The sequence below is a fragment of the Solanum dulcamara genome, chromosome 1 (assembly GCF_947179165.1).
Source record: "Solanum dulcamara chromosome 1, daSolDulc1.2, whole genome shotgun sequence".
Classification (NCBI taxonomy): Eukaryota; Viridiplantae; Streptophyta; class Magnoliopsida; order Solanales; family Solanaceae; genus Solanum; species Solanum dulcamara.
This window is the reverse complement of record NC_077237.1, coordinates 82,668,990-82,739,363: the sequence shown is the minus strand read 5'-3', so window position 1 is coordinate 82,739,363 and position 70,374 is coordinate 82,668,990. Positions and strand designations below refer to the sequence as shown.

Below are 70,374 nucleotides of genomic sequence, written 5' to 3'. Positions count from 1 at the left end.
CCTGGAAGTAAAATGACAGATTCCTCCTTAGCAAGCTTAAAACAGAAGTCAATATCATCACTTACATCTTTGAGAAGGGCTGAATTGAGCTTCACCTTTATATAGAAAAAATTAAAAAATTAAAACGTAGAAGGACCAAAAAGAAGGAAAAAACAAAAAAGAAGGGACAAAAGTGTATGAAATTAGAAGTTTTGGGGAAGTTAGAGAGTTTACCATAACAACCATTGAGCCTTGAGATTTATAAGGACAATTGATACATGGAATATCGGATATCCTGTATTTTTTCATAACATATATCTGATAACGTAGACAACCTTAATTCTTTGCCCTCGCTTAGAATCTCCGCCGCCGTCATCTCTAAATATACAACGCGTGCATCATTTTCCATTGAATCAACAAGTGATACAAGTAAGATTTTCCGAAGAATTATGTCCTCGATCTCCGCCGGAGTCCTCTGTTGAGGAACAAGATAACTAAAATGTGAAGAGGAAGTATATATTTTTCACTTTCAAGTTTTAACAATCTTGTTTAATTTTGGGTTTCGTCAATACTTTTTCACACTGCTTCGTCTGGCAAAACATCCAACGAGTCAAAGGTAAGTTTTTCTCTTTTCGAATTCGATCGGAATTATCATATTTATCAAAAATGGGCTAACAATCTTCTAAATTCTTTTGTGCTAAAAATCATTGAAAACTATCCAAAAAATTCAATGTTTTTTTGTTTTTTTTTCCTTTTTTGGCCCAATATTATATATCGCAATGTTTGGATTTTTATTTTTTGAGTGCTGGTAAATTTCTAAGCTAAGATGGTTATTTGGGGATTTTGCAGAGATGGGTTCTTTTGAAGGTTTAAGAATGGTGTATAGAAATCTACTAAAAGCAGTGGAAAAGCATATAGGGAAGGAAGAACACAAGGTTCATTTCACTGACTTTATAAGGGAAGAATTCAGGAAGAACAGAAATCTTGAATACCCAAAAGACTCTTCTTTTGTCCAGCAACGAATTAAGCTTGCTCAAAATTATACTTACCTTCTCAGCAGTGTCCACCATCATAAGGTTAGCTTCACCTCTCTAGATATTTACAATTTTCATTGCTTTGTGTTTTTTGCTTTGTACTAGCCACTTTTTGTTATGTCAGATTAAAGTCATCCTAAGCTGTGTGAAGCAAGGGTGTAGGATTAAATTGTTTACATGTCCATGCTTTATATGGGTAAAGAATGTATCAAAAAAGTTCAGACATAACAGCACACAAGGGTGTGGCCTAGAGCTCAATGAAGTGGTTGAAAGCCGTGAGGTTGAGACAAAAAATACTAGGTGATTTTTTCTATCTGTCCTAGCCTTCTTGGTGGATACAATTACCTGATACTACCCGTTGCTGGTGGGAGGTGGCAAGTATCTCGTGGAATTAGTCGAGGTGCGCGAAAGTTGGCTCGGACACCACGGTCATCATAAAAAAAAGTTCGGACATAGCATCGTCCATTTCATTGCTAACTATGTTATTCCACAACAATCAAAAGCTTCTTATATGAAGGTGATGTAATATGAACTCTTCATCAATGTAAGTGTTGCTAAGGAGGTGCTCATGAGTTTTATATTGTGGCATGGTATTGATACCATCAGAAAAGCATTAATAGGGTCAACTCTGTCAATATATCAGCAGAGTATAAAATATTTTTTTGTTTACCGTAAAAGAGATCAACTGAAAAGTAATGATATTACTATTTGTGAAACTTCTTATAATATAGGGGATTACATGATAAGCTCTGTTGGGGGTAAACAAAAATCCTTAATTGGATCAAAATGTAGATGTGTTTACTGTTTTAAGTGATAAAAAATAGAAGGGACAAGAAAAAGATTTTATTATGTTTTTCTTCCTCCCCCCCCCCAAAATAAAAATAAAAATAGGCCTTTCTTGCTTAAGCTTGATTTTAAGACATAGCAATCCAGCTGGGTCATTTTGTCAGACAACCATCTTACAAAGTCAATACCTTATCAACACGGATAGAGTTTTCTATGCATCAGAAATACAAATCTTTTTTTTCTCATCTTCCTTTTCTAGATTCTCCAATTCTGAATGACACTCCTATGGTATTCATATTCCACTCATGGGCATAATCCTAATGCTTATCACTTACCAAATGTTTTGGCTTTGAATTTGAAATGTATTGTATTTTCTGATTAATGCTGCATATTCATATCACTGAAGTTTTGTTTTTCTAATAGATCCTATGTATATCATGTGGTTTTATTCTTTATTAAATATTAGTTGACCATAAAGTTGAAACGAAATAAAGGGAGTCATAGGGATATTGAGTGGCGGATCCAGAATTTCACTAAGGGGGTTCGAAAAATAAAAATGTAGTGCTTGGAATTTGAATTTGGAACCTCAAAGTAAATTTTAAACCCCCAAAACCACTGACTCAACCTATAGTCTTGTGTTCAGAGGATTCAAAATCTGTATATACACACTAAAAATAAAAGAAACACCTTGAATATACGGTGTAATTTTTTGCCGACGGAGTTCGGGTGAACGCCCTCGCCCCTGGGGATATTACTATTGCAGTTTACGAATCACGTGTCTTTCTTTGTTTCGACAGGACCTATTATTTTCTTACAACATTGCAGTGGATAGATCCAATGAGATGACGAAAGTGCTGGGTAAATCTGCTGCAAGTGTGGGTCTCCGCCTTCCTGATGTTTATCAGTCTTGAAAGTTGGTAAGTTTTCACTCTTTCTTTTTCCATTTACTTGTCTATGTGAAAGTGGGGTAAATGATGGATTTATGATATGAAGTTTGCATATTCCTTTCTAAAGCATATCTGTGCATGTGCTTCTGGTCTATGTTGAGGTTCATCCCTTGCTTTTTCTTTCTTAGAAATGAAGGGGTGGGGGATCTGGGATAACAAATCCAATACCTGCTCAAGACTGAATTTGAGTCGGCATTATGCATGTTATATTGTATTAAAGAAAGGTGTTGTTGAAATCAAGGTCTATAGGCCTATTAGCATACTTAATGTTTATAAAATCATTGATAAGCTATTGACTGAAAGATTAAAGGTGATCAGCAAACTTGTATCTGAAAATCAAAATAAATTTATTAAGGGAAGAACTTTGGGGACAAGTAGATCAGGTGGATCATTACTTGCATTTCTACAGTTAGCTTCTTAGTGTTGATAAATGGGATTCTAGAAGTAGAAGGATTCTTCAAATCACAATGGGGATCTAGGCAAGGAGATCCTTTAACTCTATGTTTATTTGTTATGGTGATTGAAATTTAATATGATGCTCAAAAGAGCAGAACTATTGGGGTGGATCAGTGGTTTTGAGATTGAAGGAAATGGTGACAAAAAGGTGGTTGTCTCTCATATTTTATATGTTGATGACACATTGTTATTGTGTGAGGCTTAGAAAGTCCATATGTGCACGGAACTAAGAATCCAGGGAAATTAATCTTCACACTTGTTAATGTAAAGAGACATCATTTGACCACAGAAACTATGTCATACTTTCTTTCATTTTCTTGCACTAGGCCGTTATTTATCTAATGTCTAGCTTAGAGTTGGCCAAAATGATACAACTTCTCCACAACTGTCACCAACAGGTCCAAGATCAGTAGATAACAGTTAATTGATGAGAATTCCATTTTCTGATTTATACTTAGTCTTCTTAATTTTGCAGTGATTCCAAATTCCTATTGGATGTCTCATTTCCAGCAATGTGGTTGGGATCTGAAAATACTTTCTTTTTGAACCTCTAAGGAATAGTTCAACCCAGTGCTACTATGGCAAATTGAGTTTAAGAGCACAGATTGCTAGTTGGCTCATTAAGATAGAATTTAATGTTTTGGAATCTGCAATGCTTGTAATCTTCTATTTCTACGACTCACAGGCTTTTGTTTATACTTGGGTGGTTGTATTGGATGGTGAAGTGAAATTGAGTAATCGGGGCGGTTTATGGGAGTTTGGATCTATGATGTTACTGGACATTGTAATGGTTCTTGTTCTGCAAAGAGCTCGATGTATCTTGGTTTGAATGTGGACCTTTCTCTGATAATTAACCCTTGTGAAATGTGAATAGCTTTCTTGAATGAGCTATGATCTTATACACAAATGATGTAGTTACCTCTGTTAAGCATCACTGCTTTACTAATAGCAGTGGATCATTGGAAATGAAAGTGATCCCAACTCTGTCAACTTATGTACTCCAATTACTTTGCAAATTTTAGGGGCCATTTGCGTTGGAGAAAATGTGTAAAAATTAACCTTCCATATTCATTCATTTGTCACTTGTATTTCTATATCAGTCTCTATATACTTTGACATCTAATAGTCCTTGAAAAAAAAGAAAAAAAGAAAAGAAATTCAATCAGGTCAGTATTCAGTAATAATATAGAACAAGCTTTTAAATCCCTCTATGATACACATTTTCTCACATTCTTGGTAGCTACTTTTGCATCACGTCGTTTCCATCTATGTTACACAATTTCTCAAACTCTTTTTTGGTTTGCAGCTCATGTATCACGTCGAAGGTGGTTTCAGATAATTCTAAGAGGCTGAAAACTGAAATTAGCCCTATAGCCTAGACAATAGCAACGACTTGGAAGAACCTCCTTCCCATATAGGGCTGAAATACTTGGCAAAAGCATATGAATTGTGCGGTTTTGTTGGGAATTCTGATGTTACAGGGTTTAACTTTTGTTTTAAACTATAGTCTGGGGAAAAATAAACTTGTCCTAATGCTCTGAGTAGCTTATTTTGTTCCAATTGCACATGGCTCGACAAACTTACTTTTATAATCTCTTTAGCCTGTGCAAAAATTCATCCTGCAGCATATACTTTCATATATCAGTCTCATTCTATTTGTGGGAAGTAGAGGATACAATCTCTTCCACATGGTGGTGTCTGGACTGACTTATATAAATCTCAATTATTTCACTGGATATTTGATATCTCGATGGTCAGTTTGGATTTTCGGTTTGTTCATTTTTATTAACCAAAATCGAACCATACTAATTTGGGTCATTCACACTAATGCCTCTATTTTGGAGTGGTCTTTTGGGGGTGGTATTTTATTTTTGTCCTTCAATACTTTAAGCCAAAAAAAAGTGAATGAAAATATCCTTGATACTGAAATAGCAAATTACTTTTTTTTTGCTTGGCATTAATTTATATTTTGTATCATAATATTTCACAAGTTAGACTGAAAGCCAAAATTAAACTCAGCATTTTAGATTATGCAAAGAAAAATAAAGAAGGAAAAGATGATAAGTTGTGCAGTATATTTAGAATTTGTTTTAGTGTTGATGCTTTTTGAGCATATGTCTTTATCATCATTTTTAGAGGGGAAAAAACATGAATAATTATAAGACCGTACAAATTGCCCTCAAGTCTTTTTTTTTCCAATACTTTTTCTCTTTTAGCAATTCTACTTATACCCAGTTGGATATAAGTCTTTAGAAATTGTCACATGGGCATAACTTCAAAAATTTGTGCAAAAAAAAAAAAAAGATGAAAAGAAATGAATTGTATAGTATTTTTAGAATTTATTGTAGTGCTTAGTGTCACGGACTTAGACTTCCACTAAGACTTCCGTGCGGCACTTGACAACTTACTCACGAATCTTTCACGATCTTGTAAGCTCAAGTAAGCCTTTAAGACTAGATCGCTAAGGGAATGCTAGATTGTAAGAAAGACAAGAGAGCTTTTATGAAGAAGGCTTTTGTATTGCTTGGAAGAATACTTGTTTGCTTGATGGTTTGCTACAAATGAATGCCCCCTCTATTTATACTACTCCTAAGGGGCTCAAGTGTAAATAAAAATTGCTATACAAGTCCCTCCATATTTACAAAGAAGTCCCTCTCTAGAATTCTCTACACACTCTAGAGAATTCTAAGTCTTTCAAGACTTCTCTACAAGTTTCTATAAGGATCTAGAGTCTTCCACTAACCTCTCCAAGACTCTAGATTCTTCTACCTTCTTCAAGATCAAGTGGCGGGTCATAACACTCTCCCCCACCTGATGTGGCGACGACCGCGGCGCACTGCTGCTGCAAGAACTCCCGTATTTTGTCCCTGAACTGCCACAGGTCTTCATATCTCTCCCAGGTGGCCTCCTCCGGAGATTGTCCCTTCCAATGGACTAAGAACATAGCAGTGGCCTGTTGTCCCTGTTTTCGCTTGGCTTGGTAGTCCACAATAGCCTCGATGTCTCGATCATGGGAGGCGGTGATTGTGAGTGGCGCCCGACTTGATTCTCCTCGGCTAGGATCATCCTTGTCCACATGGTACGGCTTGAGGACGCTGGCATGGAAGACTGGATGAACCTTAATATGCGGTGGTAGCTCCAACCTATAAGAGATCTTGCCAACCTTGGCAACGATCCTGAACGGGCCCTCGTACTTTCGCACCAAGTTTTGATGCATGCCTCGCAACGCCTTGAATTGCCTGGGGTTGAACTTGACCAAGACCATGTCTCCAACTTGGTAATCCGTGGGACGACGCTTGCGGTCGGCAAACTTCTTCATCTTCTTCGCTGCCTTGTCCAAATAAGACTTGGCAGTGTCGAGCTGCTCCTCAAATCCCTTGGCCATGTGATAAGCCCCCAAACTCTTGCCCTCGAACGCGGCCGGTAGTGAATGTGGAGTTTGTGGCTGTTGGCCTGTGGCTAGCTCGAATGGTGTTCGCCCTGTGGCCTCACTCCGCTGTAGGTTGTAAGAGAATTGGGCTACGTCCAGTAGTCTAGCCCAATCTTTCTGATGGGAGCTCACAAAGTGCCTCAAGTAGCACTCCAGTAAGGCATTGACTCGCTCCGTCTGGCCGTCCGTCTGCGGGTGGAAACTAGTGGAGAAATGTAATTTTGTGCCAAGAATTTCGAACAATTCTCTCCAAAAGTTCCCGGTGAAGCGTGGATCTCTGTCGCTAATGATATGTCTTGGCAATCCCCAATACTTCACCACATTCTTGAAAAATAGCCTGGCAGCCTCCTTAGCAGTGCAACCTGCCGTGGCGGGCATGAAGCTGGCATATTTGGAGAACCTGTCCACCACGACCATAATCGTCCCGTACCCGTCGGACTTCGGTAAGCATGTGATGAAGTCCATGGTCACGCTCTCCCATGGACGCTCCGCTATGGGCAGGGGCTCCAAGAGTCCTCCTGGTTGGCGCTGCTCTACTTTGTCTTGCTGGCACACAAGACAAGTCTGTACATAGCATTCAATATCGTCCCGCATGCGTGGCCAGTAGTAAATCGCCTCAATCAATGCCCTCGTGCGACGCTGCCCTGGATGTCCGGCCCATAATGTGTCGTGACTTTCCTTCATGATTCGTCGCCTGATAGTCCCGAATTTCGGCACATAGATCCTTCGCCCGGCGGTAAGCAAGAGTCCATCTTCTACCCAGAAGCGCCTTGTCTTGCCCTGAACGGCTAACTCCATAAGCTTCTTTGCCTCGGGGTCATGCTGTAGACCATCCTTGATTGCATCTTGGATGTCGCAATGTGCTGTGGTGATGGCCGCCAGCTCGAACTTCCTGCTAAGGGCATCGGCCACAACATTGCCTTTGCCCGGCTTGTACTCCAGTTCATAATCAAACTCGGCCAAGAAGTCTTGCCACCTAGCTTGCTTCGGGGTGAGTTTCTTCTGCGACTGGAAGTAGCTAGTGGCCACGTTGTCGGTCTTGACTAAGAATTTGGAGCCAAGTAAGTAGTGTCTCCATGTGCGTAGGCAATGGACGATGGCTGTCATCTCCTTCTCCTGTACGGTGTACCGCCGTTCTGTCTCGTTCAGCTTGCGGCTCTCGAAGGCGATAGGGTGCCTCTCTTGCATCAATACTCCTCCAATGGCATAGTCAGAGGCGTCCGTATGCACTTCGAATGTCTTGGAGAAGTCAGGCAACGCTAGGACCGGCTCCTCTGTCACGGCAGCCTTGAGGTCTTCAAAGGCCTCCATGCACTCCTCGCTCCAGACCCACGGCTTATTCTTCTTCAATAGCTCAGTAAGTGGAGCGGCTTTGGCGGAGTAGGCGCTAATGAACCTGCGGTAATAGTTAGCAAGTCCAAGAAAAGATCTAAGTTCGGTTACCTTTGTGGGCGCCTCCCACTCTTTGATGGCCCGAACTTTTGCTTCGTCCATCCGTAGCTCTCCCTGGCTGATAACATGTCCCAAGAAGTGCACTTCATGTTGGGCAAACTCGCACTTCTCCCGCTTGATGAAGAGCTCGTTCTCGCGCAAGACTTGGAACACTTTCTTTAGATGTTCCACGTGCTCCTCCAAGGTGTTGCTATAGATGACTATGTCATCCAAGTAGACTACTACAAACTGATCTAGGTAGGGGTGGAAGATCTTGTTCATTAGTGTGCAAAAGGTGGCGGGTGCGTTGGTTAGGCCGAAGGGCATCACCAACCACTCGTAAGCTCCGTACCTCGTTACACATGTGGTCTTCGGTTCATCTCCCTCTGCTATGCGTACCTGGTAGTAGCCCTTCCTTAAATCCACCTTGGTGAAGTACTTGGCTTGTCCAAGTCTATCAAACAAGTCGGCAATGAGCGGGATGGGATACTTGTTCTTCACGGTCACCTTATTGAGCGCTCGATAGTCTATGCATAGGCGCAACGAGCCATCCTTCTTCTTCTGAAACAATACCGGCGCGCCATAAGGTGCCTTGGATGGACGGATATGACCGGCCTCGAGGAGCTCCTTCAACTGCTTCCTCAGCTCCTCTAACTCGGGCGGAGCCATGCGGTATGGTGGGTATGCGGGCGGCCTTGCTCTTGGCTCCAGCTCGATCCTGTGGTCTACCTCGCGCCTTGGAGGTAGGTGTCTTGGCAACTCTTCGGGCATCACGTCTTTGTTTTCTTCAAGCACCTTCTCTATGCAAGGTGGCAATGTCTCCTTAGCACCATTGCCTTCATCCAAGCTCGCAATGGTGGCTACGAACGTCGGCTCCCCCTTCTTTAGGCCCTTCACAAGCTGCATGGCCGACAGATGGGTTCGTCCTTCCTTCTTTGGCATCTTGACTAGAGGTACCATGCAGGGTCCCTCTCGCTCCATCACCAAGAGTTGTTGGAGGTAGGGATCGATCATCGTGTGGTACCGTTGGAAGAACTCCTGTCCAAGGATGATATCAAAGATATCTAAGGGGGCGACAGTGAAGTTTGTCTTACCTTGCCACTTGCCCAGCGTGATGTCCACTCCATGAGCGACTCCGCACACGGGAGTCAATGGTGCATTGACCGTCTTCAGGCGGGTGTTGCTTGGCCCGTAACTTAGCCCCAACCTTGCTGCCGCCGTCTTGGTCATGATGTTGGCTTCTGCTCCAGAATCCACCATGGCACGAGCTGGTCGTCCGTTGATGGATATGTCAACATATTGGGCAGAGTAGTCTCCTGCCTTCTCAGCTTGCTTCGTGATGGCTCCACATAGCCCGATCATGCCTAGCTGAGTCGTGTCCGAACCCTGCCCTTGGTCCCCCTCCTTGTCCTTTCGCTCCCGCAGAATGGCACCAAGATTCTTCATCTCCGGACACCTAGCGTAGCCGTGAGGACCTCCGCATATGTAGCAGCCGCTGCCCTTCGAGGTCTGCTCCTTTCTCTCGGCATAGCTTTGTCGCCCGAACCTCCTGCCGTCGGACTTGCTGGAATCATGGCTCTTGGGTGGAGGATGTTGCTCTTTGCCTTTGCCACGATCTCCCCCACCTTTGGCATGACTACTCCTTATTTCTTTGCCCTTGCCTCTGTCATGCCTGTCATGCTTAAAGTCCGTCAAGGCTTCGGCTTGGGTGATGGCCTCATCGATGGTGCTGACTTGCCGGCGTTCCAACTCCGTCTTGGCCCAACTCTGCAGTCCATCCATGAAGTGGAAGAGCATATCTTCATCTGTAAGGTTGGGGATTTGAAGCGTAAGGGTAGTGAACTCTTTCACGTAAGCCCGTATGCTACCCGTATGCTTCAGCTCCCGGAACTTGCGTTTGGCCTCATAGATGACGTTGTTGGGGAAGAAGGCCTTCTTAAACTCGTCCCGGAATTGCTCCCAGGTGTTGATGGTGCATAGCCCTTTCCCGATCTCGGACTCCTTGCGCTTCCACCATAACATGGCCATCTCCGAGAGGTATAGTACGGCTGTGTTGATCCTCGTCTCATCGTTCTTCACTTTGTTACACTTGAAGTAATTCTCCAAGTGCCAAAGGAAGTTCTCCACCTCTTGTGCATCACGGGCACCTTTGAACATCGGTGGCTTGGGAGCCTCAATCTTGGCCTCCCGGTCCGCACTGGACGTCATGCATCTCCCAGCATCTATGTCTCCTTTGAGTGCTGCCATCTCGGCCTTCATGGTCTCCACCGTGCTTAGCGCGTCTATGAGCCGACACTCCAAGGAAGTGATCACCTCCTTCATCTCGTACTCGGCAGCCTTGCGCACCTCCAACTCCTTCCGGATGTTGTCGTTCTCCTCAAGGGTGAACTCCTCTAGAGACTTGAACTTGCCGTCGACCTTGTTCAAGCGCTTGCCTAATATCTCCACTGCTTGTCGGGCAGCATCCACCCTTGCAATCCACTCCATGCCGGGTGTGACGTCCACGGGCTCCTCGCCTCGCTCATCGTCACTAACCTCAGTGGCCGAGGGTGAGTAGGATGTTAGGGCCTCGCTTGGTGTAGGCTCAAGCGGCACCTCCTCATTTCTCTTAGAGTTTTTCTTTCCTTTGCGGTGCTTCCTTCCAACATCTTGCTTGACGTTGGTGGCGGTAGTGGCATTGATGTCTCCCTCACTTGCCATATCCCTTAGTAGAACCTTGCTCTGATACCACGTTGTCACGGACTTAGACTTCCACTAAGACTTCCGTGCGGCACTTGACAACTTACTCACGAATCTTTCACGATCTTGTAAGCTCAAGTAAGCCTTTAAGACTAGATCGCTAAGGGAATGCTAGATTGTAAGAAAGACAAGAGAGCTTTTATGAAGAAGGCTTTTGTATTGCTTGGAAGAATACTTGTTTGCTTGATGGTTTGCTACAAATGAATGCCCCCTCTATTTATACTACTCCTAAGGGGCTCAAGTGTAAATAAAAATTGCTATACAAGTCCCTCCATATTTACAAAGAAGTCCCTCTCTAGAATTCTCTACACACTCTAGAGAATTCTAAGTCTTTCAAGACTTCTCTACAAGTTTCTATAAGGATCTAGAGTCTTCCACTAACCTCTCCAAGACTCTAGATTCTTCTACCTTCTTCAAGATCAAGTGGCGGGTCATAACATTAGAAACTAAAGTTATGCTTTTGGGGGCACATGTTTTTTGTTAAGGTTATTGTGTTTTATCACGAATTTATACAATATTGGAATGTGTATGTAGTGGAATAAGAATTTATGTTGCATTGCCATCTCCACTTTCACGTACCACGATATTATGTAATATCTGAATGCATACGTAATGGAATAAGGATTTATGTGTCATCGCCACTTCAATTCCATGTGAAAATGAAGATGAATAACAATTCCTAAAATTTATTTTTACTTCAATTTTTTCCCCTTAGAATACTACTTTTTTAAATATATGTATGTAGTAGGTATGATTAATGTATGTCGGACAACTTTTTTTCTAGTATATACGTATAGCAGCTCAATATATGATTAATTTTCATTCATTTTTTTTCATGAAAAACAAGCTACAAATATTTCTTACAATATGCTGTTATATATATTCTCATTCACGTTAAGAGGATTTTTGTGAGGAAAATTAGCGAACATGATATTTGATCATCGAATTTTTTTTATTATCTACATCACGTTGTTTAAGTTTGAATTCAAGTTATGTTAAGACTATTCTTTTTTTTTTCATGGATTCTTAAGATTGTGATTTTGAATCTAGCGTGCTATTGAAGAGTCATTTGGGTGACATTGATTCTGTGTCAAGATGGGACATATGAGATGGTTGTATATAATGTTATGATTATCGAATACTTGTGATGATTGGATTGATCGTGATATTATGATTGTGGTATGGAGGAGAAACGATTATATACGGGTTACTTGTGGAATTGCTATTTTGCATACTTACATGTTCATGCTTTACTTGCTTAGATATCATAGTGATCTTGTCGGTCCACATCAATTTATGTTCTTTTGAATATCACGGTGGTCGTGTCGATCGGCATAACAATTTATGTGTTTTGAATAATTAATTAATTTTAATTTAAAACTTAATTTTGAATTGAATATTATAGAAATGATGCTTTTACTATTTTTTAAATTAAATAATTTTTTATATAAATACATATATAATGCATTTCTAACATAATAAAAGAAATAAATATAAACAATAAGTGTAATACATTTTGAATTTAATATACTATATTTATTATAGGCATGTTTCAATACATGTGGTGGATATATAATTAAAATATTTTTAATATAAATGTATTATAAGTATTATGTGTGAATTTCAAACATTCTAATACTATTCAAATTAATTTACGCTGTTAGAAATATATTATATTTGTTGAAATAACAACAATTGAATTCATAACAATGTATAATATTGAATTCTAATTGAAATGCATTTTAAATTCAATATATTATACTTATTATAGAGATGTTTCAATGCACGTGGTGAATATATAACTAAAATCTTTATAATACAATACTATATATTTAGCATCATTAATAAGAGAAAAAATAAACAATAATTAAAATATATTTTAAAATTAATTTATGATACATATTATAGGCATCTTTCATTGAAATGTGGTGAATATATTCCAATACACTACTTTACCTAGACATCTGCATTAGAAATAAGGTTCAAGTAAGCAAAGTTCCATCTTTTCGAATCAAGGCAGAGAAACATTCTGGGTGGTCTTTTGCACCTCCATGATTTTGAAGCTGCTAGGTCCACAAGAGGAGAGCCCTCAGTCCACTGCATGTCATGGATTCTTTATGAAAGTGCAGTGCCTAGTGCACATATAATTTCAAGACTCGGTGTCAGTTAAATGTAAAAGAATGGTTCTTTCCCTATTCTGGTGCTTGAATATTTGCCAGCTATATCCTCCTACTATGTAGCTTTGTTCGCTATCAATAAAGACACCCAACTTATGGGTTCTTATTAGAAAAAAGGTTAGCAAAGTTCAGACCAGGACACTTACATTTGAACAGTAAAGTTCTGGCTAAGAAGATCAGGGCTTAGGTGAGGGTATTCTCTTGCTATTGAAGCTCTTTTGATTTTAGTAATGCACTTGACCAGGAAAAAGTGATTACTTGTCCTTTTTAGCTGTTTTGTAATCTTCAATTCTGATATTTTTTGTTATCAGAACTGAATGTAGTTTCTTTCACATGGAACCACTTGAATCAAAATATTTTATTTTCCATTTCTCAATGCAGATATATGATTTTGACCGGGATTACAAAGATATTGGGATTGCTAAGTTCACAATAAAGTGCTTTGTTATGAGAAACTGCCTGCCGAATGCCAAGTCAGATATGCTTCTATCAGCATGGGATCCTCCTCCAGAATGGGGAAAGTAATGCTGCTCTTTTTGTTTCTTTTCATCTCTGTTCTCCTTCTTGCATTATTAGTCATGCATTTGTTTGTGCATTTCTCCTTTTGCTGGTTGGTGCCTTAATTGAATCTTTCTGTTGTTTCTTTTTTGAGTCAAAGGTAACTGATTGTATTAAACCATAACTTAGCACATGAAAAAAATGCTAAGTTAAGAACTTTACAAAAATATACTTGCAAACAAAACAGGAGCCCCTTTTCAAAAGATGAAAACTTATATATTGCCAATTAAATCTACTAATTTTCCTATATCGCCCCACATATTCTGTTTACACCAAAAAAGAAGTAGACTAAGACAGTTCATCCTAATCTTCTGGATAGGACTGCTAATGTCTTCAAATTGTCTTGAGTTCCTTTCTTTCCAAATTATCCACCATATATACCAATCTTCATCTCCACTTCTTTTCCCCACACTCTTCCAGCAGCTAAGAAGACCCAATGTCGATCCAGGCATAACCCATTTGACACCCAAAATACAAAAGAACATGTTTCACAGATTTGTAGTTGTCTTACAAGGTAAAAAGAGATGCTCATTATTTTCAGCAGTCTGCCCAATTAATAGACATCTTGAACAAATATGACGACCTCTTCTTTGTAACTTGTCTAGTGTTAAACAAGCTTTCCTGATCACCAGCCAAATAAAGCATGAGACTTTCATAGGGATTTTTGCCCTCCCAACTTCCTTCCAATGCCAATTTAACTTGATTGGGCCTCTCTGATTTAGGTACCAATAAGCAGATTTGACTGAGAAGGTACCTTTGGTATTACATTTCCATCTGAGACTGTCTGGTCTCTCATTTATGCCATTAAAGGATTCTAACAACTGTAACATTGCAGCAACAATTTCAGTTTCCTAATCATTAAGAGCCCTCCTAAAATTTAAGTTCCACCCTTGATGATTACACATTTGATTGATACTAGCATTACTTTGGGGACAAATTGAAAATAGTACAGGATTAGTGGCCTTTAAACTGCTCTGTCCAATACAATGATCTTCCCAGAATGCCGTCTTCCTTCCATCATCCTCAGAAATCTCCACTTACCCCAGAACTCCTGCCATTGGATCCTGATAGCTTTCCAGATACTACTACCATGTGGACTATCAGACTCATGTGTAATCCACTGATTGATTGAGTCTTTCTGTTTTATGGCTATGTATGTATGTCTAATGAGCTTTTATCACTGTAATCCTTTTCCTGAATTGAAGATAATGTTCCATCAGGACATGTCCTCATTTACAGCTTTTCTCTAGTGCCTGAAACATATTTTTCCTGTCCGCAGAACAGTCTCTCATGCCCTTAATTGGCTGTCATGTCCTGATCTGTTATGCTTATCCTTTTGCACTTAATCCATGCCCTGTAACCATCATCTTGCACTTAATTGAACAAAATCTGGTCCTAGTACTCAATTATTCCATATTTGGGCAATTAGTTTTGGCCAAAGTACTTACCCATTATTACGTCTGTGTACATGATTTGATTAGTAACAGAACGTACTTGATTATTACAACTGTCCTCTTGTAATAGCTCCGTATACCTTATTATCTGAAACCTAGTTAAACTTGGTGTTCGATTCCTGTCTAATTCATTGAGTTTGTGTGGCAAAGGCAAGACAGAGCTCTCTTTTACTTCTACCTAGAATTAAGAGTATCAACACTTGGCTTAATGTCGATGTCTTCTGAAAACCACTAGGCTTTCATTGCATAAAATTCTTTTCTTTTTTTTGGTCACCACATACATATTGAAAAGGAAAAAGAGAAGCATCATTAGATGAAAATTGAAAAATCTGCTAATGGGAGGACTGGTAGCTTACCTAGCAATGTTCTTGGAAATCATAATGTTGTTTTTTCTTGTTCCATTGCATTGTTATCATACTATCTTTACTTGTCATTAACTCAGAAAAGTGATGGTCCGGGTAGATGCTAAACAGGGGGCTCCGAAAGACAGAAACTCTACCATTGAACTGTTGCAGGTAATAATAGTTCTTTTTGAGAAAGATATTGAACCTTTTAAGTTATTTCTTTTCTTGAGAAGATGTCACATAGTCCGGAACTTAAAGTTATCTCATTGAATTATTCACTAGATCTTCGCATTAGGACAGTTCTAAGAGATCAATCCTTTTGCATTCTTTTGTTGTCTTTTGTGATAATTCTTCTTATAACCTGTTTAGAGTTTTCCTTTGTGTAGGTGGAAATATACCCCTTAAAGATACATCTAACTGAGTCAATGTACAGCATGATGTGGGCATATTTTTTTCCAGAAGAGGAACAAGACTCCCACAGGCGGCAGGTGTGTCTCAGGTCCCATTTATCAGTTGTACTACACAATGATTTTTAACCCATGTGATATTTTGATTATGTGACAAGACAATGTTCAAAACATTTTTTTTTTTGTAGGAAGTATGGAAAGTTTCAACTACTGCTGGTGCCAAGCGTGCAAAAAAAGGCTCTTCAGTGCAGGAAGCACCAGTGTCAAGTAGCCATTTAACTAAAGATTCTCAGTCTTCCTCTTATGGTGATTTATCCCAGGTGAGTCTCTGATTCCTTAATCTGGTTGTTGTTTGCTTATTCATCTTGCTAACTAATGGAAGCAGACGGTGGAGTGAACTGTGCTTCGTGCGTCCTCTTTATTTAAGTTTATTTTACAGACATGGGCAAGTTCTCCAGTATACTTGCTTAATCTCTAACCAAACAATTCTCGAGCATATCTTTTTCGACAAATGAGTTGTGTGGGCTGAATGTGTGCAGGCAACAAAGAACCAAAAAGCTAATGCTAGTGTTGTGGCCCCTAAGCTAAGACGAACGTCCTCCTTTGACAGAAACTGGGAAGAAAATGTAGCTGAATCTGTTGCTAATGAACTTGTACTGCAAATGCACTCATCAAGTGTTTCTTCTTCAAAAAGTGGGTCCCTTGCAAGTATTGAGCATCCAGATGAAGCTAACAGAAACAAATTCAAGGAATCGAAATTAATTAAATCTGGTCGTTCTAATGAGGAGAAAAAGGTGGGGAAGGCACATGACGAGAAAAAATCTAGGCCCCGAAGAATGAGAGAGTTCCATAATATCAAGATTAGTCAAGTTAGTCATTTTTTTGTCATTATGTGTTTGTTTTGTAAATTTGTTAGTTCCTTAACTAACTCATTCTTATTTATGCATGGGATAGGTTGAGTTACAAATTACTTATGAAGGATCGAGATTTGCTGTGGGTGATATGAGACTGCTGATGGATACATTCCATCGTGTTGAATTTACTGGGACCTGGCAGAGATTATTCTCACGAGTTAGGAAGCATATCATCTGGGGAGTTCTTAAATCAGTAACGGGAATGCAGGTTATAATCCCTGGAATTTATTTTTAACTTCTCATTGCCTAGCCAATATTAAATCAATGTTTTCAGCTTCTGGTTCATGTAGCTACATTACAACCACCCCTCTTCTGTGATAAGTATCTGAGACTGTTAGATTACCTCAGGGGGTTCTTAAAGCTTAACGTGGGCCTATGTCTGTTAATTTTAATACAGGGCAAGAAGTTTAAAGCAAACAATCAAAAGGAAGCCGGTCCTTCTGGTGTTCCCAATATTGATCTGAATCTCAGTGATAGTGATGGTGGTTCAGCTGAAAAATCTGAGCAGAATCCGTTATCCTGGCCTAAGCGTCCCACTGATGGTGCAGGTGATGGTTTTGTCACCTCGGTGAAAGGCCTTTTTAATTCTCAGCGTAAAAAGGCTAAGGCTTTCGTGCTTCGGACAATGAGGGGTGAAGAAGATGACTTGCACGCTGACTGGAGCGAAGGTGAGGCTGATTTCTCTCCCTTTGCCAGACAACTAACCATAACAAAGGCCAAGAAGCTGATTAGACGACATACAAAGAAGTTCCGTCCTAGAGGAGCAAAAGGTTGGTTGATCTCTGACATTCGAATGTTCTCTTTTTGCATATTGGGCCTTCTGTCTTTCATGAGGATAACATTATATCAAGGGAAAATGGCTAAAATGACGACCAAACTATGAACGGGTTTGCAGCAACACACTCATACTTTACGGGGGATCTATTATCCCCCTTGAATACTTTCTTAAAGCATTTTTTGGCATATATCCGCCGTGACACAAGCCAAAACTCAATTATGGAAGAATATAGTGATTCACGAGATTAAATTCCAAGAGATTCAAGTGATTTCTTCATCTAAAAATTGAAGTGTGAAGAAGAGGGTTTCCATTTTTCTTTTGTTCGAAGAGTGTAAATGAGTGATGACGACTGAACCCCTTTGTGTTTTTGCCTTTTTATCAGCACGTGCGTACAAATAAAATAACAAAGCTTTGATTTGTTATTCAGCTCACCCAATAAATGTCAAAGAAATGCTTTAAAAATATATCCAGGGGGGTCGTAGTAACCCCATAAGGTATAATTGTGTTACTACAAATCCAGCCGTAGTATAGGCGTCATTTTAGCCATTTTCCCTAATATCAAATATTCTAACCTCCATGCTACACTGAGTATCAGTGACTGTTTTGCTGATCCACTATTCCTTTCCAGGTTTATCTTCTCATAAAGATTCACTTCCCTCATCGCCAAGTGCAAACGCCACATTTGACAGTGATTCTTCAAGTGAAACATCACCTTACGAGCAAGAGTAGCAGAACTTGATAACAGTAAAACAAATATGATTTTAGGATGTAAAGTGGGACTGCCAATTGCAGCCTCGACGACTCCTGCTTAGATTGTGTGAAAATGCCTACTTGTTCTAAAAAGCAGAACAAGGTAAGAGCTGTCCACTACCTATTAACATATCATTGCCTTTTAGAGCTCTGAAGATATATTGGAAAATAGATGTGAGGTGACAACCTTTGAGTCATGGTTCATTTTTAATCTTCTTTTTATTCTGTCACCCATGTAGAATGGACTTTTGGACTTGTAATAGTTCAAAATTTTGTAATCATGTCCTATGTTTAGCAAAAAGCCAAAGAGTTTATCACTGCAAATACCCATACATTTAGCACTGTAAAATTATGAAATTTCATTTGCTAAAATCTTTCACACTTCATCACGATTGTTAAGAAAGGTCCAAAATTGCCTCTATGATTTGCGAAATGATCTACTTTTTCCCTCCGTATAAAGTTGGGGTCAATTATGCCCTCGCCGTTGAAAGTTGGTGCACATTTGCCTATATTTGTCAATTAAACTAACAATATCATTATAACATAGAAAAAAAATGAAAAATGACCCAAAGTTACCCCTATTGTCTTCAGGTGACATCTATGCCTTCTAACTTTGGGTATGCATAAGTAGACACTTAAACTTGTATAAAATTAAACAAGTAGACACATGTGTCCTACGTAACATAATACACGTAGGATGCCACGTAGGACACAAAATTGTCATGTAGGACGAGTGTTTTATTTATTCAAGTTTTGGATAGTTAAAGTACCTACTTGTGCACTAGTAAAATTAGAGGTCATAGTCAACTGAAGTCAAGTTAAAGGTCATATTTATGTATTATGTATATCGTAAATGTTCTAAATTCATCCTCTTTCCATCTATTTGAATTGATGTGGTTGCGGGTTGTGGCCTTTCGCCAAACCCTGCTAACATGAGTTGCTTTGTGCATCGGACTACCCCTTTTTCTCTCTGTATAGTTTGATTTAAAAAGATTTCCGTTCAACTGAATTTGAGTTTAGAAGTTAAAAATTAGTGTTTATTTTGATCGTCATTTGGTTTTTGGAAATGGCGCGATGAAGAAGTGTCTAATTAGTAACTATAACTGTTTTATTGAGACTTTGCTAGCAATGTAGAATGATGCAGAATTCATGGAATTTGGTACTGTTTAGAGAACAACATAAGCTCGACTTTGCATAAAATCGTGAAAGTTACTAAAGTATTCTTTCGTAACCATAGAAAGTTATTGAGAGAATCAAAGGAGATAATTTTTTCTATCATACTTAGGAAGAGTTGATTGATACTTTGGTTCTAAAAATTTATTTAGTGATTTTCAATGATATTTATGTAAAGTTGAACGATTTTTTTATTACAAAAAAATAATATAATAATTTTGATTATGATGTTACGAGCTCGTTTGGATGACTTTAAAAAAGTAACTTTTAGGTATGAAGTGTTTTTATAACTTTGAAGTGCTGAAAGTTATTTTTATAAACAAGCAATTGAGTGTTTGGATAAAAGTGCTTAAATGAATAAAATGATGTGAATTTTAGGGTTAAAAGAATAAAAAGGGTAGTTTGGAAATTTAGTTAAAATATAAGGGATATAAAAGTAATCTCTATGGTCAAAGAAAATGACTTTAATCATTTAGAAAAAAAATTAGGAATCCTAACTTTTTATTTTTGACTGACTTTAAGAACTTTATGGCTTAAAGTTAGCATTAAGCAAACGGGCTCGTACTCGATAATTTAATAATTTAGTAAAGTTGAGGATGTTTCAATGTTCTGTACTTTTTTGGTTGGTTGGTTTGTGGCAAAGAGATTTAATTTCTATGCTATAATATTTTAGTTAATATTTTTTATTTTATTTTCATAAATGATATTATTTATAAATTATGCCATAATGTATGTTTATTTTAAAGATCATCATGTAGCTATCAACCTTGATCATTCACCATTTTATTTATTTTTTATGTATAATCATTTAGTCAAACCTTTGTTTTTTATAATATTGATATTAATTTATAACATTATATACCGCAAGACTCTCTCATTAACGATTTACGAAAGAATTATGAAACTAAGATAGATATATCTATGAAGTCGTTACAAACATCAAACGTGTGGAACAATGTAAGAACAAAATAAAATCTACTAATACCAAGTTAACAGAAAAATACATCCCATTGATCCCATTATCAACTAAAATAAGGAAAATACTCTTATTCTAACAGAAATTAAACATTTTTCTTTTCAAATTAATTCACCAAATTGGCCAAGAAAATGAAAACAAAATTCAGTAAATTAATTAATTCATTATTTTGGGGTTGGAATGCCTTAGGCAAAAAGATTTCAATCTTGTTAATCCTTCTTCAAGAAAAGATGGCTCAACTGCAAATGTTATTCTAAGCCAATTCTTCAATCCCACAGCAGTTCCTGAAAAAACAAATCATTTAAATTTGTCAAAAGTGAATATTTTTCTAGTTTATATATAAAAGATCGTTAACTTTAAACTTCTAATTTTATTTTTACTAGCGTATTCTTATAGCCAAGAAATAGCATAGTGTGCTTAAGATAACAAATATTCTAAGGATATTTTTTATATAAGTCAAGTCTTTTTTTTCTTCATAAACTCTGGTTCAATTAAACATATTTTAAAAAATAATATTTTAAAGCTTTATTTACTATACCTGGAAGTAAAATGACAGATTCCTCCTTAGCAAGCTTAAAACAGAAGTCAATATCATCACTTACATCTTTGAGAAGGGCTGAATTGAGCTTCACCTTTATATAGAAAAAATTAAAAAATTAAAAAGTAGAAGGACCAAAAAGAAGGAAAAAACAAAAAAGAAGGGACAAAAGTGTATGAAATTAGAAGTTTTGGGGAAGTTAGAGAGTTTACCATAACAACCATTGAGCCTTGAGATTTATAAGGACAATTGATACATGGAATATCCTGTATTTTTTCATAACATATATCTGAATTCTTCTTAAGCATTTTGAGTGTATTTCTGAAGAAATCCTCTTTGGTGCTTTCTATAATTTTGGGGACTGCTGCCTAAAATCGAAAAGAATTTAAGTTATATATACGAACAACAGCGTAAATATATAGAAATCAATTATATGTAATTATCGTATAAAACGATATTATTTTGTTATAACATTTTTATATTGTCAATACATAAAACTTAAACTCGATAAGAATTTAAGTTATATACATAATCAATTATATATATTTCATACACCCTATATCAATATAATTTAACAACACCCTAGAGTTTAATTTATATAAACAGATATTGAAAATATGTTTTTCTTACATTGTTTTTCATGACAGAGAGATTTATCATCTCAAAACTAAGGTACATAAGTAAATAAGATCTAACAGATAGAAATAACGTTTACTGGTCACTTTTCGACTCTACATTTGAGAAGTAATTATTGTTGTGGAATTTTCAAATTCAATAAGTGAAACTTCAGGATATTATTATAAGGTTTCACTTGTGAATTTTGAAATTACAAATCGATAGTGGTTCTTCAATTACAAGAGCTCGAAAGTGACTATATGTGCATTTTTCTTTTCCCCATTTGATAATGTTTACAAAATGCTAAATAGTTATACGTGTATGAATTAAATTCTTTAACTATGTAAATATTTTTTATACTCATTTACTTTATTAGTTTAAAAATAATTGTTCAATTTAGAGCTATAAAAAGAGGGCAAATAAATAAATTATATATAAGCTACAAACCTGTATGAAAGTTGCAGGACCTCCACCTATGTCGCAATACTTCTTAATACGTTCAACAATCTGAGAGATTAATTAAAAACTTGTGATTAATTAGTATTGCATATTAATTAATTAATTAGTATGATTAATCTTTTGGTCTGCTTTTTGTTTTATTGTTGCAAAGTTGAAGAGATTGTTAATATCTCTTCTGTTAAAATTTATGTGGCATAGTCAGACTTTTTAATTTTGATCATGAATTTGCAAACGAAGTTTTTAATTTTTTGAAATAAAATTTACACATTTGGAAATTACGTAAAAAAATTACTATTATAAGTCATAATAATTGATAAATTAAAATATTGCAAATACATACAAAAAAATTGGAGTAAAAAAATAAACTCATTTGACTCACGAAAGTTGAAGAGATTGTTACTATCTCATATGTTTAAATTTGTGTGGCACCTTTCGCATTTCGACAATTAATACTTTAGCTTTTGGATTGTGAATTTGACATGAACTTTACAAATTCTGAAGTTACGTAAAAAGTACTGTTAAGTCACAAGAAATGATACTTTAGAGATGTACGTATGAAAAAATCATGATTAAAAAAAAATTATTTAACTCTCGAAATTTAAAAAGTATCACGTAATTTGGGACAGAAATGTAGTAGTAAATTACAATTACCTTAGGGGATTTGAAGATGCAATTAGGATCATTAATGACAAACCAACCAAGTCTCCAACCAGGAATTAACCATCTTTTAGACAATGAACCAAGAGTTAATATTGGTGTTAATGAACTAAATAATCCCATTGATATAAAAGGGTTTTCTCCAAATGCAAGGTGTCCATATACTTCATCTGCTATGATTAATGTCTTCACTCTCTTTGCTGTTTCTGCTATCTGATCATTAAAAAAAAAGCATATTAATTAGTGATTCCTTAATTACTCTGAATTTAAAATGTAATTAGTGATAAAGTTAGTTAAAATATAATTACATGTAATTATTTTTAATTAGTGCGAAAAATAAGAAATGTAAGCTAGCAACTATATATAACATGTTGAAATATATTGATAAGGTAAAAACTATTAACATGTGTATATATATAAAGATGAAGAAAGAACACAAAATTGAAGGGTTGAAACACATGTAAAACACTTTTTTCCCAATCTTTTTTGTGAGATTGTTAATTATGTGATATACGCGAATAACATTAATGAATATTACAAACCTTTAAATTTCTGCAAATGACAGAATTCGTAATACTAATATAGTTAATTATCTCTTTTTTCAATTTCACCCTCACTACTAATATAGTAAATATTTACTTATTTTAGGAAGAGATAAGACTTAATTATTTAGTTAAATAATTTTTCTATAATTAATGCTATTAAATGATTTTATTAACGAGTGTGACTCTGTTTGCCCTGAAATATGGAGGGTCCACTCCAAACGACTTGATGATAGATACTCATCGCAACCCAATATAAAATAAGTAAGTGCACACACTGCGAGCCTAGAGTAATGAGTTAAATGAGAGGCTAGAGTCAAAGATGAACCAATCATGAAATTCAACATTTTATTCGTTCAAATTTAATTGTATCGTAGCTCTATAATTCAGGATTGGAAAAGCGGGCACCATACCTTCTCCAAATGGTCATAGGAGTAGACATTTCCACAAGGATTCCCAGGATTTATAACAACAATTGCAATAGTATTTTGGTCAGCCAAATCTTCAATTGCCTTCAAATCAACTTGCCAATTATTTTCAGGTACAAGATCATAGTACCTAACTTCAACATTTCTAAAAGCAGCACAAAGTACATAAGTTGGAAAGCCAGGCCTTGGTAACAAAATATTAGAATTTGGTTTTGCAAGAATAGACACTGCTGTCTCTATAGCTTGTGTACAACCAGCAGTAACATATACATCTTCTGGTGATAAATCATATGGAAGGTCTCTTGACAAGTAGTTTGCAATTGCCCTGTTCATTTCACCAGTACAATACTGTCAGTGTATATAACTTAAATTCTGTAATAAATTTAGTAATTTTCATGCATATATGCTTGCATGAACTTAGGAGATACAATTCAATTGTTTAATAGTAGGGGTGATTACAGTTCAATGCCTTTGAGTGATCTAGTTTACGAAATAGCCAACAAATGTATAAGTTTTGAATGTTTAATTATAAATATACATAAAATATACATACATATACATATAATATATATAATCAGTGTATCCCTTTTCAAGTTAATTACGTGAAACGAGTAAATCACATTATATTTGATTATATCCATGTATAGGAAAAATCAAACATATTATATAGTGAGAGCTTAATTTTTATATATGCTCGAATAATCATACTACTTAAGAGATAACTATAAGTTATAACTTTTCATAATGAGTGATATTAGCTAGTAATAACTTGAAAAATAAGACAGACAACGTGATAGAACATGTTAAATTACAAAGATAATAAATATAACATTACTTTCTAGCAATGGGAAGACCAGTAGTGGGAGAGTAGCCATTAAACTTGTCAAGAAGAAGGCTCTCAACAACAGCTTCCTTAGCAGCAGTAGTTGTGTGAAAGCAAGAATGAGCTGTTGGATCTCCTATTCCTAGTGAGATCACTTCCCTCTTATCTTCACCTGCCGAAAAATATCAGTGGTTGAGCTAGGATTTTCACAAACAAACATATAAAATATAAGGAAGTAAAAAGGTATATTGCTAAGCTAAACGTTATTCAACATATATAGTTACTTTAGTATATATACATTTAAAAAAATTAACCTAGCTACAGATGCAATTTTTTGACGGGACTATTCTATTGGGAAAGTTAGCTTGTGTCTCTCGGGTGAGAATCCACTTCCCCTCCCGGAATGAAAATAGGACCAAATAAGGTGGATCAATTGACTCTCCTTGAACAAAGGATAGCTTCAGTACCCCTGCTTAAAACGTTTCGCTAAAATCAATATTTGCTATATCTAGGCTCTATTATATGATTTCTTTTTCATTTTTTTTTTTAAAAAAAAAAAGAAATTCTACACTAAGCAAATAGTAGGAAAATTCAATTTGAAAATGAAAGTGAGTTTTTTTTTGTTGTTGAGAAAAACAAAGAATTATGAACATATTTTATAAGATTTTAACTTATATATATATATCGGCTGTATAGGAATCTTATACCATTAGCTCATGTATATTTGTTCTAGAAGGTAACGTGTCTTAGTTTTAAAATTACATATCGATTTTTGATATCTTTAGATAATCTGATAGTGCAAAAACTATATATTCTCTTATTGACAATCTATCCAATTTAAACTCATTTGATAATAGAGAAACGCTTGGAAAATAGTTTTTATTTTTGTTTCAAAGACAAGTACTCCTCAAGAACACACACAAATTTGTGTTACTATATATTATTTATAAACAATTTTGCAACTTTACCTCCATCAATGTTGTCCATCAACAAGCCAAGAATCCCTTTGATAGTAATATTTGTTAGTTTTTCTACTTGTTTTGTGTGAAAAGAATTATTTTTTTGGCTTCCCATATTCTCCATGTTTTCACTCCTTCAAAATGACAAATAGAGAGTATGGGGGAAAAAAAGGCAAATTAAGAACTCAAAGAGAAAGTGAGTGAGTGAGTTTGGCCTTTAGAATCCTAGATATATTTATACTTGTTTCAAAATGATTCTTCCTAATTTTCTCCTAAATATAATATTAGTAGTTCTTTTGATTAAATTGAAAAAAAAACTAAAAAGTATATTAGTTCTAATATTAAAGTTGAGTCAACTAATTTGGTGGAGCATATTTGGAATTTAAAACCATGTGATCTGCTCCACTACAATAGGGAATATGGAATGCACTATTTAATGGTTATCTCAATTCACATGATTTCGGCTAAAATAAAAAGTCAATTACTCAAAGGGTTGAAGGTTAAATTTTTTTTTAATTTATAAAATAGTGTAATTAAATTTACTCCTTAATTAATAAAGTATCCCAGCTTGAGTATTAGTGTATTACTACTAAACTAGTTCTTTATTTGTTTAAGCAAGTTAGATTCATACTTTAGCTAAATCATTGTCTAATAATTAATTTAAAATTTTAAAAACAAAAAATTCCATCAATGTCCAATATCGCTTTGAGGTCCTGACAAATTGAAATTTCATGTTGAAAAATTCTACTTTAAAAATAAAACGCTTTCTATTAAAAATAACATACTGTCTAATAATTAATTTAACCTAATTAGTTGAAAATAAAACAGTCTAATTAGTTATAAGTATCATGTGATTGCCAACTGTAAATAAAATTGACTCAAAGTCGTCACGACCCTAAAAATATGGCAAACTAATTAAGCTATAATCTGAACTAGAGAAATTTCAAAGTAAACTCATTAAATTGACTTGAAATTAATTAGTACTGATACTATATTTTTAAAATTCTTTCCTTAATTTTCCCGTTAATCCCATTAACGAGGTCTTAAGTTTTTGTCCTTTTTCACGCAGAAACTCAAATATTTTTCTCCTACGTATATACTCCCTCTGCTTTATATTCCTTGACCTCTATTAACCTATTACACTCCTTAAAAAAAAATTAATTAAAGATATATTTTACTTAATATTGTGCTTTGAAAAATTAAATTTGCATTGGCTATACTATATTTTATGTATTATTATTTAATGATAATTAAGGATAGTATAGAAAGAAAATGATAAATTTCTTTTAATCTGCTAAAATTAATCAGTAAAATTAAAAAAATATTTTTAATATAAGGATCAAGTAATATAAAACTAGTGAATATGTCAAATTGTGTATGTATGCATGTTACGTTACTAGGGAATATGTCAAATTGTCTATGCATGCATGTTACGTTCATAGACTGAGTCAAAGTCGTAATGTCCCTTAGCTCATTTCCATGCAATGTCTCATTTAAATGTTTTTACATTTAATTAAAACTACATAAAAAATTATCATAGTCACAATACTATTTAACAAATATTCGAGAATCTCGTAACTCAAATAATAGTAATCACATACTATACATAAAAATGAACAGATGAAACATATATTCAGTTACAAATTACAATAATTAAATCATTTAACATTTAACGGCAAATTAGATTCTTATGTTTGAGAATTTTTGCAGCACGAGTACACTTCCATGAATTGAGTGGGCTCACACTACTAAAAAAAAATGTGAAAAAACGATGCAAAAAAGCGACGAATTGATCAAAATCGACGGAAAAAAGCAATGCAGTTATTTTCGTCGCTTTTTTGATCGACGTTTTTAACAAAGCGACGGACAAGGTTGCCAAAAGCGACGGACTGCGTTGCCCCTTAATTTTTTTAATTAAAAAAATATATATATAAAAACGACAGACTCCGTTGTTTTAATTTTTTAAAAAAGTAACTATTTAATATAAAGCGACGGATTATTGGTCTCCGTCCATCGCTGTTTGATCTTGGAGTTCTTAAAAATTTTCAAAAAAGCGACAGACTTTGGGTCTCCGTCCGTCGTTTTTCTGGAAAAAAAAATTAAAAAAATTCCAGAAATGCGACGGACTAAAGGACCTTGTCCGTCGCTTTTCTGCAATATTTTTGACAGCAGAAACCTGCAGTTTCTGCTGTCTACCTGCAATCAAAATTCAATTCACTTCATAGAAATTCAGCCCATTCAAATACAAATAACAACAAACAAAATACGTAAAATACATAATAACAAACATAATTAAACACTTAAAACGAATAAAATCATTATTTAGAACGATTTAAAGTATTTCAAAGTTAACAAAAGATTTCAAAATATTCATAAACTAACATAGGGAACCTAAGGACTATTTGCTATATATTCATCACTATCGTCGGATTCATCCGGAATGGATCCTCTTGAATAACGGGGCGGAGGTTGACGGGCGAGGTTGAGCACTTCTTTTTTTAATTTGCTCAACTTGTTTATTCATACTTTTTTGCTCCTCAACCCTTCTTTTCTCAGATTCTGCAAATGCGCGTGTAAGTTCTGCAATTTGCTAAGACATAGCAGCTATCTGAACCCCGTCAATGGCCTCGGCTTGACGCGATGATCCAATACCTTCTAAACCTGATTGGAGTCGTCGTACATTATTCCTAGAGCCCATTCCATATATTCGGCCCTTGTGGCTGCCTCCAACCACTTTTTCTGTCCAAATTTGAGTGGATTGTTTAGGCGTTAGCTGGATCGAATCTCCCATATGACGTATGTGCCGCTCATAATCTTGCTGCATATTAAAAAATAAAAGTTACAATCAAAATATATTATACATTATGTTAAATAACTTACATAGGCTCGTTCGGCCCTTTCCTCACCCACTCATCTGGATCTGACACATTAGTCTCTTTTTTTACATGAATCTTTTTAAAGACTTCATGACGATAGAAAGTGCGTCTCAATTCTTTTTCCTATAAATAAAAATACAATTAATAAAATAATATTTTGTCAAATAATTTATTTAAGAAAATGAATTTAAACTTAAAATTTAGAAATATTACCATCTCCCTCTGATTCGTACCAACATTCTTTGCACCTCCGGTGTGCAACGAGCCACCCTTTAGGCTTGCTCTTGCTTTTTTTTCTTGTTCAAACAAAGCCTTGAATTCCTCGGTATCCCAATACCGGCATAATTCTTCAAATATATGAGGCAGCATCCAACTCAAAAGTTCCCGATCATCCCTAGCTTTCTTTAGCCAGCTAGACAGTATGGCGCTCGCTTTTCTTTCAAAAGTGGTCGCAATAACCTTATTGTACCTTGGCTCTGAGGTACATAAAGTCTGAAAAAATGAATAACGTTAAATAATTAGTTAAGTAAAGTATAGTAAAAATATTAAACGTAACTTAAAAAAATAGATTTAAACATATATATACCTTGAATTCATTAAACATTGCCTGGCGAATACTGTTTGGAATCTCCCGCCAAGAGTGATAGGGCTCAGTATATAGCCTCCTAACACTCTCCTGAAGAGCCTTAGAAGCCTCTTTCGAAGATGCCACCTGCAAGACACATAATAAACATGTAATTAGTTAATGAATAATTTATGAATGTAGCAAAAATAAATAAAACATTAAACTTATGAGGATCCATCAGGCTCAGTTATGACTCTCCCAAGTCTGTCCCTCTGCCAGGAGCTAAACCAGGCACATCATGTGCTGCCACTGTTCTATTAGCAAAAGAAGGCGAAGCTGATGCTGTAGAAGTGTTAGTCTCAACACTAGAATCTCTAAGTCTCATAGTAGATATGTGAGGTGACTGAGATGTAGGAGATGGAGTAGACGAAGATGCTACTCTCTAGGGTCGAGCAATAACCTCTGTGGGTAGATGGTAGGTCTGATCATATGAAGTATATCGGATCTATGAAGAAGAAGAAGCGCCGCATGGTCTGCGGAACTGACTATGGTAAACTAAATGATCCATAGTCCCAAAAGGCACAACATGAATAAGCGTAGGACTAGTTCGGCGGCGCTGCATCTCCGGCGCTGAAGAAATATCTCCTGGGATATCTTCAGGATCAATAGGTCTCCTAGACTTCTTTGTACTCCTACCAGAATGGCTAACTCCAAGATGATCCCGAATCTATCACCATCACTAGATGACGTCTGTATGTAAAGTAACAATACAATATATAAAAAAACATAAATTAAATAAATTTAGGATTAGCGAAATAAATAACTTACATACTAGTTACATTCAAGTTGAAGTTCTAAATTAAAATATCCTAAAATTCAAGTATCTAAGTTATTCAAATTAGCTTTAAAGTAGAAAGAGTTTAAAATTTATACAAACCTAAAAAGTTTCTAAGTTTAACTTCAAAAGTCCTAAACGACGGACAAAGCGACCCAGTCCGTGGTTTTTTTTAAAATATTTGACCGCCATTTTGACCAAAAAGCGACGGACAAAGCGACCCAATCCGTCGTTATTTTAAATTTTTTGACCAAATCGTTTGACCAATAGCGACGGACTTAGCGACATTGTCCGTCGCTATGTTAAAAAGAATATTAATAAATAAAAAATAAATACTTATGACGGACGGCGTCGTAATATTTAATTTATAAATAATTATTTTTTAATAAAATATATAAAATATTTATATAAAAGTAATATTTATTTTTAGCTAAAAAAAACTGCCAAACTAAGAGACGGACTAGGCGTCCCTGTCCGTCGCTCTTAGTAAAAAAAACAATGATGGACAGCGTCGTTTTATCCTTCACAGTTTATTTGCGACGCTGTCCGTCGCTTTTTGTTCTGTCACTTTTTGGACTCTTTTTAGTAGTGTCATGTATTTGAAGTTTATGTTCGAAATTTTAATTCAATTTACTAGGTTCTAATTAATTAACAATTTGTACATATTCAATAGATTTTTTACTACAAATTCAAAGTTTGAACCAAAATTACTAGGTTTGACCGAAATCGAAATCAACACATTGGCTCCCCCCCCTCTCATGTGAGAGGGGCGGAATTAGTAGGCAAAGAATAAATTACGAAATTTTTACACAAATAGTTGAACAAATTTATTGTTTAACATTTTTTAACCGATATACATAAATTATACACAAGCTGACATACCATATTATATACTCCCTCCGTCCCATTTTAGTTGTCATGTTGCGCTTTTCGAAAGTCAATTTGACTAATTTTTAAAGTTAAATTATATTACTTTAACTCAATATTATAAAGTAAAAAATTAGATATTCAAAAACTATACAAAAAGTACTATAAGTTATAATTTTTTTCATATCAATATGATAAAAAAATATATCTTAAAATGTTAGTCAAAGTTCATATAGTTTGACTCTTAAAAAAGAAATCATGACAACTAAAATGAGATAGAGGGAGTATGAATTATACATATATATACAGTCGCCGCTATTTTTAGTGTAATCATTGACGTCTTGCCTAACAAAAATGAGGATTAATTTCTCAGATGATTAATTAATTAATATAGTTATTATCCAGATGATTGTTTTCTTTGTTGAAGAAAATGGAAGAACACATCTTAAGAGTCGGATGTGAGACCTATGCCTAATAAAAATGAGATCTAATTTCTCATATGATTATTTAATTAATAGTTATTATTTTAGATAGTCACTTTTTTTTTGGAAGAAAATGAAAGAACAATTCTAAAAACAGGAGGTGATACCTGTTGCATAACAAAAATGAGTGTTGTTTTCTCATATGGTTGCTCAGCTACTCGCCTCGTCCTATATTAGTTGTCCACATTACTGAAAATAGTTGTATTTAAATTATTTATCAATTTATAAAATCAAAAGAAAATTAGTTAAATTTTTCTCTCAACTATTCCGCCAGTCCTATATTAATTGTCCACATTATTGAAAATAGTTGTCCCAAATTACTTGTCAATAAAGGAAAAATTACCGAAATAAATAACTTATTTTACCATATTCTCTAAAATTTCCTACCATTTGAAAAAAATACAAAATCCCTACTCTTTCTTATTCTCTAATACATCACTTTACGTGATGTATCGGTTGGATACATTATTTGCGTGATGTATTAGGACGTTGGATATATCACTTTACGCGATGAATCGGTCGGATATATCACTTTACGTGATGTATCAGAACGTACGTGATGTATCCCGATTCCACCAAAAAGAAGGAATTTCGGATAATTTTTAAAAGCGTAGGGATAAAATGTAATTGGGAAGAATCACTATGGGATTTAGGTACAATTTACATTTATAAAATCAAAAGAGAATTAATTTTTATTTTTCATTTTAGCCTAATAATTAATTCTTTTTAAAAGTGTAAGCAAGTTTGTAAAGTTTCTTAATGGATAAATTAATAAAACTATCCTTCTTATTTATGATTTCTTGAGGAACGTATAAAAGGAATGGACAACTAATATGAGATAAAGCTAGGGCCTAGGAGCAATAGTTATTATGTCAAAAAGTCGTCTTTTTTTTTAATTTCAATTTTCTTAAAAAACAAAAGATAATTTTATAAAATAATAAATATTAATTGAGTGATTATTTGAGAAGTTAACTCCAAAAATGAAGTAAAGAAATGTTTGAATCATAGTGTGATTGATTGAATTCGTAAAATTAGCTCATGAGATAGAAATAATTTTAACTTTGTACTAGAAACTGCATTTCCTACTATATCTAATTGTTCAAGTTCAAGCCCCTAAAACCGGCTCATTTGCACTTTTGTCCCTTTTTTGTGTCGGTCTAAGGTAAATAATTTTTAACATTTTAAGGTAAATAATTTTTTCGTGGCATAAATTTATATTTTCACATTATATTATTTCATAAGTTATACCTTGAGTTTTTAAATAATTTATGTCTCGCTAGATATAAGTTTGATTAAGGACAAAAATTAAAGTTCAACTCATTTAAAAGACAAAAATTAAAGATCAACTCATTTGAAGAGTAAATAAATGCCTAAAAACAATAAGAGCAATTAAACGATGCTTGCAAAGGAATCAAGAACTTCTATTACTCCATGAATCTCAACGTCCCCTCATGACTAAAGTTGGAATAAAATTTTACATAGAACATGAATATAAATATCTTGAACTCATGATAGAAACAGTTTTTCTAAAACAAGTACTAAAAGAAAACACTAAGCAATTTTAATTTCTCAAAAACTTGCATTGGCCGAACAAACTATAAATTCACATAAAAGAAAAAAGACACAATGAGAGAGTGAATTTCAATAAAATGATAGATACCTCAAGTAGAGAAGCAAAATACAGGAAATCCAAAATAGATCAACAATAATCTATACTATCTATACTACTATAATAAAAGCACGGAGTTCATTAGAAGTGTTGATTAAACATTCTGTATTTTATTAAATTTTTTTACTATAGATAAAATTATAATTTACTATTTTTCTCAAATAATTATTATTTAATTATTATCCTAATATTTACAACTTTGAAATTAATTAAAGTTATAACTGATAAATTTTTATTTATTTGTAAGATGCAAAAAAATCCTAATTTTAAGAAATTTAAATCAACTAAATTTTATTGATTATATATTTTCTCATTTAAAATTGATAATAAGTAAATTTAAGTTAATTAAATTTTGTCAACATAATTTCTGACTTTGATATTGCTGCAGGACAAAATTTTGACTATTGTCCCTATATCTAATTTTTGACTTTATAATAACTAAGGTCACGTTGTGACTTTTGATATCAATAACATAATTTTGTTTACTATATTTAATCTTAATCTTAATTATGAGTGTGATCATGAGTTATTATATTTTAAGTACTTTTTTTATCTTAAAAAATTATGTTATCTTTTAAAAAATTTATACTTAATAATATTATGTATAATAAAATTTATTTTTATACACATTTATTATTAATTAATGCGATAAATATGTACACTTAACTAGTAGGGAAAAAATGCTTTAACCCAAATAAAAATTAGAGGGAAAAAAAACAAAAACAAAAAAATCCTGATCGTTAAATTCTGAAAATACCCTTCAAGCATTTGAGCAACTCAGCATAAACATGGTGGTATTATCGCCATTAACCTTTTAGGGATAAAAATTAGAGGAACAAAAAAACCAAAACAAAAAAATCCTGATCGTTATATTCCTAAAATACCCTTAAAGCATTTGAGCAACTCAGCATAAACATGGTGGTATTATCGCCATTAACCTTTTAGGGATAAAAATGGTAATAACCAAAACTTTTGTAAACATAAAGCTCTAGGGATTCAAGAATTGGAACTCTGTTTCCTTCTCCATTCCAAATTGACCTACAAAATCATAGCTTATAATTGGTCTCCCAATCCATAACCCACCATAAAAATTACATCTTTTCTACATATATAACAACCCCATCTAATTATTTTTGTGGAAAAAATTGATTCTTGTTTAGAACAAAGATATTGATAATGGAGGAATCAGAGAAGAGAAGGGAAAGGCTAAAAGCTATGAGAATGGAAGCTTCACAAAGTGGAGATTACATTGAAGCCGTTGGTTATGGAGGTCTTACAAACCCCTTAACTGATTCTCCTTCTGGAAAGGTTGAATCTAATGCTATGGCAAGACCAAGATTTGACTATTACACTGACCCCATGTCAGCTTTTTCTGCAAATAAAAGGAGTAACAACAATCAAGTTTCTCAACAGTGTTATACCCCTCCAAGTAATTGCATATTCTTTCAATAAAGTTCTCTTTTTTACTTTAAAGTTACAAACTTGTGTAGATTCTGATGGTATGGGTAGTTTCTGTTGTTTGGTGAAGTATCCTTTGTTTGACTAAACTAGTGTCTCCGTGTGACCTAGGTCGGGGTTCGAGCCGTGAAAGCAAATACTAATGCTTGCATTAGGATAGGCTTTCTACCTCATACCCCTTATAGTGCAGCCCTTCCCCGGACCTTGCTGCCTTTTTCTTTTTATACTAGTTAGAGATATTGCCTTAGAAGACAAGATATATAGCCTACATTAGCTGATTTGGTTTGAAGTATAGTTGATTGATAATAGTTTGGGATCAAAATAATGTCATAATGGTAACGTCAAACTAGTTTTGATCCACGGGTGTTGAACTGAAAAATGAGAAGTGAAGTGCATAGTTGATGGAAGTAAAAAATACAAACATGTATATAGATTTAGTAACTTATGATAATCATGCTTTACTTGAGCGGATGGTCTATCGGAAACAGACTCTCTACTTTCACAAGGCAAGAATAAGGTTTGCGTGCACCCACCCTCCCCCAAACCCCACTGGTGTGATTACATTGAGTATGTTGTTTTTGTAGTACTTATGATAGTCAAAATGCAAGTACACTTTCTAGTTAGCAACCAATATACAACAACGTGAATCGGACTCCTTATAGTAATCATTATTAACAATAACATGATAGTGGTCTAGGGAGTGTAATTGCTAGGGCACGAGAGAGTTAAGTGTAATGATTTCAGCAAGAGCAGCTATATGGACTACTATAGTGAGTCTAGTGGCTTCCATAATTTCAACTAGAGCATAAAGATATCTTCAATCGAAATCAGTTTGATTTTTAATTAATCAACCATAAAAGGAATTAATTTACATCATTTAATTTCGTGTTTGATACTTATAACTTTAGTGATTGTCTAAGAGAAGAAAAGAGAAGCTAAATTGCAAAAGAGAAAACTAGAATAAGAGGACTTGCAAAGCTAGAACTTCAAAAGAAGGAAGAGAAGACTCGCACCCAAGGGTGTGGCCTAATGGTCAGCAAAGCTAGTTGAGAACCATGAGGTCTCGGGTTCAAATCTAAAAGGAGGGGAAAAACACTAAGTAGTTTCTTTCCATTTGTCCAAGCCTTGGTGAACTGAGTTACTTGGTACCTATGTTGGTGGGAAGTAGCAGGTACCCTGTGGAATGAGTTGAGGTGTGCATAAGTTTGCCCGGACACAAGGGAAGAAGGAAGAGAAAACCAACTAGCTCTCATGTGGGTTATGTGGAGGGAGAGGAATAAGATAGCTTCTGGAAGGGGCAAGAGTTATTCTGTAAATGTGATGAGTAGTCTCATGTCTCTAATTTCTTTTTTGTGCATACATGAGGTTCTTTTTTGTATAGATGAGTGCGTGACCTCTGTACCATATTTTTGTCTAGGTTTCTCTACCTTTTTGTGTACTTATATACGGGGACTCCCCCAACATCAATAAAACTCTTTACCTTCTAAAAAACAAGGGGACTTGCATTCTCGAAGAGAAAGGACAGAGTAAATCTGTTTGAAAATGGAAACAAAAGAAGTAATCAACAGCAGTAAAACTTAAATAGTGTTAGAATTTGCATTACAAAATTGAGAAAAAGAATAAGATAATGACAATCAAAAGAACAATGAGAACAAGTGGAGATGAGTTAAACAAGCAAAAGCTATTTTTCACCTCTTCTATTTTTAATCTTTTAAAATGAGAGTCAAGTCAAATAATAGAATGCTTCTCTTTGGGATAACTCTGCAATCCATTATTTGAAGCACCACATTTCTCTGAAGCACATGAATTCATCCATGAAACGATAATCCCTCGCTTCACGTTGATTCTTCACTCTAAACCTGGCCTTGTCTAAGCCTATGCAGAGCTATCTCATTTGAGGTGTTTGAGTCAGCTAGAATAGGTCTTTTAATTGACTTTTCAGTTTCGTTTATCTGTTGGGGCTGAAAGGAGGCCATGTTCTAAAGAGGGATAAGTATCAGTTTGGGAGAAAGTGCTTTACAATATGCCAAAGCATAAACCAGAATATTTTACCCAAGATAAATTTGCTCAAGTTGCATAGAAGCTCTGTTCCATTTTGTGAAAAGTTTAGCTGTTTTCACACTTTAATTTAAGACAAATTCCAATAGCTGAGCTTAAAACTAATTGCTGTTTTGGCCAAGCTTTTGGCTAAATTTCTGACAGTTGTTGATTATGTTTATGTGGGATAGATACTTTGGTTTTGGTATCATGTAAGATTGCGGAGGAAAAGGTTCAATAGGTTCATGAAAGATGTGTGCTGAGATAAGTTAAAAAGGCAACAAACTTTAGCCTATGGACAAAGGTTCTCATCTGAGATCAAGGCTCTAATGAATCCAAACTTTAGTTTGTCTATTAAGCTGCTTCATGAACAGTGCCCTTGTAGAGATATGCAATTAGCCAATTATGGTAGTGATTAGTGAAAGGCTTCTAATGTAAACTATTCTTAGTATTGTTAGATGTGGGGATGTCTGTGTTCTTTCAGTCTCTTATGGACAGAGGTTGTCTTGTCCGGATAGTAGATGTGTGTTGCACAATTATTCCATCCGAGCTACAGCCTGTTAGTGACAACTAAGGAATATCAGTTTGATAGGGATGATTTTCACACATCCAGTTTGCATGATTGGCAGAAGGCTAGATAATATGTTTTATGAAATATTGATTTCATGGTAGGAGTAGGTTTCTCTGACTAGATTTACTCTGGCTAATGCCATCAGTTTGGATTGTCTTTTTTTGTTTTGCTATTTTCCTCATATATTGTAGTATAAACAGACCTTTTTTTACATGATTTTTTCAGGAGCAAGGAACCCTCAATCTCCAATTTGTACTCCTCGAGGCAACTATTCCTTAGATCAGAGATCGCAGTCACAAGGAGTCCAACATACCTTTAACCCTCTTGGAAACCCTGGGCAAAATAGTCCTTTTGGCACACCACAAAGAAGTTCCCCTAGTGCATGGAATAGCTCTTTCGGCATACCTAACAACTACCTTCCACCTAATTCTTCAACGGTTGGTAACTTTGCCAGTCCTGGCATTCATCGAGGTGGGAGACCTGGTTTCCATTATGGACAAGGTAGCGGGCAACCTGGTTCAGGATATGGAGGCAGCCCTTACCAAGGTTCAGGATATAGAGGCAACCCTTACCAAGATTCAGGGCACAGAGGCAGCCCTTGCCAAGGTTCAGGCAACAGAGGGAGCCCTTACCAACGTTCAGGGAACAGAGGCAGTCCTTACCAAGGTTCTGGGCAAGGCAGGAGCCAATGGATGGGTAATAGTTCTAGTCCTAATTCGTTTCGAGGTGGTAGGAGGGGAAGAGGTTCCCATGGATGCACATCAGGGGAGTCTAGACCAGATTTGTATTATTCAAAGTCAATGGTAGAAGATCCTTGGAAAGAGTTGAAGCCAGTTATCTGGAAGACATTCTCTGAGAAATCCTGGCTTCCACAATCAATTAGTGCAAAAAAGGCCAAATTCCCAGATGCTCCAGTAAAATCCATTCCTCAGCAAAGCCTTGCTGAGTGTTTGGCTGCCTCATTTAATGAAGCAGCTAGCAGTGAGGCTGCGACTGATGGATCTGGAACATGATTGTCATGTAATGCCTCAGAGTCGTGCTTATGATGTTCTCACTCTCCTAATATCGTCAAAATGCAAGTTTAGCAGCAGTTGAATAGTTTGACTTTAATTGTGAGTTAACGTCGAAAGCTGACAAGTTCCAGTCTCTGTTTCACCTGAATTATGCTGTTGTAGCATGACATTACCCTGTTAACTGTTGGGGAAAATTTCTTCTTTTTTTTGGTTTTGTATTGAGTAGTTTGACTTTAATTGTGAGTTAACAGGTTTTTAAGCTTCAAATTTGTACTTGTTATTATAAAGTAGTAAATAATTTTGCGTCTTGTTTCTTCTGCTAGTAGTATTAGTATTATTTTACTATTTCCATATTTCTCATTCTTAGTTTTCTATTACTACTTGTTGTCTCTTATGCCTCTATTTTCTTATTATCCTGCTGTTACTGCTTATGTCGTCTCAACTGTTATGTTTTTTGCTTTTCTTGAGCCAAAGGTCTATTGAAAACAACCTCTATACCTGCAAAGGTTTTGTGTACACTCTACACTTGTGGGGGACTATACTAGGTATGTTGTTGTTGTTGTTATCAGGTCATACAACTCAAGTCTTCTGGTATTTGTAATTTTCATGTTCTCCTTTTGTAATTTTCATGATCTTTTACATGGTGGATATCCTAGTCTTAGGATCTGGGCTAGGAAATTATGAAAAACAATGTATTCCTGCAATAGGTGAATGATGGTGGTGGAGGATCTACTGTTCCGTGTTGTAGCACAGAATCTAGTAGTTCTTGTTTATCTTTTTTTGAAAGCATCTAGTGATGATGTTGTAGATGAGTGCTCCACCAATGTTTATGGTGACAAAATGTAGCGATTGACAAACTTTCAGTCTGTTTCCATTCTTGTATACTGGAACAAACATCTGAGTTCATTCAGATTAACTTGAATCAACAGGAAGTACAGAGTGATTGTTTTGACGAGCTCTCGTTTGCCTCCTTTATACTTTTGTCTAGTGGAATATAAAGGAATGAGGAGGAGCTGCCTTTTAAAATATGTAGTGTAAGAATGTCTTCAATCTTCATTTGATATGTTAGAAAGATCATTTGTTTTTGTTGTTGAAAACAAGTTATCTTGAAGCCATTAAATGCCATCAATTCTTTGCTACAATCTCTTCAATCCACCCCTTATTAATTCACATGTTTCTTCACTGTCGTAATTTCTTTTTCATAACTATTTTAATTTGTTGCACTTAAACTGATAATATTTCGAAAACAACCTCTCTTCTGTATACATTATACCCTCCCCAGATCTGCCTCAATTTAATGAAGCAGTTGACAAGGAGGATGTGAATTGTCACATGATGCTTTTGTACCTTCTCAGCATCTTTAATTGTTATGTCTTTACTAACTGTACTTTTTGTTACTGCCAGTAGTTGAGTTGTTTCTTGTTGTTAGTTAATCATTGACAGCAAATAAATTCCATTCATGTGTCACTTGAATTCTGCTGTTGTAGCATATGCAATTACACCCCAGCCCCCACCCCACCCCGTTTCTTGAAAGAATCCCTTTTGCATATCCCGGCCCGTGGTCACGAATGGGGCCTCATGCGGTGTGAGTTCGGATTAGTCAAAGTCCAATATAAATATCGGACATCAGATGGAAAAAAAAAAGATATCCCGCCCCCTTATTTTTAGAGAAAATGACACAAATTAACAAACATATACTAGTTAATTAATATACATAGCTATAATTTAAGTTAATTCACACTCACGATAAACTTTTTCCAGTAATTAATATACATAACAATAGTTATCCAGAATTTGTATAATGAAGCTTCCAAATTGTATAAATTCAGAATTTGTTTGTATAAATTCAGAATTTTCTAATTGAATAAATTCAGATTTTGTATATGCTTACCCAACCATGTATATAATTATAATATTGATACATTTGATTTGTATAAGTTCTGAAAAATTTCTAAAATGTATAAATACAGAATTTGTATATACTTATCCTATTTGTATATTGCCATCAAATTATACGAACGAATTTGTATATTCACAGCGAATTATATAAACATGTATGCGAATTATACAAACAACTGTTATAGCTATAGTTACGAAATGTAATTACTTAAACTGTAGCTATTTCGACTTATTAAGTTTTTATTGTAGCTATCAGTGAAATTTTCATTTATTTTTATGTAGATATTTTTGTTTTTAAGCGTTTAAGAAGTTTCAAAATTAGGCTTTGAGGTTTTTGAAGTATTAAAATGAGGGTTTTTTTCCTTTCAAGAAGTGTTTGTTTGAATTGTTTTTCCCAAAAAGAAAAAAAATTACTTTAAGATTTTCAAACTTTTAGTTTTAATTTTTGCAAAAAATGAGGAACACCGACATATTACTTTTGAAATTTCAGAAAGAGATGGAAAACTGAGTTTAGCATCTTCAAAGAAAGTCATAACTCCCTCCATTTTAAGTGTGTGTGAACTTATTTCTTTTATCCTTATAAAAGAATGACATTTTCCTTAATTTGGAAATAATTTGATTTATACTTTTTATATTATTCTTAATAAAAAATTATGAGCACATAAATTTACTTATATTTTCGAACGCATTTAACTGCTAATAATCAATCTAAATGAGTTCAATCAAGACGTGTGTCCTTGATCTCATACAAATTCAATTGTATCATTTTCTCGGTAAACAAAGTACCTAAAGCTTTGCTGAATATTTTTCATTTTACTTGTTCAGTATTGACTCGGCACACCTCTAAAGGAGTAGTAAATTAATAGAATGACAATTTTACTACATCATCCTTTGAATATACTCTTTTCATCCCCTTTTAGTTGTCATGTTGCATTTTTCGAGAGTCAATTTTGATTAATTTTCAAAGCTAAATTAGATAACATTAATTTGATATTTTAAAATAAAAAATTAGAGATTCAAACACTATACGAAAAAACTATAAATTGCATATATTTTTTTATATCAATATGATGAAAAAATACATCTTAAAATGTTAGTCAAAATTCATGTAGTTTGGCTCTCAAAAAGAAAACTATAAGAACTAAAAAGGAATGGGGAGAGTAATAATTAAATTCAATGTTTTAAAAAATTATTGGAAAATGACTATAGTTAATAATAAAAAATAATAATAAAATAATAAATTATCTCTTAATTTTGATATACACAAATACAAGAGTATAATTAGACTATAATTAAGAAAACTAAATATTTCTATATTAGAAACTAAATATATACAATCTGTTACAATTTGTCAGAATATATTTTCATATGTTCTAAGACACCCCCGCAGTCGAAGCGGGAGGTCGCCGAATGCTAAGACTGTCCCAAAAATTCTCAAATAACACCATCGGAAGGCCTTTGGTGAAGATATCTGCAATCTGATAACGAGAGGGGACATGTAACACTCAAACCTGGCCACGAGCCACCTTTTTCCGTATAAAATGTATATCCATCTCAATATGCTTAGTGCGTTGATGCTGAATAGGATTACCAGCCAGATAAATGGCACTAACATTATCACAGTAAACCAAAGTAGCCCGTGGAATAGGACAATGAAGTTCCAAAAGCAAGTTTCGCAACCAACACGACTCAGAAACCACATTGGCAACCCCGCGGTATTCTGCCTCTGCACTCGAACGGGACAAAGTAGCTTAACGTTTGGCGGACCATGAGATCAAGTTATCACCCATAAAGACACAATAACCCGAAGTCGAACGCCGCGTATCGAGGCACCCACCCCAATCAACATCAGTATACGAGACAAGATTGATTGTGGAAGAGGGATAAAGGCGAAGACCATAATCCAAAAGTACCTTATAGGTAGCGCACGATGCGCTTGAGAGCGTTTATGTGCTCATTCTGTGGATCATGCATGAATAAGCATACATGTTGCACACCATAAGTAATATCCGGTCTTGTGAATGTGAGGTATTACAGTGCCTCTGCAAGACTCCAATAGAGAGATGGGTCCTCAAACGGTATGCTCGTAGTAGCCCCGAGCTTCGATTTTGGAGAAATTAAAATAGGAGATGGCTTACACGATGACATGCCAGCTTGGTCAATGATCTTGGCCGCATACTTCCTTTGAGATAAAAACAAACCACCGGTATGACGAGTGACAACAATGCCCAAGAAATAACTCAACGGGCCCAAATCCTTCATAGAAAATTCGGAGCTAAGAAGCGATATGATAGACCGGCGGAGCGCATCAGAGAAAACAGTTAAAATAATATCGTCGACATACAATAAAAGATAAGCCATAGAAGTATGTTAACGATAAACAAATAAGGAATAATCGGTCTTACTGTGAGAAAACCCAAGGATACGGACATAATCAGCAAATCGCTTATACCAAGCCCGCAGAGCTTGTTTCAGCCCATAAAGAGATTTCTTCAGCAAACACACATGATTAGGTCTATCAGGATCCCGATAGCCCAAAGGTTGATACATGTAAACAATCTTCTTGAGTTCGCCATGTAAAAAAGTATTTTTGACGTCAAGTTGATGAATCGGTCATGCCTTAAAGAGAGCCAAACTAAGAACCATACGAATAGTCATCGGTTTGACAACTGGACTAAATGTCTCACCACAATCCACGCCAACCTGTTGGGTTTTACCATCACCTACAAGACGATATTTATGTCGCTCAAACGAACCATCAGATTTTTCTTTATAAGCAAAAATTCATATACACCGAATAACATTAACATCTGAAGGACGGGGCACCAATTTCCACGTCTTATTTTGAATAAGAGCATTATATTCATTATCTATAGCCAATTTTCAATTCAGGTCACGAAGAGCAGACACAGGGTTACGGGGTAGAAGGGACTTCGAGACGAATGTAAGAAGGTTGAAGGACTTCTTAGGCTTATAGATCCCATGTTGACTCCTAGTAATAGGACCAGTGGGTAGACTAGAGGGATAGATGGGAGTGGGTGGAGAAGGAGAGCTAGGTGGGAGAGCGGAAGAAGACGTTGGGACTGACCCAACAGGCAATAAAGGAGCGATCTGCCCAGGTGAGGGGGCAAAGCCGCTGGTTGGGCACGGCGGGATGGGCAACGGTGCAGGAGAAAGGTGGTGATCTGGCGGATTTGTGAAGGTAGTGAGATGATGAACCACATAGAGAGATGGTCCATCGTCTAAAAATTGGTATGTGTGATTTTGAGAAGAATGTAACTTGGCAAAAGGAAATTACATCTCATCAAATATTATGTGATGGCTAATATTAATTTTTTGAGATGAAAAATCAAATTATTTATACCCACGATGATGTAACGGATATCCCAAAAAAAAACACGAGATTGACTGGGGTTGAAGTTTGTTTATGAGTATGGAAGGAATGAGAGGATAACATAAACACCCAAATACACGAAGATGGGAATAAGAGGGATCCTTCTGATAAAGAATGCGAACAGGGGATTGATAGTTTACCAGTTTATGAAGAAGGATGTTGAGAAGATAAGTTGTCATTTGCAAAGCATGATGCCAAAAGTTAGGAGGAAGGGAAGCATGGCCAATAAGGTACGAACAATGTTATTAATCATACGAATTTGTCTTTCAGCTTTCACGTTTTGAGGAGATCTGTGAGAACATGACAATCGAAATGACAGACCATTGGCTCTACAGAAGTCCCAAAAGGGGCCATTAACAAATTCCTTACCATTATCACATTGAATATTCTTGATATCCCGCTCAAAGTGAGTTCAAATAAATGTCTTGAAAGTTAAAAATATGAAAAAGGTTTTTGATTTGTGCGATAAAGAAAATGTCCATAAGAATTAAGAATATCATCCATAAACAAGACATAATATCGATGACCTGAGAAACTCAAAACGGGTGATGTCCAAGATCATTATGTATAATATCAAATGGCATAAGAGTGCTAGAATTTGAAGCATAAAATGGCAACTTAACATGTTTTTCAAGAGGACAAGAATGACAAATACGAACATCTCTACTTGGATTACAATCAATCAATTTATTCTTCCTAAGAGAATTCAACACAGGTGCTCCCGGATGACCCAAACGAACATGCCAAAGAGATAGTGTCAAAGGAGCAAAAGTAGATGGTGAAGTGACTAGATTGGTTATGGGATAAAGCTCTCCTCGACTGTTACACCTCATTACCAGCCTCCGTATCTGAAAATCCTTCACAGAAAACCCAAAAGGATCAAAATTAACAGAGACAGAGTTATCAGTGGTAAATTTGCGGACGGACACCAAATATTTAACTACGTGAAGGGCATGAAGGACATTGTTTAAGTGCAAGGGAGGACACGAGGAAGACAAAGTCGTGTGACCATAGCCATAAATTGGAATTGATTGACCATTACCAATAATTATACCATGTTTATTGCTCTTATTAAAATAAGACATGAGGTTACCTTGCGTGGATGTAATATGAGAAGTGGCACCGGTGTCCATGTATCAATTTGCATTCAGAAGTGTGATCCCAAGAGTATGCATGGCGGCTTCAATGTCCGTAGAATTAGGGGCTGCTGTGTAGGCCTGCTGAAGTCAGGGGCCAAGAACACCTGTTTATAGTGGTTGCTACTATCCATAATTGGACCGGGACCAAGAAGTTGAAGAATATGAATACGGTGGTATAGCCCAAGGACCCCATGATGTCATCCATAGCCACTGCTGCCCGCCAGCCCATGAAGAATAGGGCGGAGGGTTCTGCCCCGCTGACTGTTGCCCAGTGCCACGGCTGTAGTCGCTTCCCAGCTGACCACCACGATCTGTATTACCGCCATTGCTGGAAGCTCATTTGCCGCCTCTACGACCATCATTGTTGCCGCGATATTTTCCCCTATTATTGTTTCGGTTGTGGTTCTTCTTTCCACCATTAGAATTGCAGTTGGAAGAGGAATTATCAGAAACATCAAGAGGACCCTCGGACGAGCAAACAACTAATGCAGCGAAGGAGCTTTGGGCCGCTTTCTTAATATGGTCAGCCCCCTCAAGAGTGAGCATCGAACGAGATTGATAAAATTGAGGCAACAGGTCACGTTGGCGAATAAGAGTGGCCACACCTTGGTAGGGCTAAGTAAGGCGAGATACCAGTTGAAGAACTAGTCGATTGTTAGCGACCGGGGAGCCGACATTCTTGAGTTGATCCGCCAGAGATTTGAGATGTTGACAATAGGCAGAGACATTCGGAAAATCTGTCATGTCGATATGAGTGAAGTCGTACTCAAGAGTGACAGCACGAGAGTGTTTGTTATCCTGGAATATATCACGCAAGCGATTCTAAGCCTCCATCGTCGTAATGTCGGGTTTAAGAATTGTATGCAAAAGGTCATGAGAGATAGTAGCATAGAGCCATTGGAGAACGGTAGCGTCCAGGGTGGACCACAGTTCTTTGTCCTCCTCTTATTAAGGCCGTTTCTCAGTGCCCGCCGTTGGAGAAATAATATGATCAATCACTCGATGGGATCTTGCATGAATCTTAAAGAGTTTCGCCCATATGGAATATTGTACGTTCTCCATTTCAAGATACAGCAAGAGCAGGATGAAAGGAAGATTTGAAGTTAGATATGATGATTGAGAAAAGAGGAAGAGGGAGAGGAGGGGGGCGGCGATAGAAGGAATTCGAGAAGAAGAAGAAGGTCGGATCGTGCCCTAGAAATCTGATACCATGAAAGAGATTAATCCCTTGATTTATTTCATTAACCTCAATAGTTTATATACACAAATACAAGAGTATAATTAGGCTATAATTAAGGAAACTAAATATCTCTATATTAGAAACTAAATAAACTAAATATCTCTATATTAGGAACTAAATATATACAATCTGTTACAATCTGTCAGAATATATTTTTATATGTTCTAACAAATTTTTTAAATTGAACAAGTAAAAATAGATATTTATTTTTAGTATTCTTGGTCCTATCGAACCATACACTGAATACATGGGTTCGTGGTAGGTGTAGGAGCTAGGCGGAGCTACTCTGACATATGATGATGCTTTGTACTTTCTCGACATCTTAAATTGTTAGGTCTTAACTAACTGTACTTTTGTTTACTGGCAGTAGTTGTTCGTAGTTTTCAAAATTACTAAGGATAAAATGGGAAAAATTAATTAGTTTTAATTTGAATTTATAAAATGATAAATAATTTGAGATAATTATTTTTAAAAATTACAACAGATAATTTGAGATGAAGAAAATAGTAAGTATAAAGTGAAGCTCAACTATTGATCATTTTTAGCTCCAATTCCTCACAAGATTTATACCTCAATTGGATCTTTTTTTTATTTTATTGAATCGAGGGTCTATTGAAAATAATCTCTCTGTCTCTCAAAATAGGAATAAAATTTAATTCAAAAATATATGTCATTTTTAGGCTTCAAATAATTGACAAATAATCATTGTCATGTCATTCCGATTTCACAAATAAAACTTTCATAATAATATCGCAAAACTCCACTTGTAGAATACAAAACTTTATAATAATAGATATTTTTAAATTATAAGATTGAAAAGTGTCTGTTGAACACTATTTTGTAGGAAATTTATTAATTGAGCAACCCCCAACTACATACGCATCATGCTTAAAATAAGTTGGCAAGTGGCCTAACAATTTGCTCTTTTTTTTTTGTCTTAACTAAATAATCTAATAGAAATCTTTATTAAATATTAATCTTACTTGTGGATAAAATTTGATATTCCTAATAGTGATATAGGTAAGTATTGAAACTTAAAACCAATTGGTCCCTTAGCTCATTTATTAAACATATCTCCCAACTCCTTCCCTATACCTTTCAATTATAACAAAGTGTACTTCAAAAAAAAAAACATAGTTTATTCCTACTCTCGTTAACTTTTACGTGTTCACTTTGAATTTTGCAAATTCCTTAATGAATAATTGTTAATATGAGCATTTTACTACAATATCTAATATTAATTAATGTATAATCTTAGATCTTGTAAAATAATTTAAGGAATAAGCAATTAATATTGAGTGTAAAACGAGATTTTTTTTTGTCTTTTCTTGATCTATTAAATGTGATAAGTAAAAGTAAAAAACTATTTTTGAAATAATGAACAAGTAATATAGGGATATCAAATTGACATGTTCAAAAACTATTTGAATTGAATGAGTTAAAATGGGTGATCATAACTTAACCTGCCTAATTCTTCCTAAGTTTTAATATTTTTATTTGTCTTTTATAATTTGTTAAGTACGTAATAAAATAACCCTTTGTTATAACTATATGCTTCCTCTATTTCAATTTGTTTGATGGTTTATACTTGACATGAAATTTAAGAAAATAAAGAAGATTTTTTAATTTTGTGTTCTTAAAATTAAAGATATGTGTGGAATGTACCAAAACGCTCTTTAATCCCATGGTCTTAAATCGAAGATATTTAGAATGTATCAAAATGTTCGTTAATCTTGTGATCTTAAATATGTCATGTGTAAATTAGAAAAAGTTGCTGAAAAGGAAAATAAGCTTTTCTTTTTTTTAAATGGACTAAAATAGAAAGTTATAAAACAAACAAACTGAAATAGACGGAGTATAACAAATCAAACAAACATATCAAACATAGGTTTCTCAATTGATCGTTAGAGGGTACAACTCTTTATCTACATCAATATTTGTGCTACTTTTAAAAATAATATTTAAAAATATTGATTGAATTTTTTTTTTTTTATTAAAAACTTTTCTAATAAATAAAATTGATCATTTTGCTATTTTTTAAATTATTATTTAATTATCTCTTCTCTTTAAAAATAAAATAAAATAAGCTATATATTTGGATTTTAAATATTTCTAAGCATAAGCTCTTGAATAACAACCATTCAAGTGTAAAATAAGCTATATATTTGGATTTTTAATATTTCTAAGCATAAGCTCTTGAATAACAACCATTCAAGTGTGCGATTATTTTTATGTGTAGTACTTAATCATCTCATTTTTTTGTTCGAAAATCTGATGCAAAGGCTTGTTGGGATATCCATAATTGAAATATTTTTTTGTATTGACGGTCAATTTTTTTACTCAAAATAGTTATAAAATTTACATAAATATTAATGACATTCAAAATAATAAAGTTATTACTTAAGGCACAAATTTAAAACCAAAGAGCATAATTTAAGTGGGCTCCACAATTTTTTAAAAAATTATACCCTAATTAAATTGAACTGGAACAAAGAAAATATTTTTTAATTTTTTAAAAATATCTTTACTGAAGTAGATATATCGACGGACTGTTGCCTGCTTGATCAACTCAATCTATCAAATATATCGACGGACTATTGTCTGCTTGAGCAACTCAATCTATCTTATAACGGCTATTTATTTCATTTTATCAGTTATTGTTCTAAATATTAGGCCCTAACTCTTTTCCATTTTTTAATAAATGAATAGATTTAAAAAGTATATGCAATTACAATTAGCTAGAATACTCTTCATTGTTTTGCTTTTAATGTAAATCAAAATCAATTAAAACTTGATTATTAAAAGCTTACTTATTTGAATTATTTGCAACAAAAAAAAAGAAGTAAATTTGACTCGGACAACTGAACAATACATTCAGTATTAATGACCTGTGCCAAGAATGTATTATTAAATCTCTGCTCTACAAAGCAAGCAACACTGAATGTGCTTTGACTCCGGGGGGAAATATACATAAAACAAATACACTTTTTAAAAATATTAATCCAATAAAATTATCGTATCAATACCAACATAATTTTGTCAATATAATAATTTCTTGTACGGAAATAGATTTAAGAATAAATGTTGACATAGTGATATTGATTTAGTGACCAAACTATCATAGTAAAAATATAATGTTTACTCAATAATTTATTCTTTTATACATTTATTATTAATTAGTGTAATACACACATACAAAATACCTATACTTAATTAGTATATATTTAAAGACGGCAAACGGTGCACATGGGTGCGACAATGCAAAGAATTCAACCTGCCCCATATAACCTACCGAGCACAGCCTAAAACCCATCCCGCCTAGTTGATCCGGTGAAAAAATCAGAATTTTACTAAAGAGGTTTAAATATATAAAAAAAAATAACCACATAAAAAAAAATTAAAAGAATTTCAACATCTATAATATATATATAAAGAAAAAATTATATAAAAACAATGTAGTTTTTTGTTCTAATCTCTTTGGTCCTAGCCGACTCCAGCCCCTTCTATTGCCATCCCTAATTATATTCAATCTATAAATACACTCTATTTTTATCTCCTTTTGGTACCTTAGAAATTCTCTCTTCCACAATTTATTTTTGTCTTCTATCCCATGGACGTCAAGAAATTAATCTCCGACGTGAAATTATCGTCCGTCGTGCCGGCGACGATCACCGGCGACAACAAAATCCACCATGAATTTACCAACATGGACTTAATCATGAAGCTTCATTACATTAAGGGTCTTTATTTTTTCAAAAATGATGCTGTTGAAGGTTTGCATATTTATGACCTAAAACTGCCCACGTTTAAGCTTCTTGAGCTTTATTACCAAACTTCCGGCAGAATTAGGCGGTCCGGCGATGGCGGTGGTGGTGGCCGGCCGTTCATTAAGTGTAATGACGGTGGTGTTAGGATTGTAGAAGCAAAATGTAAGAATAAAACAATTGATGAGTGGCTGCTGGCTATGAATGATCATGATGATGAGGAGGAGGAGCTTGTTTATGATCAACTTCTTGGTCCTGAGTTGGGCTTTTCACCTCTTGTTTTCATACAGGTAAGCACCTTATAAGCTGTTTTAGATAAGTTGAGTCAAATAAATTTAATTATTTTTTTGAATTAATTTTAAGTATAAAATAACTTTAAATTGATCGGTCAAATACTCAAAAAGCTGAAAACAGTTTATAAGCAATTTATAAGCCAATCTAAACGTCTAATAAGTTGCAAACTAAAAGAAATCTACTTTTGTAAATCGGAGTTCTTTTTCTTTTTAGGGTAACTAACTCATGATTATATAATTATCAAAACAAGATTCACAGAAAAACTCCACTGTACATGGTTATTTAAGTTGTATCTACTGATAGCATAAAATTAGTTATTTAAATGATTAGTGCAAGGTAGTTGTTATCTTTACCGGGGTTATTAATTAATGATCATAAAAATTTACCAAATAATCTTAAGTGACTCAATTGTCTAAATATTTGTTATATTTATCACTGCATCAATCTTATTTATATGATACATTTTTCGTTTTAGTTTGCCTCAAATAAAAATGACATATTCTTAAATTTAAAAGTAATTTAAATACAAAATTCATATTTTACTCTTACTGAGATGATATCTAGCTACAAAAAAGTTTCTCTTTCATTCTTAAACTTTGTACACACACAATCAAATAATGCCACATAAAATGGAACAAAGAGAGTTTATTATTATACATAAAAAAATAATGATAAAAAGATACACTTGAACTATCGTATTTTCGCCAGTTTCACACCTGAATTATCAGTTGTTCATTTTTTCGAAGATTGTTCAGGTAGGAAAAAGGAACAGTTGATAGTTGAGGTGTGTTTTAATATGTAGATAATCATAGTTCAGATAGAAAAAGGAAACAACTAATAGATAAAGTGTGAAACTAATGAAAAAACTTCATACATGGGAATTTCCTAATCACTTAAAGTTGTTAATTTTTTTTTCGTCTACATTGGATCTTTTTGTGTCCAGTTCACTTGGTTCAAATGTGGAGGGATGTCAATAGGGCTAAGTTGGGCTCATGTCCTTGGAGATTCATTTTCAGCTTCAAATTTCATCAACATGTGGGCACAAATCATGGCTGGTCAACTCTCACCTCAGTTTCTTCACAAGTCAACAAAAACCAACAAATTGATCAATAATCCAATATTATCTACTGTTGGAAAGTTGCCATTTTCTTTAAAGAGAGTTGATCCAGTTGGTGATCATTGGAAAATCACCAATAGTTGCAAAATGCACTCACATTCTTTTCACATCACACAAGAGCAACTAAACCAACTAATTTCCAAGGTTTGTGTAACTAAATTGAAGCCTTTTGATGTTATTTGTGCTACAATGTGGAAAATGTTGGCTAAGGTAAGGGGAGAATATTCATCAGAGCCCGCAATCATCACAATTATACATAGAAACGACGACCCTCGTGACAATGAAACAACTAAAGTGTCGAGCAACAATCAAGTGATTATTAGCATAGTTGACGTAAATGACGTTAGAGTTTCGGAGGCTGATACTTCAGAATTGGCAGAGTTGATAGCTGAAAAGATTGTGGACGAGACTAGAGTTATTGAAGAACTAGTGGAGAAAGAAAATGGCGTTTCGGACTTTGTTGTGTATGGGGCAAATCTCACATTTGTGAATCTTGAAGAGGCAAAGATTTATGATTTGGAACTTAGGGGTAAAAAACCAATTTTTGCAAGTTATAACATAAGTGGAGTTGGTGATGAAGGTGTTATTTTGGTATTGCAAAGGCCTGAAGGTGGAAGGACAGTGAATTTGGTTTTGCCTCAAAAACAAATTGAAGGTTTGAAAAATAAGATGAGAGAGGAATGGGGTGTTTTTTGAAATTAATATTCCCTATTTGCATGGCCATTTAATTTGATAATTAATAAGGTTCTTGCCTTTTGTAGTTTAAATTTGAAGACTTAATCAATGTTTATTTGAGTTTGGTGATGATTTTGTAAAAGCATAACTCCATATCATATGAGTATGTTGGAACATTTTAAAATAATTATTACATTGTGTAATTGTTGATTTTTTTTTATGTTAATAAAAAAGGAAAAATAATGAAGAGAAATAAAAATAGAATAAAGAGGAAAAAAAGGTGATCGAGATCAATAGGTACTAACAACAACAATAACACCCTGTATAACGGTAGTAGTACTTACAATTTAAGTTAACATACGGTGATTAATATGTATTGTATAGAGTACATAAAGTGTCAAAATGAAAAAATTCAGTGTCAAAAAAATTGAATAGTCGTGTCAAAAAAATTTGAATAGTCGTATATGTATTTGGCCTAAATTAAAACCAAATGGTAATGTTCATATGAAATCATAAGAGAAATTAAATATAGTACGTATTTATAATCATAAGAAATTATTTACTAAATATTATCAATAGCTCAAGGCTTATTAGATCTATAAATGTGCATTACTTCATATGTTTATGGATCATCGAGCCTTATAGAAGAATTATATATAGAAACCTATTTTGTAAGAATGATAGAATTGATTAAGTAAGAAGTATGAAGATTTATATAATTGATTTTAGAAAATCTTTTTTTTCTCCTTCTAATATTACTCATGGACAACTACATACAATAGTTAAATGGAAAAATATTTATATACATTTAAGCGTTTGAGCATGAAAATTAAAAAATATTCATTTTATTTTGAATAATCACAAAGACTCGTTTTCTTTCCCTTTCACCCAAACAGAGCTTTCTAAGAGCCCGTTTGGATTGACTTAAAAAAAGTAACTTTTATGTATGAAATACTTTTAGAACTTTGAAGTGCCGAAAGTTATTTTTATAAATAAGCAGTTGAGTGTTTGAATAAAAGTGCTTATGTTGAAAATAAGTGTTTGAATTTTAGGATTAAAAGAATAAAAAGGATAGTTTGGAAATTTAGTTAAAATATAAGGGATATAAAATTAATTTCCATGGTCGAACAAAATGACTTTAAGCACTTAGAAAAAAAAAAGTTAGAAATCCTAACTTTTCATTTTTGACTGACTTTAATAACTTTATGGCTTAAAGTTAGCATTAGGCAAACACGTCCAAAAGCTAAAAAGTGGCTTTAAGTTGGTTTTGACCAACTTAAAGCCCATCCAAACGGGCTCTAAATTGCCCCCAAAATCATGGGGTCAACGACATATAAACCCAAATTCCAGTGTGCCCCACTGCTCCACTATTGCAGTTTAATATATTTGGTAGTTATTTGATAATATTTGATAGCATATTTGTAAGGAAATAATTAGTTTTTCTTAATATTTGGTAGCATATTTATAAGGAAATAATTAGTTTTCCTTAATATTTGGTAGCATATTTATAAGGAAATAATTAGTTTCCTTATTTCAATATTGTATCACATATATATTTTTCCTTGGAGGAATGAATCAAAGCAAGTCAGATTGTTAAGTTCTTTTCATGGTATCAGAGACTCTACGATCTTGATAGTGAATCAAAGAGCTTCCGTTGTCGGCGGGTGGCTATTACCCATATATGCCGCCCGTCTGGCCCATGGTTATGTTAACAAAAGTAGGATCAATGTTATATGTATGAATCTCATATGCAAGGGAAGAAAATTCAGTCAGACAGGTCACTGTGTATTTTTTCGGTGACTATTTTCTTGTTTCAGTAGGGGCGTGCCATCAAGCCGACTCTATCCATATAATTTCTTGGGTTGTTTTGTGTCAACCCTATATCCCTCAGTGTTTGTGTAGCACCGTGCCATCTTTTCGGTGACTACTTTCTCATATTCAATTTGCATAGCACCGTGCCATCTTTTCGGTGACTATTCGCTTGTTTCAGTAGGGTCGTGCCATCAAACCGATCATATCCATATAATTTCTATGTTTTAGTAAGGTCATCCCATCAAAGTTTTTTTTTTATCGTAAATTTTTATGGTTGGTGAGGACGTACCTCCTTCATTACCATCCAAAATTGAGTCTAATTCTCCCTATTTTCTCGGCCCTCAAGAACGATCCGGAGACTGTATCACGCCTACTCATTTCAAGGACGAATATTTTAATGAATAGACAGCCGACATACAACCAAAGTTCTCGACAAAACTCAGTTTGACTTCTTGCTTTCCAAGTTGGGCATTTTTAATTTCCATGCTCCAACTTGATGGGAGTATTGCAGTATAATATATTTGATAATATTTGATAGCATATTTATAAGGAAATAATTAATTTTCCTATAGCATATTTATAAAGGAAATAATTAGTTTCCTATCACACCTATATTTTCCCTCGGAGGGATGAACAGCAAGTAGATTGTTAAGTTCTTTCATCCACCGTCTCTGGTCAACTTTAGTCGGCGAGTGTGGTGGCGCGTGTGAGGATTTCTCACAATTATGGAGGCGAGCTCGGAGTTGGTGAGATCGGTGGAATCAGCATTGGGGAGCGATATGGTGGTGGTGGTGCTAACGACGTCGTTCGCAGTAGTCTTTGGATTGGTGGTTTTGTTCATGAAGAGATCAAGTGATCGGAGTAAAGAAGTGAAGCCGGTGGTGGTTTCGAAGGCGGTGCTGCTGGAAATGGATGAGGAGACAGAGGTGGAACCCGGAAAAGTTAAGGTTACGGTATTTTTTGGTACTCAAACTGGTACAGCTGAGGGATTTGCAAAGGTATCTATTCAATTTTCTATATCAATTGTAAATGCCCAAACTTAGTAAATTTTCTGAACTATATATATAATTTAAGTTGAAAGGAATGAGTAAGGACACACTAGAATGTACCAAAATTCTAATTAATCTTGCGGTCTTAAGCATGTCCGTGTAAAGTTGGAATCAGCGCACACAGAGCTTTTTGTAAGTGGTGTTGACATTTTAAGAAAATGACAAATTTTGAATGCTAGAATTTCAAGTTAGGATTGAATAATCCAGTTTAACTTGTTTCAAAAATAATATCTAATGCATATGCTAAAATCAATTTAGGTTGACTGGTTTGTCTTGATCCTTAGTAGGAAAGGTGCTGGGGGTTCGAGGCGTAATAAGCTGCAACAAAGAGGCACTTAATTAGCGCCACTATGAAGATGATTGTACTAACAGTGTCATTTGTAAATCTGTTATACGATATTTTGAATTTTCAGATTATATACCTATATATTATTATTAAAATTTTCGATGAAGCAGTGTCAATGACATCCCTTGGCATAAGGTGAGTCCGCCCCTGGTTGGAATTAAAGAGTTGCCAAAAAAAGAAAGTAAGACGGATAAATTGAAACAGAGGGAGTATATAATTTGAGTTGGAAGGAGTGAGTAAGAACACCTCAGCTAAGGAAGCTGTTGATCGGCGACTGGTGGTGGTGGTTGCTTTTTGTTTTTGTATATTCTGACTCTTGAATGTCAACTTAAGAATATGGCAATGGAACATAGAAGCCTTTCTAAATCTTTGTTCTTTCTAAATGTTTAGTGTTTTGTTAAGTAGCTATAGTGATTTTTTCCAGGACAATCATGCATACTAGTCTTCAAGTGTTTTATGGGGGCTTGATTAGTACATAGATCTCTTCTTTTGTTAGTTCACATGGGAAGCTAGAATGATGATCCTGAGTAAAATAACATTTATTCAATCGCTTCTACGAATGACAACTGATGCAGAGAAAGTAGTGGTGTAAACTAGGAACGGTGCAGGGTAGAGATATTTTGTTCCCTTTAATATTGGAGTCAAAATCCGTGTTTTAAAAGGCAGTTTTGAGACATGCCCCGTGGCGGGGCACTGACAAAATGCCTCGAGGCTCATGTGTGGGGCTTGGTTCTGTGAGGCTTACGCTCTAAGCGCCTAATTGTACCCCCTAAACACGCCTAACACCCAACTCTCGGGGCTGGCCTAACAAACCTTAAACAAATTATGTGTCAAACTCTTTAGTTAACATTATTGACCCTCATAATTCTTTAAAAAATGAATGATATTTGTAGTTTTTTCATATATAGAAATTAAAAGATTGAGAGTAACTCAAAACAAGTCGTAGTATTGCATATTTAGTATTTGAGAATACCGTGAGGGTGAATATTATACATAGTCAAATTTTACATCTTCACTTTTCATTGGTCTTCGTGTTTTTGCCATATGTCTCAAAATTATCATATTTTATTATGTTGCTATTTAAAATTGTTAGAGTGGGTAAAAAGTCTCACATTGGTTGGGGAATGGACTAGTGGTCTCCTTATATGGACTTGGGCTATCCTCCCCTCATGAGTTAACTTTTGAGGTTGAGTTAGGCCCAGGTGCCATATCTTTACATGGTATCAGTGCCAGGTACATCCCTGTTGGACTTCCGGTCCACGCTCCAGTTGCCTTGGGCGTGAAGGGGAGTGTTAGAGTGGTAAAAAGTCCCACATTGGTTGGGGAATGGACTAGTGGTCTCCTTAGATAGACTTGGGCAATCCTCCCATCATGAGCTAGCTTTTGGGATTGAGTTAGGCCCAGGTGCCATATCTTTACAAAAAGTAATTTTATTTTTATTCATGACAGAGTGATGTTTTTATTATAATACTAATAAAGTTTATTGATTTGTGTTTTAGGGAGGTAAATTGCATAGTATGATAGTAATATATTTTAAGAAATTGTGATTCTTTTATTATTTGAAAGTTAAGATGTTAGAGTTGATTTGCATTCCATAATAACTTTTTTAGCGTTATATTACTTATACTTGTAAAATCATGTTAGAAGTTTTATTTTCTATGAGTTTCCTTAATCATATTTTTAATTGTTTTATCTATTAATTTATTTTTATAATTTTGTGTTATATTATTATTTTACTACATTATCAATTAGAAGAAGGGGAGCCTTGGAGTAACTGGTAAAGTTGCTGCCATGTGACCAGGAGGTCACGGGTTCAAGCCTTGGAAACAGCCTCTGGCAGAAATGCAAGGTAAGGCTGCGTACAATAGACCCTTGTGGTCGGGCCCTTCCCCGAACCCTGCGCATAGCGGGAGCTTTAGTGCACCGGGCTGCCCTTTTTTTACATTATAAATTAGAAATTTAAAGATTCATGGGGCTTACACTCGTCCTGTGCTAAGTAAAACGGCCCCTCACACACCTGCCTTTTAAAACATTGGCCGAGATGAGGATTGGTACCCGTGACCCATTCACTGCCCTAAAATGAGTGAATTTTAGAGATCAGTAATTGCAATTTAAGTCTTAGAGATCTAACTGGTTTCAAAGATTTCTGTGATAAATGTTCCTAAGGTGGTAGTTTTTAGGTCCTTGATTTAATACTTTTAAGCTTTTCTTTCCCCTGGCAGGCTTTAGCTGAGGACGTAAACGCAAGATATGAGAAAGCTGTTGTAAAAGTTGTTGACATGGTAAGTAGAACAGTAGGTTTGTAGCTGAATTTCTTCTTTTTATTCGTGTTATTGGTGACACTATTGTATTTACTTGATCTTAGGATGATTATGCTGCTGCTGATGATCAGTATGAGGAGAAATTGAAGAAAGAAACATTAGCATTGGAGTAATTGGTAAAGTTGCTGCCATGTGACCAAGAGGTCACGGGTTCAAGCCTTGGAAACAGCCTCTGGCAGAAATGCAAGGTAAGGCTGCGTACAATAGACCCTTGTGTTCGGGCCCTTCCGCGGACCCTGCGTATAGCGGGAGCTTTAGTGCACCAGGCTGTCCTTTTTTTAAACATTAGCATTTTTCATGGTAGCGATGTAAGGGATATGTTTAATTGGACTTCGGCAATGTTTGACTTTTTTTTTGGCTCAATGAAGCATGTTGCTCTTATGTATACTTGATTTCTTCATATTTGCATTGACATTTAGATACGGGGATGGTGAGCCTACTGACAATGTTGCGAGATTTTACAAGTGGTTTACTGAGGTAGGCAATACGAGTCATTTCTAGTTCTGTTGCCTTACTTTATTTCCCATTAAAGGGTAGCCCGGTGCACTTAAGCTCCCTCTATGCGCAGGGTCCGGGGAAGGGTCCGACCACAAGGGTCTATTGTACGCAGCCTTACCTTGCATTTCTGTCAGATGCTGTTTCCAATGCTGCGAGATTTTACAAGTGGTTTACTGAGGTAGGCAATAAGAGTCATTTCTAGTTCTGTTGCCTTAGTTTATTTCCCATTGTGGAACTTTATTTGTGTGTTCTAAATTTAAAGGGACAAGAGCGGGGCTTGTGGCTTCAACATCTTTCTTATGGTGTCTTTGGGTTGGGTAATCAGCAATATGAACATTTTAACAAGGTATATTTTTAGCAAGTACTGGTTATTTTCTTTTCTTTGCTCCTATTTTGTTGTCTGATGGAAATCTTTTGGAACAGATTGGGCAGGTAATAGATGAAAATCTAAGTGAACAAGGTGTGTATATGTGACATTTACCACCTGCCGTATGATCTTCTATCTTTGTTGAAAGTCCACCTTAGCAGAATCATTTCCATCTAACAAGTTTACCCTGCATTGTATTTCCTTGATGATGTTTTCAAATCAATATAACCTGATGTCTGTCTTCTCACAAGAAGAAAGATAAAGAAGAGATTTGCTCATTATGAATTATTTTGACCTACCCCCTGAAGAGTTTTTTCCCTCATCTTTAGGTGCTTTCATATGCATAATATGTTTCCTGAAATTTCTGTTAAATAGCTATTGTCAGCTAATGCACAATTTCCAAATCTCGCATCGCCTGTAATAATATTGTTTTAAGTTGGATAAGGTTATTCCACAGTTATGACTTACATGTTTAACATGACAGGTGCGAAACATCTTGTGGTACAGCTTGGGGATGATGACCAGTGCATTGAAGATGATTTTGGTGCTTGGTAAATTAAATTTCTTCCTGACATCCCTCTTGATTAGTTTGTTTCAGTACATTCTTTAGTTCCCTTTTTAGTGTCTGTGCAGTGATGCTATTAGGCAGTCTTTCTTTTTGGTTGCTTTATTTAGGCGAGAACAATTGTGGCCTGAATTGGATCAACTACTTAAAGACGAGGATGATGCAAAGTCTGTAGCTACTCCTTATACAGCTGCAATTCCTGAATATCGTTTGGTTATTCATGATTCCACTACTGCAAGCTTCGAGGATAAGCATGCAAGCATGGCTAATGGAAACATCTCATATGATATTCACCATCCATGCAAGTAGGTGTACAGACGTGATTCTAATTGCTTTGAGATGGAATTTAGCTTACGGCTCTCTCATTTTCCTTCTAGAGTAAATGTTGCTGTTCAAAGAGAAGTTCACAGACTCGAGTCTGATCGATCATGTATACACTTGGAAGTTAATATATCTGGCACTGGGATTTCGTAAGTTCATTTTATTTTTCTCTGTTTATTTGGTTACTCTCATATTCATCTGTTACCATCAAAGTTCTTTCTCCTCTTTTGAAATATTTTATTAAGGTATTGAAAATATGAGGTACTGCAGAAAAATTCTTCACTTAGTTCCAACTGAACTGCTATTTGCTTTTTACTGTCATCTGCAACAGTTTTCTTGTAATGCGAGTTCAACTTAGGGTACTTTGGCCTTTGGTGTAGTATACATTTAACTCATACTCGTTGTGCATGCGAACATGATTTAATCTTCTTGCAGAATGGCAAAGGGTCAGTTCTGGTTGTCCATTTTTCCTTAAGATGTGATCTAGCTTATAAATTAGATCTGTTAGAAAGTTAGGTGTTTGTTAGAAGTTACATTGTTAGTTAGAAGAGTTATTAAGTTAGACATGGCCCCTCATATTCTTGGTGTCAAATTGTACGATCTTGTGATTCTTGACAGACTTAAGTAGCTTCAATTCAACCACCTGGCCAAAGTTATTCATGATTTTCATAGTTGTATTATTCTTGCCTTATTCTGATGGTATCACTCCCATTTTCTCTAACTATTCCAGTGACACTGTGCCTATCTTTCTTTCTTTTCTTCTTTTTTGATAAGTAGTGACACTGCCTAACTTCAGAGGCCTTACCTATTTTGGGTGATCATCCTGGTAGTACTGCCTCTTTTCGGCTAGTTTTCCAGCCAATTTTCAGCTTCTTTTCTGGTGTGATTCCAGTTAGTTTTTTCAAGTCTCCCGATGATACAATTCAAGTGACTTTTACACGGCTATTCACTATTCTTACAACTAGGTTTGGTAAAATGGGAAGTTAAAGTTAAATTGTTTCCAAATACGAAAAAATATGTCAATTCTTTTTGGAACAAACTAATAAGGAAATAATATCACATAAAATAAATAGAGAAAGTACTAAACGATTATATCATGTACTATTACGATATATTGTTATTCTTGGGCAAACTGGGTTGAGTTTGAGCTGAGCTTCCTATAGCGCCCATGCTTGGCCTGAATTCATTTTAAGCTCACTCTCGGCTCAATTTGCAGCCTGTTGTTGATGGAGGAACAAGTGAGCTTTAAGCCGAATGCAGCTCAATCAACAGTTCTTCAAGTATTCTTCCTCTTCCCCCCTCAGAAAGAGGGGTGATCTGTTTTGTCCCATAGCATGTAGGTTGTTTGCGTGCTCCTTTCATTGCATATCCGTGCCCAAGCTGCTATAATGATCATATATAAGCTTTGCTCATCAAAAAGAATAATAATTTTGTTTCTTTTTCCATGCTAACTGTTTTCTTCTTCCTCAGCTATGATACTGGAGATCATGTGGGTGTTTATGCTGAAAATTGTGAAGAAACTGTTGAGGAAGCTGCGAAGTTGTTGGATCAACCTTTAGACTTATTATTCTCCATTCACAATGACAAAGAGGATGGTACAGCTTTGGGAGGCTCATTGCCACCGCCTTTTCCTGGCTCTTGCACTATGCGCACTGCGCTTGCACATTATGCAGATCTTTTAAATCCTCCTCGAAAGGCGTTTCTTTGGTACATGTCAATATTTGTTTTAGCGTTTGATACACACGTCTTTAATGGAAACTCCAAATGTGTTTTCAGGCTGCTTTGATTGCATTAGCTGCTCATGTGACCGAACCTAGAGAAGCAGAAAGGCTTAGATTCTTGGCATCTCCACAGGGAAAGGTGAGTACTTTTGACGATGCTCTTCTTCTTCTTGTCATATTAGTCACCACCCATCCATTAGAAACCTTTTCGTAATTATGCATAAAAATCCATACACATGAGCCAGTACATTAATATGGGTTGCATTTTTTTTTCATTCAGGATGAGTACTCTCAATGGGTGGTTGCAAGTCAGCGAGGTCTTCTTGAAGTGATGGCTGAGTTTCCTTCAGCCAGACCACTCATTGGTGTATTTTTTGCAGCAGTCTCCCCTCGTTTACAGCCACGTTATTATTCCATCTCATCATCTCCCAGGTGGATATGTCATTCTAACACATTGGCAAACAGAACTAATCATGTCCCCAGAAAACATTAGAATGTAATACCTCACCCCGACTTTGCGATCTATGATGGATGACCCTTCTTCTTTGTCATCTGTGTAGATTTGTTCCTGATAGAGTCCATGTGACCTGTGCTCTAGTTTATGGTCCGACTCCAACTGGTCGAATTCACAAAGGTGTATGTTCAACCTGGATAAAGGTATTAAAGAAGTCTTATTATGCAATCGATGCTATCCCATTCATAAGTAGATATCCAGCAGATTGCAGTTTTAAGTAATTTTGTTCCTTGTTAAAGTCTCTAGCTTTATACTGACATCTTTGAGTTTATTCAAATCAAATCAGAATGCAGTTCCTTCAGAGAGAAGCAACAATTCCAGCTCTGCTCCCATTTTTATTAGGCCATCTAATTTCAAATTACCTGCTGACCCTTCAGTTCCAATAGTCATGGTGGGACCTGGTACTGGCCTGGCACCATTTAGGGGATTTCTGCAGGTACTCTGATTGCTTTATGTAATTATATTGCTTGCGTTGGTGCAAATAATATAAAGTGGATATGTTTATCAGGAACGAGCAGCTCTGAAGGAAGAAGGTGCTCAACTTGGCCCTGCTCTATTGTTTTTCGGTTGTCGCAACCGCAGAATGGTATACTCTGATTATTATGAATTAATCTAATCAATATGCATGATACTGCTTACAAGACATCCTTAAGTTGGTATTTGATTTTAGGATTTCATTTACGAGAAGGAGCTTAACACTTTTGTGGATCAAGGTGTAATTTCAGAGCAGATAGTTGTATTTTCAAGGGAAGGGCTACAGAAGGATTATGTTCAACATAGGATGACGGAAAAAGTAAGCATGCTGTTAATAAGAGGCTTAAGCTTGATCTGTGTATGATAAATTCATTGTACAGTTGATGCAATTCTTAACTTTTGTGCAGGCTTCCCAGTTATGGAGTTTGATTTCCCAGGAGGGATATCTATATGTATGTGGGGATGCAAAAGGGATGGCCAGAGATGTACATTGTACACTACATACCATAGTCCAGGAGCAGGTATTATGGCCCTCACTCTCTTATTTGGGGTGCATGCATGCGTGATATTATTTGAAGCTTACAAGCAAATCCAGTATCTGCACTATATTCTGGTCCTTGTGCTAAGGCATTTTAATCTATATCTAACAGTTGATGATTTGATTTTCATCTGATGGTGAGATCCACACTTGAGTTAGTGCCTATTTACTGTACAGTTCTTGTAGAACTTAGTTGGCAATTGTCCATTTTATGGTGACAAAAACCGAAGCTTTCTCAACTCATCTTTGTTATCTACCTACCTCACAACAAAATCAAATATCTGGTGTGCCTTTAGGGTTGTTGATTGTATTAAACACTTAAATTTGTCTACACTCTTATTCTTCTTGCTATATTTGCTTATAATATTCGTTTCAAATCTAATCCAGGAAAAAGTCGACTCTAGCAAAAGCAGAGGCCATTGTTAAGAAACTTCAGATGGATGGAAGATATCTCAGGGATGTCTGGTGATTATCCTCTTTTGCTTGTAGAAGCTTGGCATTTATGAATGGCTAATACACAAGGTCTGGATTCTTTGCAACGTCTAATTTCTGTCCACTTGCCGGCTATTTTCTCTTTTAGTGGAGTGGACATAATTAACGTTCAATTCTTACCATTCTTTATAAGAGATTCATAGTTTACATAGAAATTGTGATATTAGTTGGTTAACACAACCTCAAAGCAGACTTGCAACCTATATGGGAAGGCTTTTTGTAACAATGGCTGCACAAAAGAAGGGCAGATAGAATAGATGTGTAATGTGTTTGTGCACATCATCTTGCTGCTGCTTTTAAAAAATCAATGGAATTCTGCTGCACTTCATAATCTCTGTGTGTTAGCTATTATATTTGCTGTTATTGCTCAACAATTTAGCATCAAAGAAGAGTATCAATGATTTTTCCGCTTCTTATTTTGTTGTTTGCCCTGAGAAAGCTTAATGTGTTACTGCTACACATTTGAAATTGGAAAATTTACCTATTTAAGCAGATATAGCTACTATATTTATTATAATACATAATTACATAGTCATAGACTTATAGTTTAAAAAATCACCTAACGTAGGACTTACCCTCATTTGGTTGAGGAACAAGTTATCTTGGGATTAGTGGATTGTTATCCCATCCTCAATAAAGGGCAGCCCGGTGCACTAAAGCTCTCGCTATGCGCAGAGTCCAGGGAAGGGCCCGACCACAAGGGTCTATTGTACACAGTCTTACCTTGCATTTCTGCCAGAGGCTGTTATCCCATCCTCAATGTGGATAAAAATAGGAGAAATTACCTATTTACACATATTATAATACCATATTTACTAATATTCCCTACCATATGAAAAAATATCAAAAATTCCTCCTTTTTTAACTCTCTCCCCATCTCACAGATACATCACATTTTACTTTACTCAACTATCCTAAATTCACATCTAATTTCAAGCTCTGCTTCGTCAGTTTTTGAATTTTGAATTTCTGTACATCTATTACTCAATTTCAAAATTCTAACTGAGGTATATTCAAGTTTTTCCTTATTTGGAATCTCACTTCCTTTGATTTCTTCTGTAAATTTTTATGTTTTTTACTCATATTCTTCACTGATACATATGAAATCCGCTCCATCTTTTAGTGTTGGTCTCACACAGTTGAATAAAAATGAAGGAATTCTTGTTTCGCTGGATTCTGATTCATCTTTGAAAGGTTACGACGAGGTTAGATCCAAACATCGTAACGATCCAGCAGTGATGGATAAGCTACGCGAGAAATTGAAGTCGAAATCTCCAGTTCAACAAGCACCCAAAGAAGCAGACAAGAAGATTGAAAGGGTTACAACACGCCCTAATCTCTTAAAGATATGAGTTCATATAAGATGTGTTTTTTTTAAATGTCGTTTTTTCTGAAGATTCACTACTTCTGATACATCTAGTTATGTATCAGATTCTTATGTATCAAGCTTTAATGCTTCTGATACATCGTGTTTTTGTATCAGATTCTCATGTATCAAACTTTACTGCTTCTGATACATCTTGTTTATGTATCAGATTCTCATGTATCAAGCTTTAATGCTTCTGATACATCGTGTTTTTGTATCGGATTCTCATGTATCAAGCTTTACTGCTTCTGATACATTTTGTTTATGTATCAGATTCTCATGTATCAAGCTTTATTGCTTCTGATACATCTTGTTTATGTATCAGATTCTCATGTATCAAGCTTTAATGCTTCTGATACATCGTGTTTATATATATATTTTTAAATATCGTTTTTTCTGAAGATTTACTGTTTCTGATACATCTAGTTTATGTATCAGATTCTTACGTATCAAGCTTTAATGCTTCTGATACATCGTGTTTTTGTATCGAATTCTCATGTATCAAGCTTTACTGCTTCTGATACATCCTGTTTATGTATCAAGTTCAAGTTGTATTTAATCATTTTTCATGTCAATGCAGGAAATGAAGTACGTCATCAAGAAGATCCCTTCACACTCCTTGAGATTTGGCACTGCATATATGACTAATTTTATTGATGATTTTAAATTATCAATAGGTGAAGAAGCTATACCGTTATTTAGGAAAACCATATTTGATCACTACCTAGTTATGCCACAGTGCAATTTTCAATGGCAAATCATCAAATGCATCTTACTTCTTGAGGTAGAGCAAAAAAACAAAGAGGAATTACACATTCGTCACGTGCAGGGTAACATACTCCGATTCACAATCAAGGAATTTACTATTATTACTGGTTTGCGATGTACCGGTAATATCAATGATTTTCGGTACCCAGATGCACCAACAAGTAGATTGTTGTCTAGATATTTTTCTAGTGCAAAAAATGTTTTAAACAAAGGACGTTTCGTTCAGCGTTTTTTGGTTGGAAGATGGAAAACAAATGAAGACGATGTTCAGATGGTCATTCTCTACTTCATCCACTCTTTTGTTTTTTCTCAACTAGGTGATTCACCTATTTCTGTTGATGATTTTAAGATGGTAGGTATGAGCAATACCCATGGGGGGAAATAACATTTTCCAAATTGATAAAAGGAATGAAGCAGGAGTTTTCAAATGCCAAACAAATGTATTGTTTGGGCGGCATGACACACGCTCTGAATGCATGGATCTACGAATGTGCATCTCAGGTGCCTTCTAAAATTGTTGTAAGAGTGGATAATCAAATTCTCAAAATTTTTAATTGGCGTGTTGTTGCCGTCAAGCCAAAATTTGAGACCTTCATGTCTACCATCTTAAATTAGGTATATTTCATGAAATCATTTTCATAATTATAGCAAATGAATATGCCATCTGCTGCTTATTAAATGTACTTAAAGATTATTCGTTTATGCACTGACTCATTAGCAACCAATCTTTTTGCAGTATCCATGCTCCAATATTGTGCAATCTCAATATGAAATAGAATCTATTGTCATTCCTGGCAATGAACATCATCCTGAAGCTGCTACATCAGCTGCCAAGGTCAAATTTACAGAACCTCAAGAAGTTCCCGGATTTGAGGACTTTTCAACAAAATCACCCACAGAATTATTAAGAAGATCCAGTCATGTTGCTGATACATCTTCTCCACCTCCTCCCAAAAGAGGGAAGACTACCCTTGGTAAAGAACCAATTCAAGTAGAAACAGCTAACATGCATAAGGATGTCATACCACCAAATCTATCAGAAAAGCTTGTTTCTACTGATATAAAACCAGAGGCAAAGTCAGTGGTAGGCGTTGAATCTTCCGGTCATTCGGAGCAAATTGTTCATATGCAATTCAAAGCATTAAAGAAGTCTCTAAAGAAATACGTAAGTTATTACTATAAGATTTAACACACACAATATACTTTTAATAAGTTGATACATTCTGATTTTCATATTATTGTATTAAGGTTGACCGAAAGTTCAAGCGATTAGAGAATAAAATTGATTCAAATCATATTTATCTTTTGAAATTGAGTAATAGATGTACAGAAATTCAAAATCCAAAAACTGATGAAGCGGAGCTTGAAATTAGACGTGAATTTAGGGTAGTTGAGTGAAGTAAAATGTGATGTATCTGTGAGATGGGGAGAGAGTTAAAAAAAGAGGAATTTTTGATATTTTTTCATATGGTAGAGAATATTAATTTCTCCTATAAAAACTGTGTTCCTAAGACGTTTTATCAATTTAAAAATATTAATTAGTATTTAGTTAGTTACTCATTTTTTACATTCCCGTTTTATTTAAATAAGTAATTTAAAGTTTTTAAATTTTTTAATTTTAAGACAAATCATTCAAATTTTTAATTTTTGATTTTATCTTTATTTAAGTTTTTTTTTCTAAATTTTGATTTATAAATTAAAATAATTTGAATTATGGAGTTTTAAAAATGTAGAAGAAAATTCTTAATCATTTACTTATATTATTGTTATATATATTGATATATAGAAGATAAGTTTTTTTTTTTTTTTTTTTATGGGAACAGACCTTACACGAGGCTTCCACCTCTCGTGCGCGGCCAGGGGTTGAGCCGCTCACCCCCAAGCTGTATTATACATAAAAAAACAGAAAAATACACGGAGGGGGACATAGACCTAACCTCCAATCCTATGGTGGTTCATAAGCCGACCATCCTACTAAGGGCAGCCAACTCATCCCCGATACAAGCACATGAAAAGAAAACCTAGAAACTATGCACCTAAAGAAAATGACTCCTCTCGATACAAAGAAACTAGGAAAGCATAAATAAGGGAGACTCTCCCTTTACATAAAATAAAGGAAAAATCTAAATAAAAATGGGGATGAATCCTCATAAATGCTATATATACAACAAAATTAGCATAGACGATGAACATCAAATAACATGGCTAAGATATAACATGGAAAATCACAAACACTGCAATTGGGTGCTCAATCCAAGGATGCAACACTAAATAGTAGATCATGGAGGCCTTTTAATCCGTTTGGTCTTTCTCCGTCTGAAGCTGGGCAGACCGACTCTATCTAGCATATAGTAACCTCGAGTACTACGAGGTAGCTGCTGAAGGGTGGTGTAGTGGCCTGGAGTGGTAAGAGTGTGACTGTGCTTGGAGAGAGCATCCGCAGTGTAGTTTGCCTCCCTGTATACATGCCTGCAAGAAAAGCGAACAAATAATTTGGAAATACCAACAAGGTCCTGAGTTACCTGGTGAAGGCTCCACGGAGGTTTAGTCTGATGATTGATCCATTTAGTGAGCAACTCCGAGTCAACTTCTAAGATAACGTGCTGAAAACCCTGTTGAATGCACCATTTAAGCCCATAAACTGCCGCCTCTAGTTCAGCTTGATTGTTGGTTCCCTCCCCTAATGGTATGGCGTAGGCGAAGATGAATTTACCCATGTGATCTCTTACAATGCCACCCCCCCAATTGCCCTCGGATTACCCAACGCGCTGCCGTCAGTGTTCAGCTTGACGAAATCGAGTTGTGGCTTAATCCACGAGACTTGGGTGATCTTCATCTCATGAGTACACTTATCTATGTAGGAGATGGTGTGGCTCCAGTTCGAGGGCCAATGGATATAGGGATACGCGACTCTAAGAAGATTTGAGATGTCCTTGAAAACTGCAAATTTCACTCTCGCCAAGCTAGAACTCTTCCCCCCGTATTTGCTCGCGCACCTATTCTTCCACAAATTCCAACATATAAATATTGGGGTGGAATGGAGGATAAGTTTGTGAGCTTCTGTGCGGTACTTGCGAAGCCACCATCTCATAACAAGAGGTTTGAGGGGTGTGGCTTCATGCCTTATGCCTAGGGAATTTGAGAAGTAGTGCCAAATATTCCTAGCGAAATGGCCAGTGCTGAAAATGTGCTCTATGGTGTCCGGACCTGGACTGTGGCAGCAATAGCATGGTGTGGAACCATAGCCAAATGCAGTGATCTTTTCCTCTGTTGGCAGCTTGCCTCTAAAAGCCCTCCACAACAAAAAAGAGCATTTAAAGGGGATGTTTTTGTGCCAAGTGTAATGGTCGGAAAGTGTCTTGGTCCGGTGTTCCCTCACAAGCTGCCATGCCGAGGAACATGTGAAGTTCCCATTGGTATTCAGCTTCCAAATGGCCTGATCCGGTGTGTTTCCTTGCAGCTGAAGTGTGGAAGAAGTAATGAGAGGAACGAGCTGCGCTGGTGCCAACTGATTTAGCATATCGATGTTCCATTGGCCATCTATACGAAAATCAGCCACCCTCGCATTGTTTGCTCTTCCCAACTCCTGCCTATAGTTGGCTAAGGGTCCGATACCTAGCCAATCGTCCCACCAAAAACAGCACGAACCCGAGTGAAGCCTCCATTGAATGTGAGGTTCGGCAATGTGTTTGTTGTGCATCATGTGTTTCCACACAAGCGACTGGCCAGTATGGAATTTTTTGATGATGGGATTCGCTCTTTGACAGTATTTGGCTCTAAGGAAATCACCCCACAATGTTGGTTTAGCTCTAAAGATCCACCATTGCTTTAACTGGAGAGATTTGCACACATCTGTAGTTCTCCTCAACCCAATACCTCCTTCGTCATAAGGGTAACAAAGTTTCTTCCATGAAGCCCAATGGAATTTTTTCTTGTTATCCTTCCACCCCAGAAAAAATCAGCGGTGACTCTCTCAATCTGTTTGAGAGTAGTACGGGGGGGAGTAATGGCCGAAAGAAGGTGAATTGGGAGCGACTGAAGTACGTATTTCACGAGTGTAGCTCTACCGCCGTAGCTGAGGATTTTGGAGTGCCACCCTCTAATTCTGTTGACAACCTTAGAGACCATGTCCGTGTAGTACATGACTCTCTGCCTGCCAATGTACAAAGGGCATCCTAAGTAGGTGATGGGACTATGCTTCTGAGTGAAACCCGTAACCTGTTTCACCGTTTCCACATTGTCTTGGAGTGCATTGGGATGCATCATGAAATGGCTCTTATTCTTGTTTATAAGCTGCCCTGATGTCTTTTCATACAGAGTCAAGGTCTTCATAATAATCTGGAGAATTTCCTTCCTTCCGGAGGAAAAGATGATAACATCATCCGCAAAACTCAAATGATTAATCTGTGGGCCTCTTTTCTCCATATGAAAACCATGGTAGAAGTGGTAATTATGAAGACTATTCAACATTCTGGACAGCACCTCCGCTCCCAAAATGAATAAAGCGGGAGAAAGAGGATCACCTTGTTTGAGCCCTCTGGTGGAGTGGAAAAAACCATGTCTAGCTCCATTAACGATAACAGAGTACCAATTGTTAGACATGATTCGCCAAATCATATCAATAAAGGTCTCACCGAAGCCCATCCTTCTCAGTACTAGACAAGTATAGGACCAGGAGACTCTATCATATGCTTTGGCCATGTCTAACTTGATAACCACGTTTTCGCCAATAACAGGCTTTCGGATATCGTGGATAATCTCCTGTGCTAGCATGATATTTTCGGAGATGCTTCTTCCTTTTACAAACCCGGACTGATTGAGAGAAATAAGACCGGGGAGAATTGGAGCAAGCCTGAGGCAAATGAGTTTTGATATGATCTTATTGGTGAAGTTACTGAGACTAATGGGTCTATAGTCAGAGAGTGTGTTGGGGTGATCTACCTTTGGGAGCAAGACCAAACAAGCATGAGAAAAGAACTTAGGCATAGCATACCCTCCGAAGAAAGAAGTAACCACTGCTAGTAGGTCCTCCGAAATAATCTCCCAGCAAGCTTGGAAGAATTTTCCATTCATACCGTCCGGACCAGCTGCAGAGTTAGGATTCATAGAGAAGACTACCTGTTTCAACTCTTCAATGGTAGGCGTGGCTTGAAGGCTTTCATTCTGAGCATCTGTGATCATTCTAGGAACGTAATTCAAGATGTTCTCCGGAATCCGAGATTTATCACTTGTGAATATTTTCTGAAAATGATCGCATGCTGCTCTAGCAATGTGTTCGTCGCCTTGAATACAATCCCCTTCTTCGTTGGTAACCTTGTGAATGAACAATCTCCTTCTCCTACCACGGATTAAAGCATGGAAATACTTGGTGTTAGCATCTCCATCCTTGAACCAATGTAGTTGAGTTTTTTGTTTGAGAATGTTCTCTTCAATTTTAAGAAATCTGATGTATTCGGCGTTGAGAGCATGCAATTGCATCCTGTTCTCTTCATTATTGGACACTAACATATTTTCTTCGGCACTTTTCACCAATTCTTCATATTCCTTAACCTTGGCAAAAATGTCGCCAAATTCCACTCGCGACCATTTGCTAAGGGTGGAGGAAAGCCTTTTCATTTTTTAGTGGAAGGACCACATTGGATTCCCAGTCAAGGGTCTGTCCCAACAGGACTCTACAGTTTCGAGAAAAGTAGGGTTATCCACCCAACAATTCAAGAATTTAAAATATTTAATAGCGGAATCCTGCCTAGCATTCATCTCTATTAGTAAAGGGTTATGGTCAGAACCAGTAGAGGGGAGATGGGTGACTGAAGTGTGAGGCATAGCGGCTAACCAATTATCGGACACCATAGCTCTATCGAGTCGCTTCCATATTCTTTTATGCATATCTCGTTGATTACACCAAGTGTAGTCTGAGCCATGATACCCCAAATCCGTTAGGCCACATGCTTCAATAACGCTTATAAACTCAAA

General features: G+C 35.6%; 7 protein-coding genes, 1 long non-coding RNA gene and 2 pseudogenes across 12 annotated transcripts in view; 5 read left to right on the top strand and 5 right to left on the bottom strand.

The window, feature by feature from the left end:
* Nucleotides 1–259, bottom strand: part of LOC129880491 (uncharacterized) — a 620-nt gene extending 361 nt beyond the window's left edge. Inside the window, exons 1-2 of the long non-coding RNA XR_008765406.1 lie at nt 214–259; nt 2–95 (exon numbers count right to left, since the gene is read on the bottom strand). This is a non-coding gene — a long non-coding RNA (uncharacterized LOC129880491). The remainder of the gene's footprint in view (nt 1; nt 96–213) is intronic.
* Nucleotides 260–284: 25 nt separating this feature from the next.
* On the top strand, nt 285–11,856 carry LOC129880467 (uncharacterized). Of its 5 annotated transcripts, none has more exons than XM_055954543.1 (4): nt 285–595; nt 829–1,055; nt 2,597–2,716; nt 11,834–11,856. In XM_055954543.1, exons 2-3 carry the CDS (start codon nt 831–833, stop codon nt 2,708–2,710), a joined length of 339 nt encoding a protein of 112 aa, XP_055810518.1. In that variant the 5' UTR covers nt 285–595; nt 829–830; the 3' UTR covers nt 2,711–2,716; nt 11,834–11,856. The 5 variants fall into 5 exon arrangements, with proteins under 5 accessions (XP_055810518.1, XP_055810492.1, XP_055810500.1 ...); XM_055954517.1 differs by lacking the exon at nt 11,834–11,856 and adding an exon at nt 4,509–4,947; XM_055954525.1 differs by lacking the exon at nt 11,834–11,856 and adding an exon at nt 3,661–4,441.
* A 3,869-nt stretch (nt 11,857–15,725) lies between these two features.
* Nucleotides 15,726–18,539, top strand: LOC129889765 (protein SABRE-like). Its single transcript, XM_055965208.1, has 6 exons — nt 15,726–15,823; nt 15,931–16,062; nt 16,282–16,611; nt 16,697–16,864; nt 17,054–17,426; nt 18,063–18,539. The coding sequence occupies exons 1-6, from the start codon at nt 15,761–15,763 to the stop codon at nt 18,161–18,163; spliced, it is 1,167 nt and encodes a 388-aa protein (XP_055821183.1). The 5' UTR covers nt 15,726–15,760; the 3' UTR covers nt 18,164–18,539.
* Nucleotides 18,540–20,322: 1,783 nt separating this feature from the next.
* On the bottom strand, nt 20,323–25,537 carry LOC129889761 (probable aminotransferase TAT2). Its single transcript, XM_055965193.1, has 8 exons — nt 25,364–25,537; nt 24,408–24,567; nt 23,558–23,897; nt 22,597–22,815; nt 21,934–21,993; nt 21,084–21,239; nt 20,872–20,965; nt 20,323–20,617 (listed from the first exon to the last, which is right to left on the bottom strand). The coding sequence occupies exons 1-8, from the start codon at nt 25,476–25,478 to the stop codon at nt 20,490–20,492; spliced, it is 1,272 nt and encodes a 423-aa protein (XP_055821168.1). The 5' UTR covers nt 25,479–25,537; the 3' UTR covers nt 20,323–20,489.
* Nucleotides 25,538–28,230: 2,693 nt separating this feature from the next.
* On the bottom strand, nt 28,231–29,180 carry LOC129894908 (uncharacterized). The gene is made up of 4 exons (XM_055970509.1): nt 29,091–29,180; nt 28,817–28,942; nt 28,444–28,722; nt 28,231–28,353 (listed from the first exon to the last, which is right to left on the bottom strand). Exons 1-4 carry the CDS (start codon nt 29,178–29,180, stop codon nt 28,231–28,233), a joined length of 618 nt encoding a protein of 205 aa, XP_055826484.1.
* A 4,455-nt stretch (nt 29,181–33,635) lies between these two features.
* LOC129880460 (protein SICKLE-like) lies at nt 33,636–38,042 on the top strand. The gene is made up of 2 exons (XM_055954497.1): nt 33,636–34,077; nt 36,940–38,042. The coding sequence occupies exons 1-2, from the start codon at nt 33,825–33,827 to the stop codon at nt 37,725–37,727; spliced, it is 1,041 nt and encodes a 346-aa protein (XP_055810472.1). The 5' UTR covers nt 33,636–33,824; the 3' UTR covers nt 37,728–38,042.
* Nucleotides 38,043–40,999: 2,957 nt separating this feature from the next.
* Nucleotides 41,000–41,987, bottom strand: LOC129894897 (uncharacterized mitochondrial protein AtMg00810-like; annotated as a pseudogene).
* Nucleotides 41,988–44,495: 2,508 nt separating this feature from the next.
* On the bottom strand, nt 44,496–44,903 carry LOC129894886 (uncharacterized). Its single transcript, XM_055970495.1, has 2 exons — nt 44,793–44,903; nt 44,496–44,690 (listed from the first exon to the last, which is right to left on the bottom strand). The coding sequence occupies exons 1-2, from the start codon at nt 44,901–44,903 to the stop codon at nt 44,496–44,498; spliced, it is 306 nt and encodes a 101-aa protein (XP_055826470.1).
* A 4,055-nt stretch (nt 44,904–48,958) lies between these two features.
* On the top strand, nt 48,959–51,442 carry LOC129880441 (protein ECERIFERUM 2). The gene is made up of 2 exons (XM_055954479.1): nt 48,959–49,453; nt 50,401–51,442. The coding sequence occupies exons 1-2, from the start codon at nt 49,010–49,012 to the stop codon at nt 51,268–51,270; spliced, it is 1,314 nt and encodes a 437-aa protein (XP_055810454.1). The 5' UTR covers nt 48,959–49,009; the 3' UTR covers nt 51,271–51,442.
* A 2,220-nt stretch (nt 51,443–53,662) lies between these two features.
* On the top strand, nt 53,663–62,683 carry LOC129880451 (NADPH--cytochrome P450 reductase-like; annotated as a pseudogene).
* Nucleotides 62,684–70,374: the final 7,691 nt, after the last annotated feature.

What these genes read in the sequence shown, in the direction of transcription:
- LOC129889765 (XM_055965208.1), top strand. Translation starts at nt 15,761, where the DNA reads ATGTACAGCATGATGTGGGCATATTTTTTTCCAGAAGAGGAACAAGAC. An exon ending in CTTATGGTGATTTATCCCAG is followed by an intron (nt 16,063 to 16,281) that starts GTGAGTCTCTGA and finishes GAATGTGTGCAG; the next exon opens with GCAACAAAGAACCAAAAAGC. An exon ending in ATAATATCAAGATTAGTCAA is followed by an intron (nt 16,612 to 16,696) that starts GTTAGTCATTTT and finishes TGCATGGGATAG; the next exon opens with GTTGAGTTACAAATTACTTA.
- LOC129889761 (XM_055965193.1), bottom strand. Translation starts at nt 25,478, where the DNA reads ATGGAGAATATGGGAAGCCAAAAAAATAATTCTTTTCACACAAAACAA. An exon ending in GCATCTTCAAATCCCCTAAG is followed by an intron (nt 21,994 to 22,596) that starts GTAATTGTAATT and finishes TTAATCTCTCAG; the next exon opens with ATTGTTGAACGTATTAAGAA. An exon ending in ATCTGTCATTTTACTTCCAG is followed by an intron (nt 20,618 to 20,871) that starts GTATAGTAAATA and finishes TTGTTTTTTCAG; the next exon opens with GAACTGCTGTGGGATTGAAG.
- LOC129880441 (XM_055954479.1), top strand. Translation starts at nt 49,010, where the DNA reads ATGGACGTCAAGAAATTAATCTCCGACGTGAAATTATCGTCCGTCGTG. An exon ending in CACCTCTTGTTTTCATACAG is followed by an intron (nt 49,454 to 50,400) that starts GTAAGCACCTTA and finishes TTTTGTGTCCAG; the next exon opens with TTCACTTGGTTCAAATGTGG.
- LOC129880460 (XM_055954497.1), top strand. Translation starts at nt 33,825, where the DNA reads ATGGAGGAATCAGAGAAGAGAAGGGAAAGGCTAAAAGCTATGAGAATG. An exon ending in ACAGTGTTATACCCCTCCAA is followed by an intron (nt 34,078 to 36,939) that starts GTAATTGCATAT and finishes TGATTTTTTCAG; the next exon opens with GAGCAAGGAACCCTCAATCT.
- LOC129894886 (XM_055970495.1), bottom strand. Translation starts at nt 44,903, where the DNA reads ATGACAGATTTTCCGAATGTCTCTGCCTATTGTCAACATCTCAAATCT. An exon ending in ATCGACTAGTTCTTCAACTG is followed by an intron (nt 44,691 to 44,792) that starts GTATCTCGCCTT and finishes CTCACTCTTGAG; the next exon opens with GGGGCTGACCATATTAAGAA.
- LOC129894908 (XM_055970509.1), bottom strand. Translation starts at nt 29,180, where the DNA reads ATGAGACTTAGAGATTCTAGTGTTGAGACTAACACTTCTACAGCATCA. An exon ending in GAACAGTGGCAGCACATGAT is followed by an intron (nt 28,943 to 29,090) that starts GTGCCTGGTTTA and finishes TGTGTCTTGCAG; the next exon opens with GTGGCATCTTCGAAAGAGGC. An exon ending in CAATGTTTAATGAATTCAAG is followed by an intron (nt 28,723 to 28,816) that starts GTATATATATGT and finishes TCATTTTTTCAG; the next exon opens with ACTTTATGTACCTCAGAGCC.
- LOC129880467 (XM_055954543.1), top strand. Translation starts at nt 831, where the DNA reads ATGGGTTCTTTTGAAGGTTTAAGAATGGTGTATAGAAATCTACTAAAA. An exon ending in GCAGTGTCCACCATCATAAG is followed by an intron (nt 1,056 to 2,596) that starts GTTAGCTTCACC and finishes TTGTTTCGACAG; the next exon opens with GACCTATTATTTTCTTACAA.